Genomic DNA, 59,047 nt, shown 5'->3' with positions numbered 1-59,047 from the left:
GATGTCCTAAAAGAGGGGAAGTCTCTCGTTCAATAAGTCACTCAATCCACGAATAAGCCATCAGTCCTCCGGTGTGCTGTGGCTCACACCACGTGCAGCCAGGTGCCGGGGAAGACGTGGTGAACGGGCAGCGTGGGGGCCTCTGCAGAGCTCACAGCTGAGACTCAGGACAGGGCCAGTTCCCGCTCCTGAGCCCCCCTCCTCCTGGCGTTCTTGATGAGGACTCAGCACCCCCCTCCGGGGGCTCCTCCTCTGACCCCTGCGGGCTCCTCCTGTGCTCCTGACCTTGTGTCTGCGCCTGGCCTCTCCCTACGGGCCCAGCCGTGATTGATGCCCTCATTTCTGCATCTCCTCCCACCTCCCGCTGCAGGTGCGCCAGCCAGTCTGCAAGTGCCCACAGACGACGGAGCCTCGCCCAATGAGGGGGGAGGGACGGAGAGAGGACTCTTTTCCCTTGTCTTCAAATTAACGTCTCCCTTTTCTTGTAAACTCACCACATCTCGGGCACTGGCTCAGCCCTTTCCAAACTCAATCTCATCCCAACTTGACCAAACCTCAGGGCAGGGAATTCCTACTTATCACCATTTGGCTGTGAGGCAAAATCCTTTTTCTCTTTTCCCAAGGTGTCACAGGTAAGAAGTGGGAGAGCCCAGCTGCACACCTGGGTCCATGCAAATCCGTAGCCAGCCCTGAGGGATTTTTCTAGGGACAGACTACTGTGAGCTATGTTAGGACGCACAGAGTGGGCAGGGGAAGGCCACAAGTGAAGCCCGGGTTTCCAGCCAAGAGTCTGGAGTTGGCCTGGTCAGACTGGAGAGCATGTTTGTGGGACTTCAAAGCAGAGGGGAGGGACTGAGACAGGACCAGACCCCAGGGGAGATGTCTGGAGGGGGCAAAGGAGGGGCAAGGCTGAGGGCTAGAGGAGGCCTGGAGTGAGGGGGCAGGAGCACTGGTCACCTACGGAGCTGGGAGGAGGAGTGTTTGTCATCCTGGAACCCCTTGAAGTGGTGAGGCTCCTGTCATGGTGTCAGAGGGTCCAGACACAAGCACTTTATCAGAGCACCACCAGTGATCAAGACTGCACACCCAGTTAACTGTGAATTTCAGACAAACAACAAATAATTTGGAACGTACTCAACTAAAAAAGTGTTCACATTTAACTAGTGTCCTATATTTTTATTCACTAAATCTGGCTGCTCTGTTTGTGTGGGAGACACTTACAGGAACTTCCATTCTGGTCCTAGAGTGACACAGGGAGGAGCAGGCCCTGCACCCTCCCTGGGGGTCCTTGGCCTCCAGTCTGTCTCTCTGACCCCAGTCTGAGCTGCTTGGGGACACCCCGCCCTGTTCCTAGGATGGTTTCTGGCATGCTCCAAGTAGCATTCAGGTTAGCCATGGCAGGCTTCGTGCCTGGTCGCAGACTATCAAAAGGGGGACGTCACTTGAAATTGACACTCAGAGGACTTTTCTTCAAGAGGCACAAGTGTCATTGCAAAAGTGACAATTGCACAAGTGACATTGCAACACTATAAAAGAAAGGGTAATCTCTGCTTGTTTGTGCAGAGACAAATATTTGCATACATTAGATTTAAACTGCTGAAAGTAACGGGTGTTTCACACAGCAGAGTATTCGTTGTTGAGGCTGAGTCCTCATTTTACAAAGATGGGAGCAGGGGAGACTGTTCATGGTTGACAGAACGAGAATAGAGTTTCAGCTGAAGAGGGGATGCGTTGAGGGTCTGAGAACAGTGCTATCTCTTCAAAGGCAGGGAGAACGAGGGGAAGATGGAGTGGTGTCAATTCTCACTGATCTTAAGTGATGTCAAAAGGTGATGGATCAAGACACAGAAGCACGGTCACATCGTGCGACCGTCTGGAAATGACCGTGGAAGTTAAAAGAGAAGCACAGTCACGTGCCTCATGACACAGCGACTTTTCGATCAACGACAGGCCACACATACGACGGTGGTCCCATAAGATTAGTACCATAGAGCCTAGGTGCATAGTAGGCGACACCATCTAGGATTGTGTAAGAATGCTCTATGAGGGGCCGGCCCCGTGGCGCAGTGGTTGGGATTGCGCATTCCACTTCAGCAGTCTCGTCTTCGCCAGTTCAGATCTTGGGCGCAGACCTACTCACCGCTCATCAAGCCATGCTGAGGCAGCGTCCCACACAGAACGAGAAGGACCTACAACTAGGATATACAGCTATGTAGTGGGGGCTTTGGGGAGGAACAAAAATAAGGAAAAAAAAAGAGAAAGATTGGCAACAGATGTTAGCTCAGGGCCAATCCTCCTCAAAAAAAAAAAATACTGCACTATTGGATGATGTTTAGGGGCTGGGGCTTCTAAACAAACCTCTATAGACTTGGAAGTAAACATTCAAAAAATAAAAAAAGAACAGTCTATGATGATCACACAGAGATGACATTGCCTAATGACACATTTCTCAGGATGCGACCCCCTCGTTGAGCAGTGCATGACTGTATTTACTGTTTGACAGCCTGGAGACAGCAAGAATGAAGACACAACTTCGGTGTTGGTTTGCGGATTTTTGTCATTTTGATTTTGCAATAGGGTGTGTCCTTACTACCTTCTAATTCCATTCCCAATAGGAACAAAACCCCTAGAAAATGCTTTGTAATAAATTTAACAAGAAATGAACAAAACTAAAGTAACATATAAATTTAATAGAAATCCATACAAAAGCACAATGATTGTTTTGGTCTTTTTTTTTGTTTTTGAACTTGCAGAAATGCGACTTAGGTTCAGATGGGTAAAGAAAGGAGCTAGACAGCGTGTGAGGAGGGGTGTTGCAGCCAAATAAGTCCTGGGCCTCGTGGGCCTGGAAGAACTGGGGGGGCCCAGCAGAGGGGCCCTGGGAGGGGAGCTTGAGTCTGGCCACCGCCCTGTGACAGGGAAGACTGCCCTTCCCCGTTGTCTGGTTGTAACAGGGAACCAGAAAGCCCTAAGGAAGCCTGGCTTAAATAATCTAGCAGCTGGCTTTCTTCTGGGCTGCAGGAGGCTCAGGGGGAGAATTAGCGTGTCTGTAGACCTCATCTTGAGTTGTTGGTGCAAAGGAAGGTGAATTCCACAAGTTGGGTGTGAATTCCACATCTTCATTGGTGCTCAGCCTTCGCTTGGATACTGATGGAAAGCGTGTATTGAACCTAATGACAAAAGGGGAACTTCCAGCTCTTAGAGTGTATTTAGCTTCTGTTCATTTGTAGCTGAAATGTTTTCCTTCTGGCTTATCAGACATCCGGCCCGGCATGCTCTCCTTATGCTGTCTGGACGGACAGCTGTTCGGTACTAGACACGCTGAATATCATTTGAAGAAAACACTTTTTTTTTTTATTTTGGTAAACGACACATAACATAAAATCTACTTGAAGAATACACTTATTTTCATCTCTGAACGATGTCCCTTGAATGTCTCGTTTATTCAATTTAAAGGCTCTCCTCTATTTTTTAACTTCATGTTCAACTTTTCGAATGTGCCTGGACGTTGGTGAGCCCCGGACTCCGGGTGGGGGTCCCGGGCCCCGAGGCTGTGTCTCCCTCGCTCAGCAGGGCTCCGTGCGCTGGACCCAGGTGTGACCTACCTGTGTATTCAGATGGCACTGGGTCTGTGAACACACAGGGATGCTGTGGGATTTTTAATCGCCATTTTCATCAGTATAATTAAACATCATTTCACCTATATAATTAAAATTAAATTGACAAATTAAAGAAAAAAAGGTAAGAAAGAAAGGTGTCAGACCAGCCAAGCCCTGAGAAGCATCAGCCAGGTTTGAGCTTTGCACTGCCGTCCTAGGTAATGACCACAGGCCAGCTGGACGCCAGAAGTCCCCTAGGCTGGGCCCTGCGGTCACTCCTGACTTTTTCCTCTTCTCCTCCATGTACCTGCCCTTGGTTTGGCCTTTGGTGCTGTGGGTCTGTGAGTGTGGGCAGCCGTAGAACCCGGGAGCAGACGCTGGGTCATCGTGACACGCCCTGCGCAGCGAACTTTAAGGACTCAAACTGATGCAGAAATAAGTGAAAATAAGCAACATCTCCTGATCGCTGACCATCCACCAGGCTGGCCTCCCGGTGCCTGGATGGGAGTGGCTCTTTTCAACCTCCCACCTGGCCCAGCAGTGAGGATCCATCATTCTCGCTTCCACTGTACAGTCGAGGAAACTGAGGCTCGTGGGGTCAGAGGTCACAGAGCAGAGCTGGGATCTGAACCAGCAGGGCACCTTGAAGCCTGCGTGCTCAAACCCTGCCTGGGAGGATTGAAGAAAGTCTGAAATTGGTCACCGACATTTTTTTAAGTATAAAGAATTACACGATTTTATAAGCAGTAACTTTATCTCAGATCCCGTGTTAAAGAAAAAAAAGCCCCCTTGTAGAGGAAAAGGAAGTTATACAGTCTCCTATCAGGAAGCTATTACTCTTTAGAAAGGAAATCAATTTGTCCTTTAACTTCACAGACAGAACTTTCCAATATTGACAATGTAAATTACTCCCACTTCAAATGATAAATGCACCAGTAAAATGCCTTTTTTAAAGTTTAACTAAACATTCAATATAGAAAATAGTTTTTTAATTTATAAGATTTAAATAGGATACTATGTGAACACCAAGTGCCCACTCCGCCCCTTAGGAAATAGACACAAGACAGCCCACCACCGCCCTGCCCCCACCTCCCTCAAATCAATCTTACTTGACTACCAGCTCAGGGGTAAGCCTAGGAACATTCCGGTGATTCTTCTGCCTGATTTTTTTTCTGCTCAATACTTTTACATCAAAAACGATAGAGTGTAGCTGTCAAAGGCATGGGCTCTGGGCACAGATTTCCTGGGTTCAACTCCCAGCAACTCCTCCAACTACCTGTGTGACCTCAGCTGAGTGAGTAACCCTCTCTGCGCCTCAAATGAAGGATGAAATGGATGAACACAGGCACAGCCCTGGGAACAGGGCCAGCCTCTAGCCCACAGGTCATAAACTGCCCTGCACTTGAACACATACTGTGCCCACAAGTTGGAGTCCCCCATAGCATGTCATAAACATTTCCCCAAGTCTTAAAAATACACCATAAATGAATGCATGATATTCAAATGTTGAAACGAATGCATTCATATTCAAAAGGAGGCATGCTATTCTATGTGTGAATATTCCCTGACGTTCCAACAAATCCCCTAATGGAACACATTTAGGTAGTTTCCATATTTCCCATATTATCAGTAAAGCTGCAACACTGAGTTTTACAAATGCTCTGGCCTGTTGGACAGATGATCCTGGAAAATTTCCTAAGGATTGGCCCCTGAAGCTTTTGGTACCCTTCGACAGACTTCCCTATGAAAGTCCTCTCGGAGTTCCTCTCCCAGCTGGAGGGTTGGAGAGGTGCCTGTGAGCCCCCTCCACTCCCGGATCCTCTGTGTCTGGGGGCTCCCTGGTCAGGGGAAGAAGAGGAACCAACCCACAGCCTGCGAGGAATTCAGCCCCAAACCACAACCTGGTCGCTATTCTGGAACAAAATCCCTGGTGTCGCTGTGATCAGATTACTCTGGGTGAAGGCTCTACCTTCCACGCCAGGGCTCAGCGGAGTCACCCCTTAGAGGGTCCCATGTTGGCCACCTGCTGCTCCCTAAGGGAGGAGGGGTCCAGGGTGGGACCTGTGGGGACGGAGGTGCCTGTGGGACGGGCAAGGCGAGAAGCCCACTGGCCACGGGGACAGAGAGTCAGTGGCCTGGGACAGGGAGGGCTAAGGGGCAGTCATCACACGGAGGAGGGCCTGAGGGAGGGAGCCAGCAGCCCCTGGGTCTTGAGGTGACCGTGTCCCCAAGTCCAGCAGAGAAAAGGATGAGATGTGGCCACGTGGGCCAGCCTGAATTCAGGGCAGAGCGTCCTGGGGGCCACCAGCAAAGGGAACAAAAGCTTCTCTGCTGTCCCAGGTGGTTGTGGGCTCAGAGACGAACAAGGGCCTGCAAGGACCCCAGGAGAGGGCGCTGAGCCTTCCCTTTCTCCTCCAGCTCTGGCCTCCAGGTGCCCGATGCCTCCAGGGGGCTTCAACTGCCACTCAATGGCCAGAGGACGGCCCAAGCCTCACAGATGCTACCGTCGGGAGCCACTGGTCGGTGCCACCCTGACTTGCTGGACATTGATGTCCTTCAGAGCAGGTGTCAGACAGGGACAGGTATAGACATGCCCGATGTGCGGGTAAAACTCTAGGGATTTTCTCATTCGTACACCTTTCTTCCCATCAAGTCTGGACCAAAGACGCGGGCAGCGTGGAGTTGGGTGGAGGCAACAGAGATGGAAACCCTAGTCTTGGCGTGCCCCTCAGAGCGCCCCCACACTGTCACAGGACTTCAACACCAGCCCACCAGGTAGCCAGAGCCATTCCCTCCCACACCTAGAGCAAAGCTGCCACCCCAGCCACGTGCAACACACGTCCTCTCAGCCTGCACCCACCTGCCTGTGCCCTCCCGCCTCTCTGTCCTACCCCCTCCCTGGGCACGGCCCCCGACTCAACTGCAGTTCTCAGGGTGACGCCCGCACGCAGCTGTTGAGGCAAAAGTCCCGGCTGCTGGGGCCACAGGCAGATATAGGAGGGGGGTCTGTGGGACAGAGAGGGTGGGGGTCACTATGGGTCCTCGCCTGTCTCCCTAGATGGTGATCTCCTTGAGGGCAGGACAGTGCCTGGCTTACCCTTGCATCCCAGGCTCCTGCCCGAGGTGTGACCCCCAGTAGGTGCTCAGTGGGTTATTTTTGAATGAATGAGGGAATCAATGAATGACTGAACCAGCCTTTCCTTCCCTGCGGAGGAGAACAGGGTTCCAGAAGGCAGGGCCTGGGCACCTCCTATCTGGCTTGCGTGGTCACCCAACCCACCGCCCCTCCTTCCCTTCTCCTCTCGCAGGAAACTTGCCATGCAGAAATGTGTTTCATATTCTCCAGGAACATTCTGGGGAAGCTGGAGGCGCACAGGCGCTGCTTGGTCAGGTGGTACCTTTCCTGGAGCCCTCGTCCTGAAAGTGCCCAGAACCTGACCAAGTTCCTGACTGAGCACAGCGACCTCAGCCTAAGACCCGACCACTACGGTGATGTCCCAGCAGATTGGCAGGAGCTGAGACCCTGCGCAGGGCTGGGGCCTCGTCAGGATGGTGGCTTCCAGAGATCAGCTGCCTGGCTGGGGGGTCGCAGGGGAGGGCCCATCAGTTCCGAGGGGAGGGTCCTGGGTTACGACTAAAGGTGACGCTGGGAACAAGATTTGGGGACAAGTCTATGACGTACAGGCGCTGGAGATGGGCGTGTGTGTCCAGGCAGCCTCTGCTTCCCTCCTGGAAGCTGACTGTCTCCTCACTCACTGCAGTTTTTGGAACTCTGGGAAGACTTAGTGGACCAACAGGGAAGGCCTTTGAGCCCTGGTCCAGTCTGCACACACATACCTGCAGGCCTCCTGGGGTGAGGCACCCTCCGCCCCCTCAGCCCTCTCTCTCTCGGTCCCACCTCACCCATCTCTCACCCTTCCCACCCTTTCTGGGGAGACTTTCCTTTCCGCAGGTTTTCCTCTCTCCCCCGTGCTCCCTGCAGCCTCTCTTCTCCCCATCCTGTGCTCACCTCAGCTTCGCTCTCTGCTTTGTCTCCAGTCCCGTGTCCCTCTCTGCCTCCCTCCCTCCCCTCTACTTACTCCCCTCCCCTCCATCTCCTTCCCTCTCTCCTTCCCTACCTCCCATCTTATTGGTCCTAATTTGCATTTCCCTGATTACTAGGGAGGAGATGAAAGTGATGTTTTTGTTTTAAGCTCTTTTCAACGGAAATCCTACCCGCCTCTCACTCCCTTTCTTCGTATAAGATTGGGCTCTACCGGCCTGCTATTGCCTTTCCTACTAACTAATGAAGTTCCATGCTCATTCTAAAAAATTTGCCAATCTTCATAAACATAGGATAACGTAAGCCTGAGATGGAAATGTGTCTTTCCCTCTGCAGCAATTGAGGGAAAGAGATCTTGCTGTGTCAGAACTAGTTCAGTGAATCGGGACATAAGATTAAAGTCTTACATTTGCAGAGCACCGGTCTTGATGTTCTGTGCTATTGGCCACTTGTGTGAACACTGGAAACTGTTACCACGTGGTGTAGGGCAGTAGTGGGAGCAGGGGCTCTGGAGCCGGCCACCTGGGTTCTAATCCTGCCTCCCCCACTTACTGGATTATGACATCTGGCTAGTTAGCCAAATTATAGGCATATAAAATGGAGATAATAAGAGAACTTCCTCATAGGTGGTTGTGAGGCTTAAACGAATTTGTCCATATTTATATCTACATGTATTATGAAGAGTGCCTGACCCATAGTAAGCGTTATTGAAGGGTTTAGTGTTATTAGAAATCTGTCTCTGAAAACAGAGCATTAAACATTATCTTGCAAAAGTTGTGTAAGACCCATACACTGAAAACTACAAAACATTACCGAGAGAAAGCAAAGACCTAAAAAATGGAGAGATATACCATGTTCGTGGATGGGAGGGCTCAATATTGTTAAGACATCAATTCTATAGATGCCAAGCACATTCCCAGTCCCAGTCCCATTCTCAGTTCTGCCCCCTTGTGGCAGCTTTGCAATGCGTCAGCTTGGCCAGATGAACTACATTTCCCAGAATTCCCTTTCCAGTAGTTTTGGATCAGGATGGGCGGGGAGAGATTACTGTATTCTGGGAATCCAGAGGGAGGAAGTGAAGCAGCAGCCTTTTCTAGCGGTTACGTCTGCGCTGCTGACTTGACTCATCTCCTTGATGTGAAGCAGCAACCGAGAGGGCTTGCCCCACATCCTCCTTGAGCTTCTCCCACCCCTGGGCCAGGTGTGTGTCCTTAGCTCCGTGACCAAGGACCCCAGCAGGGCACCTGGACCACTAAAGTCAGAGGCAAGAATGAATACATGGGTTTCTGTGCATCCTCATGTGCCCCACGGCTCTTAGCTGTGGGTTCCAGTTTGTTCTTGCTCTCCCACACCTCACATCCATCGCCCCTTCCCAACTGCTCGTCCTGAGGACTTCAAGCTGCAGCTTCAGACGTGAACACAACACCTTATAGAGACTGCTTAACCAGCCCCACAATCGCGTAAAGTCAGAATCCTGTAAGAAATCCTTATATGTACCATATGACCCAGCAATCCCACTTCCGGGTATGTATATATTTAAAGGAAATGAAATCAGTATCTTGAAGAGATATCTGCACCCCCATGTTCATTGCAGCGTTATTCACAATAGCCAAGACATAGAAACAACCTAAGCGTTCATCAATAGATGAGTGGATAAAAAAGATATATAAATATATATTATATACATAGAATGGAATATTATTCAGCCATGGAAAAGAAGGAAATTCTGCCATTTGTGACAATCTGAGGAACCTGGAGGGCATTATGCTAAGTGAAATAAGACAGACAGAGAAAGACTAATACTGTATCGTATCACTTATATGTGGAATAAAAAAAAAAGAAAAGTCGGACACATAGAAACAGAGAGGAGAATGGTGGTTGCTGGGGGCTGGTGTGGTGGAAATGGGGAGAGGTGGGTCACAGGGTACAAACCTTCAGTTATAAGATGAGTAAGTTCTGAGCATCTAATGTACAGCCTGGTGACTATTAATAATTACAGTTAATTAATTATTAACGCCTACAGTTAATAACACTGTGTTGTAGACTTGAAATTTGCTCAGAGAATAAATCCTAAGAGTTCTCACCACACAAACGGTAACCACATGAGGTGATGGATATAGTTAATTAACTTGATTGTGGGAATCATTTCACAATGTATATGTATATCAAATCATCACATTGTATGCTTTAAATATGTGCAATTTTATCTGTCAATTATACCTCAATAAAGTTGGGGAAAAAACAGAAATCCTTATATGAAATATGTATATCATAGTGGCTCTGCTTCTTGGTTGAACCCTGACTAATACATCCCTGAAGTGTTACCCTCCTCCTTCATCACTCCAAAAACATTTAGTAAAATGTCGATGCTCATTACACTTTGTGTGGTATATCTGCTTCTTAGGGAATGTGATTAAGTCTGAGTGTTGATTGACCCCGCTGCCTGGGGACTGATGGGTATTGATTTCCAGTGGGTTCAGGCGAGGTGGCACAGTTAGGACATGTTAGTGTCAGGATTTGAACCAGATTCCTGCTCCTCGCCTAGACGAGCACATTCCCTCTCCTAAATAATTCGTGTGCTAAAGACAAAATTGTAGTGGAAATTGGGCATATTTAGAACTCATTGACTTTTTAAAACAACACATATTTAACTGGTGGAATAAACTAAAATAGTACTTAGGAGAAAAATTTGTGTCATTAAATGCATGTGTTAGAAAAGAAAAAAATTGAGATGAAGTTTAAGTGATCAGTTCAAGAAGCTAGAAAAGGGAATAACAAAGGATTCAAATCGAAACCTAGTACTTTGAAGAAAATAATAAAGCTGAAAAATCTCCACAAAGAGAAAGCAAAAATAAACTAAATTATGAATAAAAAATGGGGTCATCACTACAGAGACTTTTCACAGTGTACAAAGTCAGAAGAGAATACTATGAACACACTTATGCCAAAAAGTTTGAAAAATAAGGCAGACTGAACAACTTTCTAGAAAAAAATATGATAAAAATGATACCGAAAGAAATAGCATACATGATTCAACCCTAAACCATTAAAGAAATGCAATTATTAGTTAAAACGTCCACATAAACAACCACGTCAAATCACCAGCCCGGAAGGTTTTTATGATGAGTCATCAACCCTGTAAGGATTTGAATTGAACTTTCCCAGGAAAGAGGAAAGAGTTCAACTTCTCCAATTGATTTTGGGCAGCTACAAGAATCTTGATTTAAAACTGGATAAGAAGAGCATGAAAAGAAAAATTATAGCCATATTTATTTATAAACATAGAGGCAAAAAATCATAATTAAACTGTTAGCAAACAAATATTCAAGCCAAGGAAGATTTAAACAACATGTGATTTATAATTTTCTATTTTCCTGTCTTAGAATTTTCCTTAAAGTGGAAGGACACAAAGATACCCTTTATGACTGTGACTGTTCAATGTTGTACTGTAGTCCAAACCAGTGTCCCAGAACCACAATAAAAAACAAGAGCTATGGGGATTGGAAAAGAACAGAAATTACTAGAAATAGTAAGCAAGTTCTCAGCAAGGTTGGTAGGTTCAAGTTCAATTTAGAAAAATTAATAGTGTTCCCAGATCCTAGCAACAAACAAAAGTGTAAAGATAGGTGAAGTCTACAACATCTCCCAAAAAGTTTACTAGAAATAAAGCTAACAAAATGTGTACTTTATGAAAAAGTACAAACTAACTGAAAACATAAAAGAAGAGCTATATAAATCAAGATATACACCATGGTCGATGCAAATAATTGATATAGATTTTAATCTATAGATAAGAAAGGTAGAGTGATATTTATTGAGCCTAATGTGAGGACTGGTCCAGAAGTGCTCCCTTCCCCAGAGAAGAAAGCACTCTGGGGAAGCATGGTTCACAGCATGGTTATATTCATGTTGATCTATAAAGGGCCAATACAATTTCAAAGAATAGGATGATAAGGCAGCTCTCCACCCCAGATATTAAGACGTACTCTAAAGACCTAAGGAGACCAGTATGGTAGTAGCCCAGGTGTAGACAAATAAAGCAGTGGAGCAGGTGAGAGAGTTCAGAGACAGCCTACACACACACACACACACACACACACACACACACATACAGGCATACCTCATTTTATTGCACTTCACAGATGTGGCATTTTTTATAAGACCCTCTACCAGCAAAAAGATTACGACTTGCTGAAGGCTGAGATGATGGTTAGCATTTTTTAGCAATATAGTATTTTTCAATTAAGATATATACATATTTTAGACATAATTCTATTGCACACTTAGACTACAGTATAGTGTAAATAGAACTTTTATTTGCACTGTGAAACCAAAAAATCGTGTGACTCGCTTTATTGCAATATTTGCTTTATTGCAGTGGGCTGGAACCCAGTCTGCAATATCTCCAAAGTGTGCCTGTAGACATACACACATATATTAAGTTTGTGGCACTACACACCAGTAGGACAGGCGGACATGGATAGAAATTCATTAAATTCTTCTTGTATTGGCCATCCATATACAAAATTAAAAATTAGATATCTATGTCATATCATATACATACATGGAAAAATGGATACATTTGAAAACATTAAACATTAAAACATCTATATGTGGAAAGACACTAAGAGCCAAGCCACAGATTGGAAGAAAGTATTCGTATGTATGTAACTGACAAAGGATTACTATCCAGAATATCTGGAAATTCTTTTGAAAAATGTACAAAGAAATGTACATTTCTTTGTAGATATGTACAAAATAGAAAGATGTACAAAGGATTTGACCAAATGTTCTATAAAGGAGGAAAACGGAAGAGACAGAAAAATATGAAAAGATACCTGGTCTCACTAGAAATCAGGAAAATATAAAATAAAACCTCAGTGGGATAGCTTTCACATCCCGTCAGGTTGGGAAAGTGAGAGGTGTGATAATACCAGTGTTGGTGAGGATGTGGGGCATGGTAATGCTTTTCATTCCTCCTGGGGTGTTTGGTGGCACAAGGGCTTGGAAAACAGTTTGGCTGTGCCATGTATGGGTGAAGATATCCACACCCCCGTGCCAGCACTTTCTATTGTAGAGCCTTCACTAGACAGACTTGCTCACAAGTACACCATAGGGGATCGCTGCTAGGCTGTCAGCAGCGGTGGAAAAGGGGGAGCAATCTAATTGATCACCCATAGGGGAAAATTTTAATCAGCTTCCAATGCTGTGGTGGGAGACCGCAGCCACAGTTTAAGTCAGAATTGTATCTCCATGTGGGAGCATGGACGAATCACAGTAGCATAATGTTGAATGAAAAAGCAAATAGCCAGAAAGATAGATATGAATGACGCCACCAATGCAAACGGTGAAGAAAAAGGCCACATACTGTTTATGGAAAGCTACACACATAAGTAGTAAAACATGGAAGAGAGGGAAACACTAGTTTTAGGATGTGGTTATCCACGGAAGGGCGAGAAGAAGCAGGAATGGATACTCATCTGTATCTCTACACAATGATAATTTTATATTTTCAGACAAAGAAATATATCGAGAGATCTGTAGCAAATATAGGGTAACACAGTATCTATTGAATCTTGGTGATGAGCACAGGGGTGTCTGTTATATTCTGTTCTCTTCTCTTTGTTTATAGTATTCCACAATGGAAAACACAGGGCCAGAGGGCCCTGGGCTCCCCGCAGGGTGAGGACTCGATGGAGATGCAGGTGACAGAGGAATCCCAGACGGGAGCCCAGAACGTGACCCGGGCGTGAGCGGAGCCCCGGACAGAGCGCGACCTGGGCGTGAGCGGAGCCCCGGACAGAGCGTGACCCCGGCTTGAGCGGAGCCCTGGACAGCGGCTGACTCCGGCGGGCTCAGCTCTTCCACACGTTATCAAAACAGCAAACACGCGCCCTAAAACAGTTGACTATTTCAGGTATTACTGAAGAATTTTTGGAGAAACCAAAGACGGGTCTACATTTCAGGGAGAAGAGCATTCCCCCCCTTAACCCCAGGGACACTGCTCCCCAGGTGGCCTCCTGACCCACCAGCTGTCTATTTCCTGCTTCTCAAATCCCACCCCATTTCTCCCTCGTCCCACCATATGGCCCCTCCAATAACAGGGCTCTGCTCTCCATGCTTTCTGCATTATTCCCTCCATTCAGCACCCCAACTTCTTCCTAATTCAAATGCAGAGCAACTGAGACCTCCCAGGGTCCTCCACACCCACCACGACCACTGCGCAAGTCTCCGAAAATAAGAGGTGGTGCCGAGCCACCCAGAGACCAGCCTGGCCTTTCCTTGGAAGGCGAGTAGAAACGATTAAGAGTGATCCTTCTCTCTGTAGGACACACACGCACATATACACAGATGGACACACACACAGGCACACACATACCCACAGAAATAAACACAGAGATACACACACATATATACACATGGACATAAACACAGAAATATACACATGTCTAATTTTTCATATATATATTTGTTTTTAAAAGATATAGCATTGGAGTGACGCCAGCATCATGGCAGAGTGAGCTTCCGCCGTTGAACTCTCCCCCTCTAAGACACAACAAAAAGGACACTCATATTCCAACAGAAGCTATTCACACAGCACAGGGGATGTCTGAGGCACCCAGGCAGCCGTACACTTGAGGACTGAGGTGCTGGAATCCCCAGAGGAAGTCGAAGGAGGTAAGAGGAGCTCCCTTTCTTCCCCAAGGACTGTGACTCAGAGACTGAGACCACATAGCTCTCAGAGGAGGGGGAGGGGTGGCTCGCCTCATGAAAACTGGTACTCGCCAAGACCCCTGACAGCCCGAGGGGATCCTCGCACAGAGGGAGCAGAACTGTTGCGAGTGTACTTTAACAAGCTAGCCCGTCAGTAGAGCAGAGAGCAACAGTGAGGTGAGAAACCTCTGAGATGGGGGAGGCGAAAGTAAGCGCCCCTCCCCCACCCAGCCCACCTGACTGGTGCTTCAGCACAGCGGCGCTTCAGCTCAGCCCCAACCCCAGAAGCAGTGGCCCCCAGGCGCCCAAGCACCACCAGCAGGGGCAGGGTGACCACGCTCCACCCCCCACAGGCAGTGGCCCCCAGGTGCCCTGGCCCGACCAGCGGCGGGGCAAGCCTGCGCCCCCGCACCAGAGGCAGCAGCAGCTCAGGCCCCACCACGCCACAGCCACAGCTGTTCTGGCTGGACCAAGCCACGGCCCCAGCTTCCCTGGCTCCACCGTGCCCCATCCCTGGCTCCTTCAGCTGGACCGCTCCCCTTCCCCCTGGCTCCAGTTGCTTCGGCTTGGCCTGTGCTCAGGCTCCAGCTGACTTGGCACCAGCAACTTTGGCCCACCGCACTCCAGTTCCAGCTTCTCTGGCCCAGTATACTCCATTTCCAGCTTCTTCGGCCCAGTGGCACTCCAGCTCCTCCTTCTTCGGCTCAGCGCACTCCAGTTCCAGCTTCTCTGGCCCAGCACACTCCAGTTCCAGCTTCTTCGGCCCAGCAGTGCTCCAGCTCCTGCTTCTTTTGCCCAGTGGCACTTCAGCTGCAGCTCCTTCAACCCACCCACACCTGAGCCCCAGCCGCTTTGGCCTAGCTGTGCTCCAGCTCCAGCTGTTCCCATGCTTCTCCCCCAGCAGTCTCCACTCAGCCATGCCTCAGATCAGCCAGGGGCTGACAAGAGTGCCTGTGGATTGAGTCAGGCCAGAATACACAGCCCCTGACCCCCACCCAGTGGCAGCAAGAGGAAATTGTGACCATATAGTTTCACTATGAGGAAAAGTAAGCCAACACCAACAGGAACCATGCAAAAATATATTAAATCTCCAGACCAAAAGGAAAATGACAAGCACCTAGAAGTCAACCTGGAAAGCACAGAAATGTATAACCTTAATGACAGAGAATTCAAAACAGCCATCATAAAAAAGCTTAATGAAATACAAGAAAGCACAGACAGACAATTCAATGAAATCAGGAGTTTCTTCACAAAAGAAATTGAAACTATAAAAAAAAAAACAATCAGAAATCTTAAAGATGAAAAACACAATAGAGGAGATAAAGACAAATATGGAAGCCTTAAGCATCAGAGCTGACAATATGGAGGAAGGAGTTAATAATATTGAGGACAGCAATGCAGAAATGCTCCAGATGGAGGAGGAAAGAGAACTAAGACTAAAAAGAAATGAAGAAACTCTCTGAGAAATATCCGACTCAGTTAGGAAATTCAACATAAGGATTATAGGTATTCCAGAGGGAGAAGAGAGGGAAAAAGGAGCAGAAAACTTGTTCAAAGAAATAATATCTGAAAACTTCCCAAACCTGGGGAAGGAGCTGGAAATACCAGTGAATGAAATAAATAGATCTCCTAAATATATCAACATGAAAAGACCCTCCCCAAGGCATATAGTAGTAAAGCTGGCAAAAGCCAATGACAAAGAAAAAATATTAAGGGCAGCTAGACAAATAAATAAATAAATAAATAAATAAATAAATAAATAAATAACATACAAAGGATTTACTATCAGGCTCTCAGCCGATTTCTTGACAGAAACTTTACAGGCTAGGAGAGAGTGGAATGATAATTCTGAAGGACAAAAACTTTCAGCCAAGAATACTCTATCCAGCAAAAATATCCTTCATATATGATGAAGAAATAATAACTATCCCGGATAAACAAAAGGTAAGGGAGTTCATTGCCACAAGACCCCCACTACAAGAAGTGCTCAAGAAGGCCCTCATCCTTGAGGAAAAAAAGAGAAAGGGGATTCAAAGTTTTGAACAAGGAGGAAAATAGGTCGACAAAACCAGAAAAATTACAGTCCTCTATCAAAATAGAGAGATTAGCAAACACTTAATTATAAAACCAAAGATCAAGGGAAGGTAAGCACCAAGCATAAATATAACCTCATCATGTTAAACATGAACTCACAACACAAGAAAGAATAAGATGTGACAACAATAACTTAGAAGGGGAAGGGGAAAGGGATTGAATCAACTTAGTCTAAGGGAATAAGAGGCCATCAAAAAATGGACTATCACATCCACGAGATTTTTTTATACATACCTCATGGTAACCACTAACCAAATAATCAGAACAGAATCACACACAATAAAGAAAGAGAAAACTAGGAGAACCCCCATACAAAACTACCAAACTGAATTGGTAGTCCGAAACACATGGGACGAGAAACAAAAGAAATGCAAAAGAACTGGAAAAAGAGTGATAAAATAACAGCAACAAGCCCCCATATACCAATAATTACCCTAAATGTAAATGGACTGAACTCTCCAATCAAAAGACAGAGAGTGGTGGGATGGATTAAAAAACAAGACCCAACAATATGCTGCCTCCAGGAAACACATCTCAGCTCTAAAGATAAACACAGGCTCAGAGTGAAAGGATGGAAGACAATACTCCAAGCTAACGACAAACAAAAGAAAGCAGGTGTTGCCATACTTGTATCAGACAAAGTTGACTTCAAGATAAAACAGGTAATGAGAGACAAAGAGGGGCAATATATAATGATAAAAGGGACACTCCACCAAGAAGACATATCACTTTTAAATATATATGCACCCAATACAGGAGCACCAAGGTACATAGAACAACGATTAACAAACCTAAAAGGAGATATTAACAACAACACAATAATAGTAGGGGATCTTAACACCCCACTCTCATCAATGGACATATCATCCAGACAGAAAATAAAAACGGAAATAATGGACCTAAATGAAAAACTAGATGAGATGGACTTAATAGATATATATATAGAACACTCCACCCAAACACAGCAGATTACACATTTTTCTCAAGCATGCGTGGAACATTCTCAAGAATAAACCATATTTTGGGAAACAAGGCATGCTTATATAAATTTAAGAAGATTGAAATCATAACAAGCATCTTTTCAGACCATAATGCCATGAAGTTAGAAATCAACTACAAGGAAAAAACCGGGAAAGTGACAAAGCTGTGGAGACTCAACAACATGCTACTAAACTACCAATGGATCATTGATGAAATTAAAGGAGAAATAAAAGCATATCTAGAGACAAATGAAAATGAAAATACACCGTACCAACTCATATGGGATGCAGCAAAAGCGGTCCTGAGAGGAAAACTCATAGCAATACAGACCAACCTTAACAAACAAGAAAAAGCCCAAATAAGCAACCTCAAACTATGCCTAACAAAATTAGAAAAAGAAGAACAAACAAAGGCTAAAGTCAGCAGAAGGAGGGAAATAATAAAAATCAGAGCAGAAATAAATGAAATTGAAGTAAAAAAAACAGTAGAAAGGATCAATGAAACAAAGAGCCAGTTATTTGAGAAGATATACAAAATTGACAAACCCTTAGCCAGACTCACCAAGAAAAAAAGAGAGAAGGCTCAAATAAATAAAATTAGAAATGGAAAAGGAGAAATTACAAGAGATACCACAGAAATACAAAAGATCATAAGAGAATACTATGAAAAACTGTATGCCAACAAATTGGACAATCTAGAAGAAATGGATAAGTTCCTAGACTCATACAACCTCCCAAAACTGAATCAAGAAGAAATAGAGAACCTGAATAGACCAACCACAAGTGAAGAGATTGAAACAGTAATCAAAAACCTCCCAAAAAATAAAAGTCCACGACCAGATGGCTTCTCTGGAGAATTTTACCAAACATTCAAAGAAGACTTAATACCTATCCTTCTCAAGCTATTCCAAACAATAGAGGAAGATGTAATACTTCCCAACACATTCTATGAGGCCAACATCACCCTGATACCAAAGCCAGACAAAGACAAGACTAAGAAGGAAAACTACAGACCAATATCCCTGATTAACATAGATGCAAAAATCCTCAACAAAATATTGGCAAACCGAATACAACAATACATTAAAAAGATCATACACCACGATCAAGTGGGATTTATACCAGGGACACAGGGATGGTTCAACATCTGCAAATCAATCAATGTGATACACCACATTAACAAAACGAGGAATAAAAACCATATGATCATTTCAATAGATGCAGAGAAGGCTTTTGACAAGATCCAACATCCATTTATGATAAAAACTCTCAACAAAATGGGTAAAGAAGGAAAGTACCTCAACATAATAAAGGCCATGTATGACAAACTCACAGCCAACATCATACTCAATGGGGAAAAACTGAAAGCCATCTCTCTGAAAACAGGGACAAGGGTGCCCACTCGCCACTCTTATTCAACACAGTACTGGAGGTTCTGGCCAGAGCAATGAGGCAAGAAAAAGGAATAAAAGGAATCCAAATAGGCAATGAAAAAATGAAACTCTCGCTGTTTGCAGATCACATGATCTTATATATAGAAAACCCTAAAGAATCCACTGGAAAACTATTAGAAATAATCAACAACTACAGCAAAGTTGCAGGGTACAAAATCAACTTACAGAAATCAGTTGCATTTCTATATACCAACAACGAACTAACAGAAAGAGAACTCAAGAAGACAATCCCATTTACAATTGCAACAAAAAGAATAAAATATCTAGGAATAGATCTAACCAAGGAAGTGAAAGACCTATACAATGAAAACTCTAAGACATTATTGAGTGAAATCAATGATGACATAAAGAAATGGAAAAATATTCCATGCACTTGGATTGGAAGAATAAACATAGTTAAAATGTCCATACTACCTAAAGCAATCTACAGATTCAATGCAATCCCAATCAGAATCCCAAGGACATTCTTCACAGAAATAGAACCAAAGAATACTAACATTCATATGGGGCAACAAAAGACCCCGTATAGCTAACGCAATCCTGAAAAAGAAGAACAAGGCTGGAGGCATCACAATCCCTGACTTCAAAACATACTACAAAGCGATAGTAATTAAAACGGCATGGTACTGGTACAAAAACAGACACACAGATCAATGGAACAGAATTGAAAGTCCAGAAATAAAACCTCATATCTATGGGCATCTAATCTTTGACAAAGGAGCTAAGGACATACAATGGAGAAAGGAAAGTCTCTTCAATATATGGTGCTGGGAAAACTGGACTGCCACTTGCAAAAGAATGAAAGTAGACCACCTTCTTTCACCATACACAAAAATTAACTCAAAATGGATCAAAGACCAGAAGGTGAGACCTGAAACTATAAAACTCCTGGAGGAAAATATAGGTAGTACACTACTCATCATCAGCCATAAAGGGATCTTTTTGAATTCCATGTCTACTCAGACAAGGGAAACAAAAGAAAAAATAAACAAGTGGGACTTCATCAGATTAAAGAGCTTCTACAAAGCAAATGAAAACAGGATCAAAATGAATAGGGAACCCACCAGCTGGGAAAAAAATATTTGCAAACCATATATCTGACAAGGGATTAATCTCCATAATATATCAAGAACTCACACAACTGAATAACAAAAAAAAAAAAAAAACAACCCAATCAAAAAATGGGCAGAGGAAATGAACAGAGACTTCTCCAAAGAAGATATATAGATGGCCAATAGGCACATGAAAAGATGCTCAACATCACTAATTATCAGGGAAATGCAAATCAAAACCACACTAAGATATCGCCTCACACCCGTTAGAATGGCTATAATCACCAAGACAAAAAGCAACAAATGCTGGAGAGGCTGTGGAGAAATGGGAACCCTAATCCACTGCTGGTAGGAATGCAAACTGGTGCAGCCTCTATGGAAAACAGTATGGAGAGTCCTCAAAAAATTAAAAAGAGAAATACCCCATGACCCAGCTATCCCACTACTGGGTATCTACCCAATGAACCTGAAATCAACAATCCAAAGAGGCTTATGCACCCCTATGTTCATCGCAGCATTATTCACTATAGCCAAGATGTGGAAGCAACCGAAGTGTTCCTTGACTGATGATTGGATAAAGAAGATGTGGTATATATATACCATGGAATACTACTCAGCCATAAAAAAAGACAAAATTGTTCCATTTGCAACAACATGGATGGACCTGGAGGATATTATGTTAAGTGAAATAAGCCAGAAAGAGAAAGACAAACAGTGTATGATTTCACTCATATGTGGAAGATAAACCAACATACGGACAGAGAGAACTGTTTGGTGGTTACCAGGGGCTGGGGGGTAGGGGGTGGGCACAAGGGGTAGAGGGATGCACTTATATGGTGACTGATAAACAATAATGTACAACAAAAATATCATTAAAAAAAAGATATGGCATTATAAACCAGTGGGAAGTGAATAAAACTCATTAAATTGTGTTGGTACAGTTGGCGATCCACATGTGTGTGTGTGCATGTGTGGTTATGGATAAAATTTAATTAATGAATCTTTTACTTGAGTGGTTTTGGGTTTATTCATGTGCTCTATTTCTTTTTTAATTCATTGAGGTGAAATTCACACAACACAAAAAGAGGCTGGGCGGCGGGTTGGCACCTGATTTCCTCCTGTTTTCTTGCTCCATGGACTCTGGCTGTTCAGCAGAGCCCTTCCTGGGGCTGCTCTGCCCTCCTCGCCTCAGGGGCCCCTTACTTGAGCCCGCCCTCAGAGCTGACCTTGACCTAGAGCCTGGGCGACACACAGACAGTGAGGGGGCGGGGATGGGGGGGTGGTCCGCCAGCTGTGGGTCGAAACAGACACACCCGGTTCTGCCTTCTGCTCTCCCTGAAATCAAGGGCGCTCCAGATCACTGCCACTCCTGGCGTAGATCCTTCCAGAGACCTGCCTTTCAGTCTCGTTGAGAAGGGCCTGGGGTGCTGGTGGGGTGGGGGGGTAGGGAGCAGCTGAGGAATCTCTGGGTACCAGGGATGGGCTGGACAGGACAGAAAGGCACCCAGGGTGAGTGTGGGGACAGGGTCCACAGGACCTGGGCCATGAGTGCCCAAGTTCTTCACAGGACCCTCAGAAAGCTGCGTGTGTTGATCACCCTCAGGTCCCCTCGATGGCCACGGCCCTCACCCCTCTCGGTAGGCGAGACAGCACAGAGGGGAACTGTATCCATGGTGATATGGAAACACCACCACTGAAGGCCGTGGGATAAAGGGTGCAGATGCAATCAAGGGAATCTACACAGGCAAAGAGACATGATGGGACAACAGCATCGGAGGAGGGGGCAGCAGGAGGGACCCAACACTTATCACTCCTGTGTCGATTACACTCAGGACAGAGGGTGAGATCTCCCCAGAGCACCTCCACCCAAGATGGAATAGCTTCAAGGATCGCTCTGCCAGCAGTTTCCCAAAAGCTCCTCCGATTCACACCTGCTGCTAATTAATCTGCTGGGAAGACGCCCCTACTTCCCCACCAACACTCCTTTGCTCCTTTTTATTCCCACAAGGAGATCTCCATCCCAAGGGCAACAATGGCTCAGCTAAAATTCCCCGTGTTCCGGGCCTCCAGAGGCAGCCGTGAACACGACCTGCGGAGAGGCAGCCAGGGAGCCTGGAGACTGAGCTCTGGTGAAGGCAGCACCCACCTCCATGCAGCGGTGATGACATAAACCGTCACTGTCCAAGAGGCGGCCAGAGGAATCCTGTCAGTCATGGGCCATGGACTGTCAGTCAATGTGCGTGTTCCCCCAAATTCATATGCTGAAGCCCTAACCCCCCGTGTGATGGTATTTGGAGGTGGGGCCTTTGGGTTGAGTAGGTTTAGGTGAGGTCATGAGGGTGGGACCCCCATGAGGGGATTAGCCTCCTTACAAGAAGAGGAAGAGAGGGGCCAGCCCTGGTGGCCTAGTGGTTAAGTTTGGCGCACTCTGCTTCATCAGCCTGGGGTTTGGATCCTGGGCTTGGACCTACCCCACTCGTCAGCCATGCTGTGGCAGCAACCCACAGACAAAACAGAGGAAGATTGGCACGGATGTTAGTTCAAGGCTAATCTTCCTCAGGAAAAAAGAAACAAAGAAGAAGGAGAGAGACCACAGCTTGACTTGTGTGCTCTCTCTCACTCTCTGCCCTGTGAGGGCTGAGGGGACTTATGCAGAAGGCCAAGCACAAAATTAAGACTGCAGAGGACACCTGTCCCTTCACTTCTGCTGTGGAGTCCTGATCCAAGATCCACACCTTCTCATCACCTCCATTCCTTCAATAGGCAGGTGGAGAGCAAAGCACCAGGCACGGATTTGGGCTGGGAGCAGGGTGGTGTGGAGAGGGCTCCAGCCAGTCCCTCCCCAGAGGAGCGGGGCCTCTGTCCTGCTCTCTTCAGCCAGGGTCTGTCCCGCCCCCGTCTCTCTGGCATCATTACTTTCTCTTTCACTTTTCAACAACGCTGGGTCCTGCTACACAGAGAGGCCTGTCTCCATCAGAGGGCGAGCTCTGCTGAGAGGGGAGGCCCGAGAGAAGGTGGGTCTGAGCCTGAGGAAGTCTAACCACCTGAGGGCCCTCCCACCTCTGGTGCCAAAGCAGGAAGGAGGTGGGGCCTCAGCTGAGAGGCCTGGGAGGTCCCTCTCAGATAAGGGGCTTTCCTAAGGCAAAGGCCTGTGAGAGGAAGCAGTTCTCCAGCCCCAGAGACAAAGGGCAGGGCTGGGACAAGCACACCCAGGAGACGACAGCCAGATGCCCAGGTACCACTGCCCGCTCTGTCCTGCTGGGCCTCCTCTGGGCCGCGCCTTCCTTCGCCCCTGCTGTGCCTCTGTCCTTGGCCTCCTCCTCCTCCCCACTCCCAGCCTCACCTCTCTCCCTCTCTGGGCTCCTTCTCTGCAGGACCCACTCCCATCTGGGGTCCTGGCGTGGTTCTGAAGATGCCCTCACTGTGGCCTCTGAACCAGCCTCTCCCGCACCTCCCCGAGCCCTGTCCGTCCTCCTGGCCCACCTCTCAGTCTGAAAGTCTACGTGGCTGGGCTGTCCCCACCCTGCCTGTGCGAGGCTGCCTCCTCTGTGGGTCTTCAGGAAGTTCCTGTGCTCTGTTAACGCTTAGAATTTGACTAAAGGGTGATTGAAGCAGTTGGTGTATCTAGTCTAAAGTACTTCGCTTGATTTTCTCTAATATTTACACCGCTATAAACACCATGCGAGAAGAGCTCTCTGAGGCAAGAAGATAAGTGATCTCTTAGAAGGAGATCCCAACTGTGAGCAGAAAAGTAAAGCAGACCGTTCTCCAACATGTCCACCAGCTAGGTGCCCAGGCTTCACGTCCATAACCCAACCACTAACATGGAGCTGGAGACAAGACGCAATGATCAGGAGAAATGCTCATATTTTAAAATCAAGTACACAACAAAGCCACATCAAGACTGCACACTGCCCCAAGCGCACGAATGGGACAGCTGGAAGCGTGCTTGGCTGGACGGGGGCCCGGCTCCGTCTCTTCCTGGCCTGTGGCCGGGCAGCCTGCTCTCCTCTCCGTGCCCCGCTTCCTCCTCTACAGATGAGGACGGCTCGCACAGGATTCGGGAGGAGTGGATGAGTTAAGACACGTGAAGCACTTAGAAGAGTAGCCTGAGACTCTGAATTTAGGTGTTAACCTGATATTTAAAAAAAAAATGCATAGGTGAACAGTCAGCAATGGATTGAACTGAAACGTTAAAAGCTATTATTTTGGGGTGGAGGGGCTTTTATTAGTCTGTTCTGTTTTTCTGTTGGGTTGGGAATGGGTGGGCAGGAAAACTGGGGTGGGGTGTGCTGTTGGGAGGAGCAGAGCCGGCCCCTGTGGGAGGGGTCACTGGTCCCTGCTGTCCCTGCCCCTCTCCCTGTCCTGACCCCAGTCTCCCTGCCGGGAAAGGCAGCAGGGAATTCTCAGGGCTGACGAGGGTCCAGGGGCTGTGTTCAGCAGACGCCAGTGGGAATAACTCCAGCGAGCACTCTCCCTCCGTGTTCACGTTTCTCTCTTTTGTCCCCAGAAACCCCATGGATCGGTTGGATCCCCGAACCTTCTACTTCCACTTCTGCAACCTGGAATTCGCCAATGGACGGAACCGCTCCTACCTCTGCTTCCAAGTGGAAAGAGAGGAGAATGGCTCACTTGTCCTCATTGACACGGGCGTCTTTGTAAACCAGGTATGACACGGATGATACTCCCACTGCAGGGGGGAGCTAAGGCAGTTGAGGATGCGGAAAAGACTGTAAGAAGTAACATGCCAGATGGGGGGCTGTCAGTGGGGTGTGCTTCTTCCCACAACATTTTCCTAAGTCCTTGGCCCGTGATGTCCCTGCTTGACGCTCCTGGAACCTGATACACGATGGCGTTTGCCTTATCCCCCAAGAACTTGTTTACAGTCTGCTGATGACAAGTCTTGTCATCCAGCTTGGCCTCAGCAATCTTGGAGGAAAGAGCATCTTTAGAAAGTTCCGCCTGATGTACTCTTTCTCTGGCCCTGGTAACTGCTCTGTTTGGCGAGTCCTCCCCCCACCACACTCCTGACTCCTCTGTGTCCAGGACCTGTGATCCCAGGGGGAGAAGCCACATCACTGGTGCTGCCTGCCCCCTGGCCTGCTCCAACCCTCAGCCCAGGTCTCCCTGGCTGACCACCGCAGCAGAAGCAGTTACAAGATCAAGCCCACCACCCCGCGGCCCCCACGCCAACCAGGGCCCACTCCTGCGAAATCTCCTACCACAGGCCTGCCCCCTCTTCTCCATCCAGGAGAAACTGCAGGCTCTTCAGGACCTGTGGGGGGAGGGAGCCATGGTGGGATGGGGGTGCTGTAGCAGTCCGATGCTATAGAAACATAACCACACGTGTCATTCAACTGCTTCTAGTACCCAGTGTGCAAAAGGTAAGAGAAACTGATCAAAGTCCTATTGATAATGTGTCAGGCAATATATCTAGGATATTATTTCAACATATAATTAATATAAAAATTCTTCGTGAGATACTTTACATTCTTGTTCATACTAAGTCATTGAAATGAGGTGTGTCTTTGCCACACATCTCAATTCAGAGGAGCCACATTTGAAGTGCTCAGGAGACACGTGTGGCTAGTGGCTGCCCTGTAGGACAGCGCAGCTCTGTGGCACTCTCCCGCAGACACCACCCAGGGGATAAGCCTGGACCCCAGAGGGCCTGGCCCGGAGCAGGCACTCAGAATGCTTGTAGAATGAATGAATGGGAGAATGGATGTTGGAATTAATGGAGGAGTCACTGAATGTGGGAAGAGATGACTACACAACAAAAGAAGGGAGGGGAGAGATTGAAAGAAGGGATAAATCAATGAACAACATGCCCCTGCTCCCCGCTCCACCCAGCCCTGCCACGCTGCCTGCTCTGTCAGCCAAGAGGGTCCCCGTCCTTCTCCATCTCTCCCAGGTCTACCCCGAGACTCGCCGCCATGCAGAACTCTGCTTCCTCTCTTGGTTCCACGCCAGGCTGTCTCGTTACAAGCATTACCATGTCACCTGGTTCATATCCTGGAGCCCCTGCTCTGACTGTGCACAGGAGGTGGCTGAGTTCCTGAAGAGGCACAGGAACGTGAACCTGAGCATCTTCGCTGCCCGCCTCTACTACTTCTGGCGCCCAGAATTCAAGCAGGGCCTTCGCAGCCTGGATAGCGCAGGGGCACGGGTGGCCATCATGTCCTTCAGGAGTGAGAGAAGAGGGAGCTGGGGGCAGGGCTGTGGGCGGGACTAGGGTCTGGTGGGGGGACCTAGAATGCTCCGAGGGTGAGCCCATGGGAGGACAGCCTGGGAAACTGAGGCAGGACTCACGACACCTGGCAGGGAGACCAGACCATGAGGGGGGAGGGTCAGGAGAGAAAGGCCTCCCGAGACCCAGACCTGAGTGCCCTCTCCCCTCTTTATCCCAGATTTTATACACTGTTGGAGAAACTTTGTGCACCACGGTGAAACGTGCTTCAATCCTTGGAGAAACATTCATAAAAATTACATGGTCCTGGTGGCAACGCTTGAGGACATTCTCTGGTGAGAGCCTCCTCAGCCGCCTCCCTCTGTCCTGTCATGCGTTGAGAAGCTGGAGCTGACGTACTGAATTAAGGACACAGGCACAACTCGGAGATACTGCGGGTTCTGTTCCAGACCACCACAATAAAGCCAATGTCACAATAAAGCCAGTCACATGGAGTTTTGGTTTCCCAGTGCATGTGAAAGTTGTAGTTACAGCCCGGCACCAAGGCCGAGTGGTTAAAGTTGTGCATGCTCTGCTTTGGTGGCCGGGGTTCACGGGTTCGGATCCTGGGTGCGGAGCTAATCCACTCACCAGCTATGCTATGGCGGTGAGCCACATACAAAAAAATATAGGAGGATTGGCAACGAATGTTAGCTCAAAAAAAAAAAAACTCTATTTACACTACCTATAGTCTATTAAGTGTGCAATAGCATTATGTCTAACGAAACCCAATGTATATGCCTCAATTTTAAAATACTTTATTGCTAAAAGCTGCTAACCATCTTCTGAGCCTTCAGCAAGTGGCAATCTTTCTGCTGGTGGAGGCTCTCGCCGCGATTAGACGGGTGCTGACTGACAGGGTGGTGGGTGCTGAAGGCTGGGTGGCTGTGGCGATTTCTTAAAATAAGACCACAATGAAGTTTGCCGCATCCGTTGACTCTTCCTTTCACAAACGATTTCCCTGTAGCAGGCGATGCTGTTTGATAGCATTTTACCCACAGTGGAACAGCTTCCAGAATCGGAGTCAATCCTCTCAAAGTCTGCCGCTGCTTTGCCAACAGAGTTTCAGAAATATTCTAAATCCTGTATTGTCACTGCAACAAGCTTCACGGTGTCTTCACCAGGAGTAGATTCCATCTCATAAATCCACTTTCCTTGCTCATCCACGAGAAGCAACTCCTCATCCATGAAAGTTTTATCATGAGATCGCAGCCATTTGGTCACATCATCAGGCTCCACTTGCAATTCTAGTTCTCTTGCCATTTCCACCACATCTGCAGTTACTTCCTCCACTGAAGACTTGGACTCCCCACAGTCACCCACGCGGGTTGGAATCAACGTCTTCCAAATGTCACAGGCCGTGGACTCTGGCCTCTGTCTCCTGTCTTGCTGAGGAGTGCAGGCGTCCCTGTCTCTAAGGTCCTTGACGTTGTTTGTTTCAGCTATGTTCCAGGAAGGAGATACAGACACTGCCTTGAACTGGTCCAGACTGCGCTGCACGACTGAAGCGTGTGTAGAATAACCAAGAAGCACCCTAGAGCAAACTTTGCTTCATTAACACGGTAAAACTCCCAGCCAGCGGGGGGGAACAGAACATTTTTAGGCACAGAGGAAGCACAGACACCTAAGGAGATGGGGTGAGCTTATACCTACCTCTACATGAAGGATGAAACTTCCCGTTTGATTATTCTTTCCCTCCTCAAATGAAAAGCATCCACGTTCCCTTACTCGGGGAGCCACAGCTTTGGAAACAGTTCTCTGTGGTCTCCTTATTTGCTGCAAATAAGGTTTACTCTGTGAGACAACTATTTCTGGTGAAGGCTCTGATTTCAACTCACCAAGAAGTGAACTCACATTGGTTCAGTCACACAAACTCCTGTTAATGATGATATTTGGACCTCTTCCCATGAATCATGAATGTTCTGAATGGGACCTAGAATGGTAAATCCTTTCCAGAGGATTTTAGTTTGCTTTTCCCAAATCTCTCAGGGGTATCACCCTTTATGGCAGCTATAGCCTTCTGAAATGTATTTCTTGAATAATAACACCTGAAAGTCGAAATTACTCCTTAATCCACCAGCTACAGGATGGATGTTGTGTTAGCAGGCATGAAAACGACATTAACCTCATTGTCCATCTCCATCAGAGCTCTTGGGTGACCTGGTGCATTCTCAATGAGCAGTCGTATTTTGAAAGGAATCTTTTCTTCTGAGCCTAGGTCTCAACAGTGGGCTTAAAAAATTTCGTAAACCATGTTGTAAACAGAAGTGCTGGCATCCAGGCTTAGTTGTTCCATTTGTACAGCACAGGATGAGTAGATTTAGTATAATTCTCAAGGGTTCTAGAATTTTCGGAATGGTAAGTGAGCTCTGGCTTCTACTTAAAGTCACCAGCTGCATTACTCCTTAACGAGACAGTCAGCCTGTCCTTTGAAGCTTTGAAGCCAGGCATTGACTTCTCCTCTCCAGCTATGAAAGTCCTAGATGGTATCTCCTTCCAATAGAAGGCTGTTTCATCTACACTGAAAGTCTGTTGTCTAGTGTAGCCACCTTCACTAATTATCCCGGCTAGATCTTCTGCAGAACTTGCTACAGCCTCTACATCAGCACTTGCTGCTTCACCCAGCACTTTTATGTTATGGAGACGGCGTCTTTCCTTAAACCTCGTGAACCAACCTCTGCTGACCCAAGACTTTTCTTCTGCAGCTTCCTCACCTCTCTCAGCCTTCACAGAATTGAAGAGAGTCAGGGCCTTGCTCTGGATTAGCTTTGGCTTAAGGGAATGTTGTGGCTGCTTTGATCTTCTATCCAGATCACTACAACCGTCTCCATATCAGCAATAAAGCTGTTTCAGTTTCTTATCATTCGTGTGTTCACTGGAGTCGCACTTTTAATTTTCTTCAAGAACTTCTTTGCACTCACAACTTGGCTAACTGTTTGGCACAAGAGGCCTAGCTTTTGGGTATCTCGGCTTTCTACTGCCTTGATCGTTTCTAGCTTTTGATTTGAAGTGAGAGACATGAGACCCTTGTTTTCACTCGAACACTTAGAGGCCATTGTAGGGTTATTAATTGGCCTAATTTCAATATTGTTGTGTCTCAGGGAAGAGGGAGGCCTGAGGAGAGGGAGAGAGACGGCGGAACCGCCGGTCAGTGGAGCTGTCGGAACGCAGACAACATTTACCGATTAAGATTGCTGTCTTAGATGGGCGCGGTTCGTGGCACCCCCAAAACAATTACAATGGTAACATCCAAGACCACTGACCACAGATCACCATAACAAATAGAATAATAATAAAAAAGCTTGAAACATTGCGAGAATTACCACAATGTGACACTGAGACATGAAGTGAACAAATGCTGTTGGAAAAATGGTGCAGATTGACTTGCTCGACGCAGGGTTGCCACAAACCTTCAATCTGTAAAGAATGCAGTGTCTGTGGAGCACAGTAAAGCCAGGTCTTCCTGTATGTAATTTAGGATTCGATGAGGAGGGGGCACAAGCCACCCCCACGTGGCCAACAGGTAGCTCCCGAAGCAGGCAAGCTCCCGCTTTGTGGACGGGAACCCCATGGGGGTTTTGATGGAAGGCGCTGTTTCAATGCACCCACACAAGGGAAGTAGAGTCACGAGATGTATTATTACTCACAGATCCCGGACGCGAGGGGGTGCAATGAGCCGGAGGAAGGGCACTCCTCCATTCCAGGTCACGAGTGAGCAGAGGTCACTAACTTTTCATGGGCTTAAATCTAAGTGGCTATTTTAGAAGTTTCCCTGGGAAAAGCAAAAGCAAAGCAGGAACTTATGGCGGGCATCTTAACCTCAAGTCCTTATCTAAACGTCCAGTCCTTAGAAATGCCAGCAGGCTTGTTATACTGCAAATGCCTACGCAGCAACTCAGAAAAACCAAGCTGCTTTTCTCGTCACAGTCACCTGCTTCCATCCCAGACCCTGCTGCCCCTGGAACCCCCCGCCTTGCCTCTCACTCCGTCATCACCCCCGCCCCCACCCCCCTCATCCCTGGTCCCACTCCCAGATTGCTGCCAGAGGAGAAGCTCTGGAGGGGATGCAGCCTAGGGATGGTGATGGAGAGTGAGCGAGAAAAAAAAAAGTGACAGTTAAGTTTCCATTTAAATAAGTGTTTAGAGAAAAAGTAGGGTGGGGTATGTGAGGATTGAGATTAATAGCTTTTCCAAAAAGCAGACGAGAAAATGGACGGCAGCTGAGAATCAGGTCAGAGACACGGCAGCTTAGGCCCTCAGGGGAAAACAGGAGTGAACACCTGGTTCTTTGAGCACAGAGCCAGCTGCCACGCAAAGGCACTGGGGAGGAGCTCAGCAGAGGCTCCAGATGGGGTGGCCTGGCCCGTGGCACAGCGAAAGGGGAGCGAGAGACCCTGACACAGTGTGGTTCTGGGCAGGCAGAGGCAGAGGAAGGAAAAGGAAGAGCGAAGGGGTTCGGTTTGGGATCCCTCCATAAAATCGTGGTGGAGAACGTCTTGGGTCCCATGCGGACCAGCTGTTTCTCCCTCCGATTGGCCATCGCGGTGTGAATTGTCAGTGACAGCAGACACCCGTCCCTTCACACCCCCTCCCAGTCCGCATGGCTGCCTGCGGGTCCAGGGCAGATCCAGGGGCGCTCTGGCTGTCTCAGCTCATCCATCTCGATGCTCTGCGTGTCCACGTTTCCTGCAAGGAGGGAGTCACGGACGGGGGTGACACACCTCTTGACCGTCTCCGCCATCAAAACGGGCCAAAGTGGCCGGCTCAGAATGTCTCCACCAGCTGGAGGGAAAGAACAAAGCAGACACTCAGTCGTAGAGACCCACGGGACCTCCAAGATGTCTCCTCCAAGACAGTCACTGTCCCAGTCCCGGCACATCTCCATTCTCCTCCATCTCAGACGGCTCGCAGCAATTCTCCAGGCCTTTCCTTTGTCACTAGGCAAAGGCCGGCAAAGGGTGTCAGCCTTCCTGTGCATCCTTCCTGCTTCTCAGGCCGGGAGTGACTTAGATGTTTGAGTCTGACCAACAACTCAGTGTGCAGACTCTCCCTGGAAGGGCCCAGCTCATTCTGGAATCATCCATTGGCTGTGGCCCCTGGACATTAGGACACATGGGGGTGGATGGTACAACATTCCAGCATATCCTCTAACCTCTTGCCCATGTTCTTGTTACCCCGGGGGCCATCCCAGGGCCTGTGGGGCAGAACGGGGTGTGTGTAGGGTCAGGAAACAGAGAGGTGACAAGCTGGGAAAGGTTCCTATGGGACGCACGCTTGTGTGCAATCTAGACTCTGGGTGACAGGCGAGTGCTCTAAGACCTCCTCCCTTGGATTCAACTTTAAGATGCTCTTTATTTTTCATCTGGAGGTCTTGGTGGACATGTGACAAAGATGCCTTTCTAGATGCACACGAAGTCCAGGTACTCCATCCCTGACCCTCCCCTTGTGCCACTCTTCAATCCTTTTCATGGAACAATGAGGAAGCAGAAGGAGCGAGGCCAGGAGGAGGGAGCCAGGCCAGGCCACCTGGACAGCACTCCAGCTCTGCATTTATTTGCTGTGTGACCTTGATAGAGTGTCTTAGCCTCTCTGCGCTGGGAACTCATCTGACGTGTCAGCATAATGATCCTCCCTCTCGATGCTATTGGTGGATTGGGGTAGAGGATGGAGTACAGGATCTGCTCCACATGCCTGCCTTCTCCGGGGCTGGAGACACATACCCGGAGCCTGGACCCCCGCCCTCACTTCCCATCGTGCCCAGAGTCCTGTTGGGATACTAATGATAACTAAGTGCAAAGCAGGGGTGGTGTGGAGAGGGCTCCAGCCTGCCCTTCCCCAGAGGAGCGGGGTCTCTGTCCTGCTCTCTTCAGACCGGGTCTGCCCCACCCCCTCTCTCTGGCATCATTACTTTCTCTTTCCCTTTGCAACAACGCTGGGTCCTGCTGCACAGACAGGCCTGTCTCCATCAGAGGGCGAGCTCTGCCACGAGGTAGGGCCCGAGAGAAGGTGGGTCTGAGCTTGAGGAAGTCTAACCACCTGAGGGCCCTCCCACCTCTGGTGCCAAAGCCGGAAGGAGGTGGGGCCTCAGCTGAGAGGCCTGGGAGGTCCCTCTCAGATAAGGGGCTTTCCTAAAGCGAAGGCCTGTGAGAAGAAGTGGTTCTCCAGCCCCCAAAACAAAGGGCAGGGCTGGAACAAGCACACCCAGGAGACGACAGCCAGATGGCCTGGCCCAGGTACCACTGCCCGCTCTGTCCTGCTGGGCCTCCTCTTGGCCGCGCCTTCGTTCGCGGTGGCCCCTGCTGTGCCTCTGTCCTCGGCCTCCTCCTCCTCCCTACTCCCAGCCTCGCCTCTCTCCCTCTCTGGGCTCCTTCTCTGCAGGACCCACTCCCATCTGGGGTCCTGGCGTGGTTCTGAAGATGCCCTCACTATGGCCTCTGAACCAGCCTCTCCCACACCTCCCCGAGCCCTGTCCGTCCTCCTGGCCCACCTCTCAGTCTGAAAGTCTACGTGGCTGGGCTGTCCCCACCCTGCCTGTGCGAGGCTGCCTCCTCTGTGGGTCTTCAGGAAGTTCCTGTGCTCTTTTAACGCTTAGAATTTGACTAAAGGATGATTGAAGCAGTTGGTGTATCTAGTTTAAAATACTTCGCTTGATTTTCTCTAATATTTACACCGCTATAAACACCATGCGAGAAGAGCTCTCTGAGGCAAGAAGATAAGTGATCTCTTAGAAGGAGATCCCAACTGTGAGCAGAAAAGTAAAGCAGACCGTTCTCCAACATGTCCACCAGCTAGGTGCCCAGGCTTCACGTCCATAACCCAACCACTAACATGGAGCTGGAGACAAGACGCAATGATCAGGAGAAATGCTCATATTTTAAAATCAAGTACACTAGAAAGCCACATCAAGACTGCACACTGCCCCAAGCGCACGAATGGGACAGCTGGAAGCGTCCTTGGCTGGACGGGGGCCCGGCTCCGTCTCTTCCTGGCCTGTGGCCGGGCAGCCTGCTCTCCTCTCCGTGCCCCGCTTCCTCCTCTGCAGATGAGGACGGCTCTCACAGGATGCGGGAGGAGTGGATGAGTTGAGGCACATCAAGCACTTAGAAGAGTAGCCTGAGACTCTGAATTTAGGTGTTAACCTGATATTAAAAAAAAAAAAAATGCATAGGTGAAAAGTCAGCAATGGATTGAACTGAAACGTTAAAAGCTATTATTTTGGGGTGGAGGGGCTTTTATTAGTCTGTTCTGTTTTTCTGTTGGGTTGGGAATGGGTGGGCAGGAAAACTGGGGTGGGGTGTGCTGTTGGGAGGAGTAGAGCCGGCCCCTGTGGGACGGGTCACTGGTCCCTGCTGTCTCTGCCCCCTCTCCCCATCCTCACCCCAGTCTTCCTGCCGGGAAAGGCAGCAGGGAATTCTCAGGACCGACGAGGGTCCAGGGGCTGTGTTCAGCAGACGCCAGTGGGAATAACTCCAGCGAGGACTCTCCCTCCGTGTTCACGTTTCTCTCTTTTGCCCCCAGAAACCCCATGCAGTGGTTGGATCCCCAAACCTTCTACTTCAACTTCGACAACCTGCAATATGCCTATGGTCGGTACCACTGCTACCTCTGCTTCCAAGTGGAAAGAGAGGTGAATGGCTCACTTGTCCACATTGACATGGGCGTCTTTGTAAACCAGGTATGACCCGGATGATACTCCCACCACAAGCGGCAGCTAATGCAGTTGAGGATTTGGAAAAGACTGTAAGAAGTAACATACCAGATGGGGGGCTGTCAGTGGGGTGTGCTTCTTCCCATAACATTTTCCTAAGTCCTTGGCCCATGATGTCCCTGCTTGACGCTCCTGGAACCTGATACACGATGGCGTTTGCTTTATCCCCCAAGACCTTGTTTACAGTCTGCTGATGACAAGTCTTATCATCCAGCTTGGCCTCAGCAGTCTTGGAGGAAAGAGCGTCTTTAGAAAGTTCCACCTGATGTACGCTTTCTCTGGCCCTGGTAACTGCTCTGCTTGGCGGGTCCTCCCACAGCCACACCCCTGACTCCTCTGTGTCCAGGACCTGTGATCCCATGGGGAGAAGCCATATCCCTGGTGCTGCCAGCCCCACGGCCTGCTCCAAGCTCTCAGCCCAGGTCTTCCTGGCTGACCACCGCAGCAGAAGCAGTTACAAGATCAAGCCCACCACCCCGCGGCCCCCATGCCCACCACTGCCCACTCCTGCGAAATCTCCTACCCCACGCCTGCCCCCTCTTCTCCACCCAGGAGAAACTGCAGGCTCTTCAGGACCTGTGTGGGGAGGGACCCATGGCGGGATGGGGTGCGCTATAGCAGTGTGATCCCATAGAAACAAAATCACACGTGTCATTCAACTGTTTATAGTACCCAGTGTTCAAAAGGTAAGAGAAACTGATCAAATTCATATTGGTAATGTGTGAGGCAATATATCTAAGATATTATTTCAACATATGATTATTATAAAAATTCTTCGTGAGATACTTTACATTCTTGTTCATACTAAGTCATTGAAATGAGGTGTGTCTTTGCCACACATCTCAATTCAGAGGAGCCACATTTGAAGTGCTCAGGAAACACGTGTGGCTAGTGGCTGCCCTGTAGGACAGCGCAGCTCTGTGGCACTCTCCCGCAGACACCACCCAGGGGATAAGCCTGGACCCGAGAGGGCCTGGCCCGGAGCAGGCACTCAGAATGCTTGTAGAATGAATGAATGGGAGAATGGATGTTGGAACTAATGGAGGAGTCACTGAATGTGGGAAGGGATGACTACACAACAAAAGAAGGGAGGGGAGAGATGGAAAGAAGGGATAAATCAATGAACAACATGCCCCTGCTCCCCGCTCCACCCACCCCTGCCACCCTGCCTGCTCTGTCAGCCAAGGGGGTCCCCATCCTTCTCCATCTCTCCCAGCTCTCTAGCTGCCACGTAGAACTCTGCTTCCTCTCTTGGTTCTACTCCTGGCTGTCTCCTGACGAGCGCTACCATGTCACCTGGTTCATGTCCTGGAGCCCCTGCTCCTACTGTGCACGGGAGGTGGCTGAGTTCCTGGAGGAGTGCAGCAACGTGAACATGAGCATCTTCGCTGCCCGCCTCTACCACTTCAAGGATCCAGAAATCCAGGAGGGACTTCGCACCCTGAAGCGTACAGGGGTCCAGGTTGCCATCATGTACTTCAGTGGTGAGAGCAGAGGGAGCTGGGGGCAGGGCTGTGGGCGGGACTAGGGTCCGGTGGGGGGACCTAGAGTGCTCCCAGGGTGAGTATGTGGGAGGACAGCCTGGTAAACTGAGGCAGGACTGACGGCACCTGACAGGGAGACAAGACTATGGGGGGGAGGGTCAGGAGAGAAAGGTCTCCTGAGACCCAGACCTGAGTGCCCTCTCCCCTCTTTATCCCAGATTTTTTATATTGTTGGAACAACTTTGTGCACCACGGCGGAATGCGCTTCATTCCTTGGAAAGGTATTAATAAAAATTATTGGATCCTGGTCACAACGCTTGAGGACATTCTCTGGTGAGAGCCTCCTCAGCCGCCTCCCTCTGTCCTGTCATGCATTGAGAGGCTGGAGCTGACGTACTGAATTAAGGACACAGGCACAACTCGGAGATACTGCGGGTTCTGTTCCAGACCACCACAATAAAGCCAATATCACAATAAAGCGAGTCACATGAGGTTTTGGTTTCCCAGTGCATGTGAAAGTCGTAGTTAGGGCCCAGCCCCTAGGCCGAGTGGTTCAAGTTCTGCACAGTCTGCTTTGGCGGCCTGGGTTCACGGGTTCAGATCCCAGGCACAGACATACTCCACTCACCAGCTGTCCTGTGGCAGTGACTCATATACAGAAAAATAGAGGAGCATTGGCAACAGAGGTTATCTCAGGGTGAATCTTGCTCAGCAAAAAAAAAAAAAAAAAAAACACGGGGGTCTATTTACAAGATACTATAGTCTATTAAGTGTGCAATAGCATTATGTCTAATGATACCCAATGTATATGCCTCAATTTTAATATACTTTATTGCTAAAAAAATGCCAACCACCCTCTGAGCCTTCAGCAAGTGGTAATCTTTCTGCTGGTGGAAGGTCTCGCTGCAACTTGACGGGTGCTGACTGACAGGGTGGTGGGTGCTGAAGGCTGGGTGGCTGTGGCGATTTCTTAAATAAGACGACAATGAAGTTGGCCGCATCCGTTGACTCTTCCTTTCACAAACGATTTCCCTGTAGCACGTGATGCTGTTTGATAGCATTTTACCCACAGTGGAACAGCTTCCAGAATCGGAGTCAATCCTCTCAAAGTCTGCCGCTGCTTTGCCAACAGAGTTTCAGAAATATTCTAAATCCTGTATTGTCACTGCAACAAGCTTCACGGCGTCTTCACCAGGAGTAGATTCCATCTCATAAATCCACTTTCCTTGCTCATCCACAAGAAGCAACTCCTCATCCATGAAAGTTTTATCATGAGATCGCAGCCATTTGGTCACATCATCAGGCTCCACTTGCAATTCTAGTTCTCTTGCCATTTCCACCACATCTGCAGTTACTTCCTCCACTGAAGTCTTGGACTCCCCAAAGTCACCCACGCGGGTTGGAATTAACGTCTTCCTAATGTCACAGGCCGTGGACTCTGGCCTATGTCTCTTGTCTTGCTGAGGAGTGCAGGCGTCTCTGTCTCTAAGGTCCTTGACGTTGTTTGTCTCAGCTATGTTCCAGGAAGGAGATACAGACACCAACCGCCTTGAACTGGTCCATACCAAGTTGCACGACTGAAGCACGTACAGAATAACCAAGAAGAACCCTAGAGCAACCTTTGCTTCATTAACATAGTAAAACTCCCAGGCGGTGGTGAGCAACAGCACACTTTTAGGCACAGAAGAAGCACAGACACCTAAGGAGATGGGGCGAGTTTATACCCACCTCTAGATGAAGGATGAAACTTCCCCTTTGAATATTCATTCCCTCCTCAAACAAAAGGCATCCACGTTCCCTTACTCGGGGAGTCACAGCTTTGGAAATGGTTCTCTGTGGTCTCCTTATTTGTTGCAAATAAGGTTTACTCTGTGAGACAACTATTTCTGGTGAGGGCTCTGATTTCAATTCACCAAGAGGTGAACTCACATTGGTTCAGTCACACAAACTCCTGTTAATGTTGATATTTGGATCTCTTCCCATGAATCATGAATGTTCTGGATGGCACCTAGAATGGTAAATCCTATTCAGAGGTTTTTAGTTTGCTTTGCCCAAATCTCTCAGGGGTATCACCCTCTATGGCAGCTATAGCCTTCTGAAATGTATTTCTTAAATACTAAGACTTGAAAGTCGAAATTACTCCTTGATCCCACCCGCTACAGGATGGATGTTGTGTTAGAAGGCGTGAAAACAACATTAATCTCATTGTCCATCTCCATCAGAGCTCTTGGGTGACCTGGTGCATTCTCAATGAGCAGTCGTATTTTGAAAGGAATCTTTTCTTCTGAGCCTAGGTCTCAACAGTGGGCTTAAAAAATTTCGTAAACCATGCTGTAAACAGAAGTGCTGGCATTCAGGCTTTGTTGTTCCATTTGTACAGCACAGGATGAGTAGATTTAGTATAATTCTCAAGGGTTCTAGAATTTTCGGAATGGTAAGTGAGCTCTGGCTTCTACTTAAAGTCACCAGCTGCATTACTCCTTAACGAGACAGTCAGCCTGTCCTTTGAAGCTTTGAAGCCAGGCATTGACTTCTCCTCTCCAGCTATGAAAGTCCTAGATGGTATCTCCTTCCAATAGAAGGCTGTTTCATCTACACTGAAAGTCTGTTGTCTAGTGTAGCCACCTTCACTAATTATCCCGGCTAGATCTTCTGCAGAACTTGCTACAGCCTCTACATCAGCACTTGCTGCTTCACCCAGCACTTTTAGGTTGTGGAGACGGCGTCTTTCCTTAAACCTCATGAACCAACCTCTGCTGGCCCCAGACATTTCTTCTGCAGCTTCCTCACCTCTCTCAGCCTTCACAGAATTGAAGGGAGTCAGGGCCTTTCTCTGGATTAGCTTTGGCTTAAGGGAATGTTGTGGCTGCTTTGATCTTCTATCCAGACCACTACGACTTTCTTCATATCAGCAGTAAAGCTGTTTCTCTTTCTTATCATTCGTGTGCTCACTGGAGTAGCACTCTTAATTTCCTTCAAGAGCTTCTGCTTTGCACTCACAACTTGGCTAACTGTTTGGCGCAAGAGGCCTAGATTTTGGCCTATCTCGGCTTTCTACTGCCTTCATCGTTTCTAGCTTTTGATTTGAAGTGAGAGACATGAGACCCTTGTTTTCACTCGAACACTTAGAGGCCATTGTAGGGTTATTAATTGGCCTAATTTCAATATTGTTGTGTCTCAGGGAAGAGGGAGGCCCGAGGAGAGGGAGAGAGATGGCGGAAGAGCCGGTCAGTGGAGCTGTCGGAACGCAGACAACATTTACCGATTAAGATTGCCGTCTTAGATGGGCGCGGTTCGTGGCACCCCCAAAACAATTACAATGGTAACATCCAAGACCACTGACCACAGATCACCATAACAAATAAAATAATAATGAAAAAGCTTGAAACATTGCGAGAATTACCACAATGTGACACAGAGACACGAAGTGAACAAATGCTGTTGGAAAAATGGTGCAGATTGACTTGCTCGATGCAAGGTTGCCACAAACCTTCAATCTGTAAACAATACAGTGTCTGCGGAGCGCAGTAAAGCCAGGTCTGCCTGTATGTAATTTAGGATTCGACGAGGAGGGGCCACAAGCCACCCCCACGTGGCCAACAGGTAGCTCCCGAAGCAGGCAAGCTCCCGCTTTGTGGACGGGAACCCCTTGGGGGCTTTTGATGGAAGGCGCTGTTTCAATGCACCCACACAAGGGAAGTAGAGTCACGAGATGTATTGTTACTTACAGATCCCGGACGCGAGGGGGTGCAATGAGCCGGAGGAAGGGCACTCCTCCATTCCAGGTCATGAGTGAGCAGAGGTCACTAACTTTTCATGGGCTTCAATCTAAGTGGCTATTTTAGAAGTTTCCCTGGGAAAAGCAAAAGCAAAGCAGGAAATATGGTAGGCATCTTAAACTCAAGTCCTTATCTAAACGTCCAGTCTTTATAAATGCGAGCAGCCTTGTTATACTGCAAATGCCTAGACAGCAACTCAGAAAAACCAAGCTGCTTTTCTCATCACAGTCACCTGCTTCCATCCCAGACCCTGCTGCCCCTGGAACCCCCCGCCTTGCCTCTCACTCCGTCATCACCCCCGCCCCCAACCCCGCTCATCCCTTGACCTACTCCCAGATTGCTGCCAGAGGAGAAGCTCTGGAGGGGATGCAGCCTAGGGATTGTGATGGAGAGTGAGCGAGAAAAAAAAAAGTAACAGTTAAATTTAAATAAGTGTTTAGAAAAAAAGTAGGGTGGGGTATGTGAGGATTGAGATTATCAGAGCTTTTCCGAAAAGCAGACGAGAAAATGGACGGCAGCTGAGAAGCAGGTCAGAGACACAGCAGCTTAGGCCCTCAGGGGAAAACAGGAGTGAACACCTGGTTCCTTGAGCACAGAGCCAGCTGCCAAGCAAAGGCACTGGGGGGGAGCTCAGCAGAGGTTCCAGATGGGGTGGCCTTGCCCGTGGCACAGCGAAAGAGGAATGAGAGACCCTGACACAGTGTGGTTCTGGGCAGGCAGAGGCAGAGGAAGGAAAAGGAAGAGTGAAGGGGTTCGTTTGGGATCCATCCATAAAATCGTGGTGGAGAATGCCTTGGGTCCCATGCGGACCAGCTGTTTCTCCCTCCGATTGGCCATCGCGATGTGAATTGTCAATGACAGCAGACACCCGTCCCTTCACACCCCCTCCCAGTCCGCATGGCTGCCTGGGGGTCCAGGGCAGAATCCAGGGGCCCTCTGGCTGCCTCAGCTCACCCATCTCGATGCTCTGCGTGTCCACGTTTCCTCCAAGGAGGGAGACATGGACGGGGGTGACACACCTCTTGACTGTCTCTGTCATCAAAACGGGCCAAAGTGGCCGGCTCAGAATGTCTCCACCAACTGGAGGAAAAGAACAAGGCAGAAGACCAGTCGTAGAGACCCAAGGGACCTCAAGATGTCTCCTCCAAGACAGTCACTGTCCCAGTCCCGGCATATCTCCATTCTCCCCCATCTCAGACGGCTCGCAGCAATTCTCCAGGCCTTTCCTTTGTCACTAGGGAAAGGCCGGCAAAGGGTGTCAGCCTTCCTGTGCATCTTTCCTGCTTCTCAGGCCGGGAGTGACTTAGATGTTTGAGTCTGACCAACAACTCAGTGTGCAGACTCTCCCTGGAAGGGCCCAGCTCATTCTGGAATCATCCATTGGCTGTGGCCCCCAGACATTAGGACTCATGGGGGTGGATGGTACAACATTCCAGCATATCCTCTAACCTCTTGCCCATGTTCTTGTTACCCCGGGGGCCATCCCAGGGCCTGTGGGGCAGAACGGGGTGTGTGTAGGGTCAGGAAACAGAGAGGTGACAAGCTGGGAAAGGTTCCTACGGGACACACGCTTGTGTGCAATCTAGACTCTGGGCGACAGGCGAATGCTCTAAGACCTCCTCCCTTGGATTCAACTTTAAGATGCTCTTTATTTTTCATCTGGAGGTCTTGGTGGACATGTGACAAAGATGCCTTTCTAGATGCACACGAAGTCCAGGTACTCCATCCCTGACCCTCCCCTTGTGCCACTCTTCAATCCTTTTCATGGAACAATGAGGAAGCAGAAGGAGCGAGGCCAAGGGGAGGGAGCCAGGCCAGGCCACCTGGACAGCACTCCAGCTCTGCCATTTATTTGCTGTGTGACCTTGATAGAGTGTCTTAGCCTCTCTGCGCTGGGAACTCATCTGACCTGTCAGCATAATGATCCTCCCTCTCGATGCTATTGGTGGATTGGGGTAGAGGATGGAGTACAGGATCTGCTCCACATGCCTGCCTTCTTCGGGGCTGGAGAACATACCCAGAGCCTTGACCCCCGCCCTCACTTCCCATCGTGCCCAGAGTCCTGTTGGGATACTAGTCACAACTAAGTGCAAAGCAGGGGTGGTGTGAGGAGGGCTCCAGCCTGCCCTTCCCCAGAGGAGCGGGGCCTCTGTCCTGCTCTCTTCAGACCGGGTCTGCCCCACCCCCCTCTCTGGCATCATTACTTTCTCTTTCCCTTTGCAACAACGCTGGGTCCTGCTGCACAGACAGGCCTGTCTCCATCAGAGGGCGAGCTCTGCCACGAGGTGGGGCCCGAGAGAAGGTGGGTCTGAGCTTGAGGAAGTCTAACCACCTGAAGGCCCTCCCACCTCTGGTGCCAAAGCAGGAAGGAGGTGGGGCCTCAGCTGAGAGGCCTGGGAGGTCCCTCTCAGATAAGGGGCTTTCCTAAAGCGAAGGCCTGTGAGAAGAAGTGGTTCTCCAGCCCCCAAAACAAAGGACAGGGCTGGGACAAGCACACTCAGGAGACGACAGCCAGATGGCCTGGCCCAGGTACCACTGCCCGCTCTGTCCTGCTGGGCCTCCTCTTGGCCGCGCCTTCGTTCGCGGTGGCCCCTGCTGTGCCTCTGTCCTCGGCCTCCTCCTCCCTACTCCCAGCCTCGCCTCTCTCCCTCTCTGGGCTCCTTCTCTGCAGGACCCACTCCCATCTGGGGTCCTGGCGTGGTTCTGAAGATGCCCTCACTATGGCCTCTGAACCAGCCTCTCCCACACCTCCCCGAGCCCTGTCCGTCCTCCTGGCCCACCTCTCAGTCTGAAAGTCTACGTGGCTGGGCTGTCCCCACCCTGCCTGTGCGAGGCTGCCTCCTCTGTGGGTCTTCAGGAAGTTCCTGTGCTCTGTTAACGCTTAGAATTTGACTAAAGGATGATTGAAGCAGTTGGTGTATCTAGTTTAAAGTACTTCGGTTGATTTTCTCTAATATTTACACCGCTATAAACACCATGCGAGAAGAGCTCTCTGAGGCAAGAAGATAAGTGATCTCTTAGAAGGAGATCCCAACTGTGAGCAGAAAAGTAAAGCAGACCGTTCTCCAACATGTCCACCAGCTAGGTGCCCAGGCTTCACGTCCATAACCCAACCACTAACATGGAGCTGGAGACAAGACGCAATGATCAGGAGAAATGCTCATATTTTAAAATCAAGTACACAACAAAGCCACATCAAGACTGCACACTGCCCCAAGCGCACGAATGGGACAGCTGGAAGCGTCCTTGGCTGGACGGGGGCCCGGCTCCGTCTCTTCCTGGCCTGTGGCCGGGCAGCCTGCTCTCCTCTCCGTGCCCCGCTTCCTCCTCTGCAGATGAGGACGGCTCCCACAGGATTCGGGAGGAGTGGATGAGTTGAGGCACATCAAGCACTTAGAAGAGTAGCCTGAGACTCTGAATTTAGGTGTTAACCTGATATTTAAAAAAAAAAAATGCATAGGTGAAAAGTCAGCAACGGATTGAACTGAAACATTAAAAGCTATTATTTTGGGGTGGAGGGGCTTTTATTAGTCTGTTCTGTTTTTCTGTTGGGTTGGGAATGGGTGGGCAGGAAAACTGGGGTGGGGTGTGCTGTTGGGAGGAGCAGAGCCGGCCCCTGTGGGAGGGGTCACTGGTCCCTGCTGTCCCTGTCCCTCTCCCCGTCGTCACCCCAGTCTCCCTGCTGGGAAAGGCAGCAGGGAATGCTCAGGGCCGACGAGGGTCCAGGGGCTGTGTTCAGCAGACGCCAGTGGGAATAACTCCAGCGAGCACTCTCCCTCCGTGTTCACGTTTCTCTCTTTTGCCCCCAGAAAACCCAGGAAGTGGTTGTATCCCCAAAAATTCTACTTCAACTTCGACAACCTGCAATACGCCTATGGTCGGTACCACTGCTACCTCTGCTTCCAAGTGCAAAGAGAGGAGTATGGCTCACTTGTCCACGTTGACATGGGCGTCTTTGTAAACCAGGTATGACCCGGATGATACTCCCACTGCAGGGGGGAGCTAAGGCAGTTGAGGATGCGGAAAAGACTGTAAGAAGTAACATGCCAGATGGGGGGCTGTCAGTGGGGTGTGCTTCTTCCCACAACATGTTCCTAAGTCCTTGGCCCATGATGTCCCTGCTTGACGCTCCTGGAACCTGATACACGATGGCGTTTGCCTTATCCCCCAAGACCTTGTTTACAGTCTGCTGATGACTAGTCTTGTCATCCAGCTTGGCCTCTGCAGTCTTGGAGGAAAGAGCGTCTTTAGAAAGTTCCGCCTGATGTACGCTTTCTCTGGCCCTGGTAACTGCTCTGCTTGGCGGGTCCTCCCACAGCCACACCCCTGACTCCTCTGTGTCCAGGACCTGTGATCCCATGGGGAGAAGCCATATCCCTGGTGCTGCCTGCCCCCTGGCCTGCTCCAACCCTCAGCCCAGGTCTCCCTGGCTGACCACCGCAGCAGAAGCAGTTACAAGATCAAGCCCCCCACCCCGCGGCCCCACGCCAACCAGGGCCCACTCCTGCGAAATCTCCTACCACAGGCCTGCCCCCTCTTCTCTACCCAGGAGAAACTGCAGGGTCTTCAGGACCTGGGGGGGGAGGGAGCCGTGGCGGGATGGGGTGCTATAGCAGTGTGATCCCATAGAAACATAATCACACGTGTCATTCAACTGTTTATAGTACCCAGTGTGCAAAAGGTAAGAGAAACTGATCAAAGTCCTATTGATAATGTGTCAGGCAATGTATCTAAGATATTATTTCAACATATAATTATTATAAAAATTCTTCATGAGATACTTTACATTCTTGTTCATACTAAGTCATTGAAATGAGGTGTGTCTTTGCCACACATCTCAATTCAGAGGAGCCACATTTGAAGTGCTCAAGAGACACATGTGGCTAGTGGCTCCCACGTGGGACAGCGCAGCTCTGTGGCACTCTCCCGCAGACACCACCCAGGGGATAAGCCTGGACCCCAGAAGGCCTGGCCCGGAGCAGGCACTCAGAATGTAGAATGAATGAATGGGAGAATGGATGTTGGAACTAATGGAGGAGTCACTGAATGTGGGAAGGGATGACTACACAACAAAAGAAGGGAGGGGAGAGATGGAAAGAAGGGATAAATCAATGAACAACATGCCCCTGCTCCCCGCTCCACCCACCCCTGCCACCCTGCCTGCTCTGTCAGCCAAGAGGGTCCCCATCCTTCTCCATCTCTCCCAGCTCTCTAGCTGCCACGTAGAACTCTGCTTCCTCTCTTGGTTCTACGGCTGGCTGTCTCCTGACGAGCGCTACCATGTCACCTGGTTCATGTCCTGGAGCCCCTGCTCCCACTGTGCACAGCAGGTGGCTGAGTTCCTGAAGAGGCACAGCAACGTGAACCTGAGCATCTTCGCAGCCCGCCTCTACCATTTCCAGGATCCAGAAATCCAGGAGGGACTTCGCACCCTGAAGCGCACAGGGGTCCAGGTTGCCATCATGTACTTCAGTGGTGAGAGCAGAGGGAGCTGGGGGCAGGGCTGTGGGCGGGACTAGGGTCCGGTGGGGGGACCTAGAGTGCTCCCAGGGTGAGTATGTGGGAGGACAGCCTGGTAAACTGAGGCAGGACTGACGGCACCTGACAGGGAGACAAGACTATGGGGGGGAGGGTCAGGAGAGAAAGGTCTCCTGAGACCCAGACCTGAGTGCCCTCTCCCCTCTTTATCCCAGATTTTTTATATTGTTGGAACAACTTTGTACGCCACGACGGAATGCGCTTCATTCCTTGGAAAGGTATTAATAAAAATTATTGGATCCTGGTCACAACGCTTGAGGACATTCTCTGATGAGAGCCTCCTCAGCCGCCTCCCTCTGTCCTGTCATGCGTTGAGAGGCTGGAGCTGACGTACTGAATTAAGGACACAGGCACAACTCGGAGATACTGCGGGTTCTGTTCCAGACCACCACAATAAAGCCAATATCACAATAAAGCGAGTCACATGAAGTTTTGGTTTCCCAGTGCATGTGAAAGTCGTAGTTAGGGCCCAGCCCCTAGGCCGAGTGGTTCAAGTTCTGCACAGTCTGCTTTGGCGGCCTGGGTTCACGGGTTCAGATCCCAGGCACAGACATACTCCACTCACCAGCTGTCCTGTGGCAGTGACTCATATACAGAAAAATAGAGGAGCATTGGCAACAGATGTTATCTCAGTGTGAATCTTGCTCTGCAAAAAAAAAAAAACAAACAAAACAAAACGGGGGTCTATTTACAAGATACTATAGTCTATTAAGTGTGCAATAGCATTATGTCTAATGAAACCCAATGTATATGCCTCAATTTTAAAATACTTTATTGCTAAAAAAATGCCAACCACCCTCTGAGCCTTCAGCAAGTGGTAATCTTTCTGCTGGTGGAAGGTCTCGCTGCGACTTGACGGGTGCTGACTGACAGGGTGGTGGGTGCTGAAGGCTGGGTGGCTGTGGCGATTTCTTAAATAAGACGACAATGAAGTTGGCCGCATCCGTTGACTCTTCCTTTCACAAACGATTTCCCTGTAGCACGTGGTGCTGTTTGATAGCATTTTACCCACAGTGGAACAGCTTCCAGAATCGGAGTCAATCCTCTCAAAGTCTGCCGCTGCTTTGCCAACAGAGTTCCAGAAATATTCTAAATCCTGTATTGTCACTGCAACAAGCTTCACGGCGTCTTCACCAGGAGTAGATTCCATCTCATAAATCCACTTTCCTTGCTCATCCACGAGAAGCAACTCCTCATCCATGAAAGTTTTATCATGAGATTGCAGCCATTCGGTCACATCTTCAGGCTCCACTTGCAATTCTAGTTCTCTTGCCATTACCACCACATCTGCAGTTACTTCCTCCACTGAAGTCTTGGAGTCCCCACAGTCACCCACGCGGGTTGGAATCAACGTCTTCCAAATGTCACAGGCCGTGGACTCTGGCCTATGTCTCCTGTCTTGCTGAGGAGTGCAGGCGTCCCTGTCTCTAAGGTCCTTGACGTTGTTTGTCTCAGCTATGTTCCAGGAAGGAGATACAGACACCCACTGCCTTGAACTGGTCCAGACCACGCTGCATGACTGAAGCGTGTGCAGAATAACCAAGAAGCACCCTAGAGCAACCTTTGCTTCATTAACACGGTAAAACTCCCAGCCGGCGGGGAGCAACAGCACACTTTTAGGCACAGAGGAAGCACAGACACCTAAGGAGATGGGGTGAGCTTATACCTACCTCTGCATGAAGGATGAAACTTCCCGTTTGATTATTCATTCCCTCCTCAAATAAAAAGCATCCACGTTCCCTTACTTGGGGAGCCACAGCTTTGGAAATGGTTCTCTGTGGTCTCCTTATTTGTTGCAAATAAGGTTTACTCTGTGAGACAACTATTTCTGGTGAAGGCTCTGATTTCAACTCACCAAGAAGTGAACTCACATTGGTTCAGTCACACAAACTCCTGTTAATGTTGATATTTGGATCTCTTCCCATGAATCATGAATGTTCTGAATGGGACCTAGAATGGTAAATCCTTTCCAGAGGATTTTAGTTTGCTTTTCCCAAATCTCTCAGGGGTATCACCCTTTATGGCAGCTATAGCCTTCTGAAATGTATTTCTTGAATAATAACACCTGAAAGTCGAAATTACTCCTTAATCCACCAGCTACAGGATGGATGTTGTGTTAGCAGGCATGAAAACGACATTAACCTCATTGTCCATCTCCATCAGAGCTCTTAGGTGACCTGGTGCATTCTCAATGAGCAGTCGTATTTTGAAAGGAATCTTTTCTTCTGAGCCTAGGTCTCAACAGTGGGCTTAAAAAATTTCGTAAACCATGTTGTAAACAGAAGTGCTGGCATCCAGGCTTAGTTGTTCCATTTGTACAGCACAGGATGAGTAGATTTAGTATAATTCTCAAGGGTTCTAGAATTTTCGGAATGGTAAGTGAGCTCTGGCTTCTACTTAAAGTCACCAGCTGCATTACTCCTTAGCAAGACAGTCAGCCTGTCCTTTGAAGCTTTGAAGCCAGGCATTGACTTCTCCTCTCCAGCTATGAAAGTCCTAGATGGTATCTCCTTCCAATAGAAGGCTGTTTCATCTACACTGAAAGTCTGTTGTCTAGTGTAGCCACCTTCACTAATTATCCCGGCTAGATCTTCTGCAGAACTTGCTACAGCCTCTACATCAGCACTTGCTGCTTCACCCAGCACTTTTATGTTATGGAGACGGCGTCTTTCCTTAAACCTCGTGAACCAACCTCTGCTGACCCCAGACTTTTCTTCTGCAGCTTCCTCACCTCTCTCAGCCTTCACAGAATTGAAGAGAGTCAGGGCCTTGCTCTGGATTAGACTTTGGCTTAAGGGAATGTTGTGGCTGCTTTGATCTTCTATCCAGACCACTACGACTTTCTTCATATCAGCAATAAAGCTGTTTCTCTTTCTTATCATTAACGTGTTCACTGGAGTAGAACTTTTAATTTCCTTCAAGAACTTCTTTGCACTCACAACTTGGCTAACTGTTTGGCGCAAGAGGCCTAGCTTTTGGCTATCTCAGCTGTCTAGTGCCTTCATCACTTCTAGCTTTTGATTTAAAGTGAGAGACATCAGAACCTTGTTTTTACTTAAACACTTAGAGGCCATTGTAGGGTTATTAATTGGCCTAATTTCAATATTGTTGTGTCTCAGGGAAGAGGGAGGCCTGAGGAGAGGGAGAGAGACGGGGGAACAGTCGGTCAGTGGAGCTGTGGGAACACAGACAACATTTACCGATTAAGATTGCCGTCTTAGATGGGCGCGGTTCGTGGCACCCCCAAAACAATTACAATGGTAACATCCAAGACCACTGACCACAGATCACCATAACAAATAGAATAATAATGAAAAAGCTTGAAACATTGCAAGAATTACCACAATGTGACACAGAGACACGAAGTGAACAAATGCTGTTGGAAAAATGGTGCAGATTGAGTTGCTCGATGCAGGGTTGCCGCAAACCTTCAATCTGTAAAGAATACAGTGTCTGCGGAGCGCAGTAAAGCCAGGTCTGCCTGTATGTAATTTAGGATTCGATGAGGAGGGGGCACAAGCCACCCCCACGTGGCCAACAGGTAGCTCCCGCAGCAGGCAAGCTCCCACTTTGTGGACGGGAACCCCATAGGGGTTTTGGTGGAAGGCGCTGTTTCAATGCACTCACACAAGGGAAGTAGAGTCACGAGATGTATTATTACTCACAGATCCCGGACGCGAGGGGGTGCAATGAGCCGGAGGAAGGGCACTCCTCCATTCCAGGTCACGAGTGAGCAGAGGTCACTAACTTTTCGCGGGCTTCAATCTAAGTGGCTATTTTAGAAGTTTCCCCGGGAAAAGCAAAAGCAAAGCAGGAACTTATGGCGGGCATCTTAAACTCAAGTCCTTATCTAAACATCCAGTCCTTAGAAATGCCAGCAGGCTTGTTATACTGCAAATGCCTACGCAGCAACTCAGAAAAACCAAGCTGCTTTTCTCGTCACAGTCACCTGCTTCCACCCCAGACCCTGCTGCCCCTGGAACCCCCGTCTTGCCTCTCACTTCGTCATCACCCCCGCCCCCATCCCCGCTCATCCCTTGACCGACTCCCAGATTGCTGCCAGAGGAGAAGCTCTGGAGGGGATGCGGCCTAGGGATGGTGATGGAGAGTGAGCGAGAAAAAAAAAGGAACAGTTAAGTTTCCCCTTTAAATAAGTGTTTAGAAAAAAAGTAGGGTGGGGTATGTGAGGATTGAGATTATCAGAGCTTTTCCAAGAAGCAGACGAGAAAATGGACGGCAGCTGATAATCAGGTCAGAGACCCAGCAGCTCAGGCCCTCAGGGGAAATCAGGAGTGAACACCTGGTTTCTTGAGCACAGAGCCAGCTGCCACGCAAAGGCACTGGGGAGGAGCTCAGCAGAGGCTCCAGATGGGGTGGCCTGGACCGTGGCACAGCGAAAGGGGAGCGAGAGACCCTGACACAGTGTGGTTCTGGGCAGGCACGCAGAGGCAGAGGAAGGAAAAGGAAGAGGGAAGAGGTTCGGTTTGATATCCATCCATAAAATCGTGGTGGAGAATGTCTTGGGTCCCATGCAGACCAGCTGTTTCTCCCTCCGATTGGCCGTCGCAGTGTGAATTGTCAGTGACAGCAGACACCCGTCCCTTCACACCCCCTCCCAGTCCGCATGGCTGCCTGCGGGTCCAGGGCAGATCCAGGGGCGCTCTGGCTGCCTCAGCTCACCCATCTCGATGCTCTGCATTTCCACGTTTCCTCCAAGGAGGGAGTCACGGATGGGGATGACACACCTCTTGACCGTCTCTGTCATCAAAACGGGCCAAAGTGGCCAGCTCAGAATGTCTCCACCAACTGAAAAGAAAGAACAAAGCAGAAGGCCAGTCTTAGAGATCCACGGGGACCTCCAGGACGTCTCCTCCAAGATAGTCACTGTCCCAGTCCCGGCACATCTCCATTCTTCCCCATCTCAGATGGCTCGCAAGAATTCTCCAGGCTAGAGCAGCAGTGCTGTCACTAGGGAAAGGCCGGCAAAGGGTCAGCCTTCCTGTGCATCCTTCCTGCTTCTCAGGCTGGGGGTGTCTTAGCTCTCGGAGCCTGACCCACCTCAGTGTGCAGACTCTTCCTGGAAGGGCCCAGCTCATTCTAGAATCTTCCATTGGCTGTGGCCCCTGGACATTAGGACACATGGGGGTGGGGGGGACGCCACCCCCTAACCTAACCTAACCTAACCTCTTGCCCACGCTCTTGTTACCCCTGGGGCCAAACCAGGGCCTGTGGGGCAGAACGGGGTGTGTGTAGGGTCAGGGAACAGAGAGGTGACAAGCTGGGAAAGGTTCCTCTGGGACACAGGCTTGTGTGCAATCTAGTCTCCGGGTGACAGGCGAGTGCTCTAAGACCTCCTCCCTAAGATTCAACTTTTGCAAGATGCTCTTTATTTTTCATCTGGAGGACTTGGTGGACATGTGACATAGATGCCTTTCCGGATGCACACTGACCTGGGGGGCCCCGTGAGGTCAGCAAGGCCCCTCCCCTTGTGCCATCGTTCCTTCTCATGGAACAATGAGGAAACAGAAGGAGCAAGACCGGGGGAGGGAGCCAGGCCAGGCCACCCGGACAGCATTCCAGCTCTGCCATTTTGCTGTGTGACCTCGAGAGAGTATCTCAGCCTCTCTGTGCTGGATATGTCAGGATAATGATCCTCCCTCTCGATGCTGTTGGTGGATTGGGGTAGAGGATGGAGTACAGGATCTGTTCCATATGCCTGCCTTCTCTGGGGCTGGAGATACATACCCAGAGCCTTGACCCCCGCCCCACTCTTCTCATCTGCCATAGTCTCTGGCTCTTTGCGTCTCTGGCTCAGGATACTAATGATGACTAAGTGCAAAGCAGGGGTGGTGTGGAGAGGGCTCCAGCCTGCCCCTCCCCAGAGGAGCAGGGCCTCTGTCCTGCTCTCTTCAGACAGGGTCTGTCCCGCCCCCGTCTCTCTGGCATCATTACTTTCTCTTTCCCTTTGCAACAACGCTGGGTCCTGCTGCACAGACAGGCCTGTCTCCATCAGCGGGCGAGCTCTGCCGGGGGTGGGGGGTGCCCAAGAGAAGGTGGGTCTGAGCCTGAGGAAGTCTAACCACCTGAGGGCCCTCCCGCCCCTGGTGCCAAAGCAGGAAGGAGGTGGGGCCTCAGCTGAGAGTCCTGGGAGGTCCCTCTCAGATAAGGGGCTTTCCTAAAGCAAAGGCCTGTGAGAGGAAATGGACCCTCAGCCCCCAAGACAAGGGGCAGGGCAGGGACAAGCCCTCCAAGGCGTTAACTACACCCAGAATCCCAGGATCGGGTAAGTCAACAGCCCAGGAGGAGGAAAGAAGGTGGGTCTGAGCCAGAAACGCAAAGGCACCCTAGGGCCCCCACCCCTGGCCCCGGAACTCCCAACCCCCCACAGCCCCAACCCCCACCCCGTTACCATGGCAGTAAGGGTGTGGGTCCACGACTCAGCTGTAGGAGGACACTCAGAGATCAGGGGCTTTCTCAAGGCCAGGGGCAGCCTGGGGAGAGCAAGGTGGAGCTGGAGCACCCTGTGTCCAGGGCAGGCTGGGACAAGCCTGCCAAGGAGGCTGCGGCCGGGCTGCAGGGACCGGGCACCGCTGCCCACTCTCCTTTCTGCCTCCTGCCTCCTCCGAGCTCCGGGCCCTCGGTTCTCTTCCTCTCTGGCTCCTTCTCTGTAGGGCCTCAGGCCCCCAGCCCTGCCTCTGCAGGTGCCCCCCCTTCAGCCTGTCTCTGCGTCCCTGCCCAAGTCCCATTGGCACGGCTCTTCCTAAAGCTCGTTGTTACACTCGATTGTAGACTTTAGGTTCGAGGATGATTGAAACAATTGTTGGAGTCAGCTATAAAAGCCTATTTATAAATTTTATTTTAAAGACTTGCACAATTTTGCAACGAATGTTTTCATTTCTGCTCTGTGGAGGGAAAGAGCTCCAAGACAAGAAGACAAATTGTTTCCCATGAAGACACTACCAAGTGTGAAAAATTAAATTGGTCTTTAAATACTTCTTACAAGTTGTTTCTATCATACCTACAATTTTAGCTATTCAAGATCAAGGTTCGATTTTGTGCTATTAAGATAGTGCATATGTCTAAAATTTGAACTATTTCAGCCTTGATTGTCTAGGTTTGCCTGGGACTTGGGAATTTCCCAGAATATGAGAACTTCAGTGCTAAAATCAGGAAGATTCCAGGCAAGCAGGGCAGTCCGTGGTCCTTGGGTGCTATGAATGGTGTTTTTTCATTCTAATCCTCACCCTGAGGGTGGCCAGTTGCCCTAATTGGGAGTGCAAACTTCAAGCAAGGTCATAGGCTGGTAATCAAAGGCCACAGTCCAGACATGGTCTCTTCAGCAATTGCCCTGAAATTCCAAATCCACCTGAAACTGTACTAATTAGCACAAGGGATGTCAGAGAATGGTTTCCACTGATGAAATTAGTAGCTTTGTTAGTTATCATAACAGATGTCAGAAATGGGTTTTCAATGACAAAACCGGCACTGTTTCGATGAGTTGGCTGGAAATCGTGGGGAGGCATTTCTGGCCTTGCAGGAAGAGGGTATGGAAATCAATTGTGCCCCTTGGTCTGCGCCCTGAGGGGCGGCACCCTCGACTTGACTGCTGTGTCCAGATGCAAGTTCCAAGGGTCTGTGTCACCTGAGCCTGACCCGATGGTCAGCCAGGCCACATTAGGCGGGGTGAAGTGTCCAGAGGGACAGCGGGCTGGGGCTCCGTCCAGCTTGTTCAGACTGTTTGGCGTCCACTTGGCCATGAATGTCCGCGCGCGGCAGGGCTCTGGCCAGAGCGGGCCCTCACGCACTTTTCTGGGACGTGGCAGGAAGGCTCCTAGCTCTGCCCCCCTACTTCTTCCCGTGCAGAGCCAACAGCATTTATCAAAATGAGGCCAGTGGTTCTGCATGCCCACGTGGGCCAGGTCACTTTGCAACATAATATTACATGAAAAAAAGTGAAACACAAAATGAATACTCTGTGGAATATAACACGGGGACAAAAAGCCATGTGAGTCTTTCAGCCCCCAGTCTCTGTCACAACCCTTCCTTGGTGACAACAGTTTTTCCTGTTCACCTGCCTCTGTGCTCTTTGTACAGACAAAATTGTGATACACACTCCTGAGCAGAGGACAGAGTTAGAGGAAGCACCAGCTTCCATCCTCTCACTCCCCGAAGAGAAGGGTTCTGACATCGGACACGGGTTGACCTGCCTGTGGGACCTGAACCGAGGGGTCTGGACAACGGCGCGTGAGCCAAGGAAGGACCGTGGTGTCCAGTTCTCTGGCCCGCTCGTCCAGCCCAGGCGTCCTGCCTGCAATGGCTTCTAGTGGGGGGGGGCAGTTTGCCAGGCTGGAGGTGGGAGGCAGCAGGCTAGGTGGGGATCCCACCCTCCTCCTTCTACCTCCCCAGTCCTCCTGGCCAACAAAGGAGCAGATCCTCCTTTACCGCCCCTCAGGGGCCCAAGGGAACCCGAGGAGTTGGGTTCAGAAGGCCACGCGGCCTGGGGGATGCCGGAAGACGCTCTCTGCATCTCCGTTTTTCTCCTTCCTATTGCACAGAAACACAAAGAATGGGCTAAAAGAGGACGTATTCAAACAGCAGTTTGGCAACCAGCCGCGGGTCACAAAGCCCTACCGCCGGAGAAAGACCTACTTGTGCTACCAGCTGAAGGAGCTCGATGGCTCCATAATTGACAAAGACTACTTTCAAAACAAGGTGCCAAGTGGGATGTTTGGGCACAGGGCAGGCGGGGGCTAACCCTGTCCAACGTGCAGGGAAAAGGCTGAGGCTTACCAGGGGCTGAGTGAGCCCGGCTTCCCATCCCCGGCCTCCGCAGAGGCAGCCCCTCCAGCAGAGTGCTCCTGCCCCTGCTTGAGAAGGTGGTGGTGACTGTCCTCCAGACCTCAGCTCAGTGGCTGCTTTGGGGAAGCCAAGTGCACTTCCAGGACTGAGGATTAACTCCAGCTACAGACCTCCCTCACATTTCTGCTTCTCGCCTGTCTCCCAACCTGCCCCGTCCCTCCTCCCTCCCACTCTGACCTGCTCCTCGGGCACCCCCAGGTCCAAACATCTCCAGACAACCTCCTGGGCAAGTGTCCAAAGGCGAGGTCTGCAGAGCATTCGGGACTGTGCCGTGGGGGTGTCTGTCTGCCAACCCGCCTCCTCTGGGCACTGGGACTCTGGTCTGATTCGGATCAAACTGCAGGTGCTTTGGGGGTGTTGAATTAATGGATGCGTGAGGGAGTGAAGGAATGAATGATGAAGGAAGGAAGGAGGTTCTTTCTCTGTCCTAGACAAGTTCACATACTCAAAGCTCACAGCAGAGCCCCTCATCCCCAACTCTGCCTTTGGTACGTGACCTCTGGTCTCTGTCTTCTAACCTTCTTTCTCTCTGACTGGGACCCTCCCCAGAAGAAGCGCCACGCAGAAATTCGCTTTATTGACAAGATCAAGTCACTGGGACTGGACAGAGTCCAGAGCTACGAAATCACCTGCTATATCACGTGGAGCCCCTGCCCGACCTGTGCCCTAGAGCTGGTTGCGTTCACCAGAGATTACCCCAGACTGAGCCTGCAGATCTTCGCCTCCCGCCTGTACTTCCACTGGCGCAGGTGGTCTATTCAGGGGCTGCAACAGCTGCAGACATCAGTCCCCCTGGCTGTCATGCGTTACCCAGGTAAGAAGGGAGGGAGAGCTGTCAGTGGATGGCAGGGTTTACAGTGCCAAGAGGGGAAAGCCACTGGGGGAGCCCTGGCGGGGGTGGGGGTGGCTGGACAGGAAGGGTGGCGGCCCAGCTGAAGCCCAAAATGCGATACCACCTGGAAGGGAAAATCCCAGAGAGAGACTAAAGCCCACGAGGGGAGGGGAAAGGAAGGAGGACACCCCAACCCTGAGGGGTGGGGGTGCAGGCTTGCTGCTCCCCTGCCCCTGGGGCCGACTCGCTCCCCCTCTTTCATCTCAGAGTTTGCTGACTGCTGGGAAAACTTTGTGGACCACAGGGGAGAGCCTTTCGAGGGCTGGGATAAGCTGAGGGAGTACAGCGAAAGCATAGACCGACGGCTCCAGAAGATCCTGAGGGTGAGAAGCTGTCCCGGCTGCAGGCCCCGGGCCTCCCTCTCCTGCACCCCGCCTTCCCAGCTTCTGGCCCCTTCTAGGTCACTCCTCTCCCTGCTCTCTCTCTGCCGCCCCTCCCTCCTTTTTCTTTTCCCACCACACCCTTTTTTGCTCTCCTGCCGGGGGCATCCAGTTGTTTCCTTCTCGCCGTTTTCTGAGGCTCTTGTCAGCTTTTTGTTTCTCTCAAGGCCTCGCTGGCCCTCCTTGACGGGGTTCTTTTCTCGTCCCAGGCTTTCAGCGTCACCTCCCCTTCCCTGCCTCCCACGAGGTTTCCTGCCAATCAACCAATCCAGGCTTCCTAACGTCTCTCTTTCTCTCTCAACAGCCCTCAAATCTTAATGGTTTAGAGAATAACTTCAGAAATTTGACAATTGGGCCCGTTGGCCGCGGGTAACTGAAACCGTGGATAACGATACCGTGGATAAGGGGGAAATACTGTTTACATTTTTATAATTGAAAAAATAAAGATAATTTTTAAGTCTGTAAAACTTGGGTTACTTTTTAAAGGGTAAATCAGGTCTTTCATAAAAATGAGCATAAAGGAGTTTTACTCTGCAGAACGAAGAAAAGAATTTGAGAATTCCCTGTGTATTCTAGAATAGTCTAGAATAGTTGGATCATTTTGTGGTCATGTAGTCTCTGTTCCTTTTTTGTGTCTAATATGTGTCTAAATAAATAAGGTAAAACTTTGTTGCACAGAGTTGCCCCACAGAATTGATTGGAAAAAATAAAAAACACTTGGAACTGTGTTGTTCAGTGTTCTTGGTTGAAGCAAAAAGTACCAACTCTAGCTAATTAAAACATAAAAAAACGACTTATTAAAAAGCTGTCGGGTGGCTCACTGAATGTCTAGGAAAGATGGAGGACTATATTTGGAGGCTGCCAGGCCAGGAAGGAGCCCCCAAGCCACGCTCAAAGCCGGTCTAGCGACGACAGCATTGCTGGAGGCACTTTGCTCCATCCACACCAACCACACCTGAAGCCATCATTCAAATACTACGTAAAATAGAAACAAAAAATACTAAAGTATGAGAAAAGACTTTTCTGAACAAGACAGCAATAAATATTATTATAAATGGCAATACATTAAAACCATTTCAATTAAATCGGGAAAATGACAGGGACGGTGTCTGTCCCCACTGGTTCGACATGGTCCTGGAGGTCCAAGGAATGGAATAAGACAGAGAAATTCCATAATTAGTGTAAACATTGGAAAAGAAGATATAAACTTTCTTCTGTTGTTGTTGTTGATGATGATATACCTTCCAAACCCAAGAGACTTGAATTTGGGGATAAAAAAAAGAAAGGACTCAGTAAATAAGAGGACTGAATACAAAATGAAGATATAAAACCTCTTTTTCTTTATTAACAATAATCATCTAAAAATGGAAAAGGGCAAAACACTTGAAATAGTAATGAAAATTATTAAATCCAATGAACAAATAAAAATCAGTTGTGTTTCTATACACTAACAACGAACATTCAGAGAAGGAAATTAACAATCCCATTAATTATAGAATAAAATACCTATACATGGACAACTACAAAACACTGCTGAGGGGCCGGCCCAGTGGCATAGTGGTTAAGTTCGCACACTCCACTTCAGCAGCCTGGGGTTCGCGGGTTCAGATCCCAGGATCAGACCTACACACTGCTCACCAAGCCATGCTGTGGTGGCGTCCCATATACAAAATAGAGGAAGATGGGCACAGATGTTAGCTCAGGGCCAATCTTCCTTAAGCAAAAAGAGGAAGATTGGCAACAAATGTTAGCTCAGGGCCAATCTTCCTCACCAAAAAAAAAAAAAATTGCTGCAAGGAAATTAAAGACACAAATATGGAGAGGCCGCTCATGCTCATGGATGGGAAAACTTAATATTGTTAAAATATCCATATTACCCAAAGTGATCTACAGATTCAACACAATCCCTATCAATATCTCCATCTCATTTTTTGCAGAAATAGGAAAAACCATCCTAAAATCCATATGAAATCTCAAACGACCCTGACTTGCTATGCAAACTTAGAAAATGCATAAATTCTGGGAAAGATACCAAGTTGTAAAAATTAAAATCTCTATGGCAAAGAGAAACTTAGTCCCTGATGCCACAAATAAACATTTATTATTATTCAAAAAGAGGCTCAGCCTAATGATCAAAGATTTCAGGTTAAATCTGCGTAGTCTGTGCGTCTCAGTCAAGAAGCAATCTTCACAGTGCTCAGATCCCGCAATCTCGACCCGTCTGAGATATTTTATTTGTGTATGTTTGGCCTGTTATTGAAGATGTCTGGAGGGTTCGAAGAAATCAGTCATACTAGATTTGAATTGCCGTTTAAGTTTAAGAGACTGTAGTTAATCAAACTAATAATAATGTTTAAATACTCAAGGAAAATTGATTTTCTGAGTTATATTACTTCCATAAATTGTGCAATAAACAAAGTACCAATACTATTGAGTATTCCCCTCCACGCACAAAAACCTCTTGGATATTAAGGAAACTATCAAGAATCTATTATTGCCTGAAAGTAATGGAAACTCCAAACCCGGGGGCTTAAACTAGACAGAAGCGGGGCCTCGGAGGATGGCCATGCATTTTGTTCACCTCACAACCCCAAGGTCTTCCTTCAGGTCCTCCACCGTGTAAACAGTCCCCCGGGCGCCTGCAGCATGGCAGCCCCAGATGGACCCTTATCTCCAACAGAAAAGTCCAGATAAAAGCTGCAGAGCTGGGACAGTGACTCCACAGTCATTCTGGACCCAGGCCGTTTCCAGCTTTCTGCTTCGCCATCCTCGGGATGTGTGGGGCCTTTGTCCTTGTGGCTCAACATGTAGCCAGTTGTAACGTCTGTGTTCCACCAGCCAGACACGGGAAGAGGACATGAAAAGGGCAAAGGACCACGCCAGCTGCTTCCTAGAGAAGCGTCCCAGAAGCCGCCATACCGCGTTTATTTTCACATCCCACTGACCAGGACTTAGTCACTCGGCCACAACAAGCAGCAAAGGAGTCTGGGAAATGTGGCCTTTATTTTGGATGGCCACATAACTTGCTAAAAATCAGGGGTTATACACTCTGAAAAAAAAAAAAAAGAATAAATAGAGTGGGACCATTACTAGTCTCTGCCATATATGTGAGAAAGTTTTTAATAACAAATGTGAAATATGTATGCACTGGGTTGGATAGTATCCCCCCAAAATTCCTGTCCTTCCCAGAACCTCAGAATGTGACCTTATTTGGAGATAGGGTCATTGCAGATGCAATTATTTAAGATGAGGTCATACTGAAGCGGGGCGGGCCCTTAATCCGATACGACTGGTGTCCTTATAAGAAGAGGAGAGACACAGACCCAGACTCGCAGGGAGGCCGTGTGAAGACAGGGAGAGATTGGAGTGATGCGTCTGCAAGCCGAGGATTGCCAGCCACACCAGAAGGAGAAAGGCCCCACCTGCAGAGGACGCAGACAAGATCTTGCCCTACAGCCTTCAGAGAGAGCACAGCCTACCGACACCCTGATTTCAGACTTCCATCCTCCAGAACTGTGAGAGGATCAATTCCTATTGCCTAAAGCCACCCAGTCTGTGGTACTCTGTTACGGCGTCCTGAGAAACTGGTACAATGTATATATAAGTAGTGGTCCTATAAACTAGTGATAACCAATTTAAAAATATTTGTGTGTGTTGGGGGGGATGCTATTCACAACCATAACAAAAAATACGAAATGCCTAGGAACAGTCCTAAGAAGAAATATGCACACTTTATGAATACAATTTAAAAACTTTAATAAAGGACTTAAAAAGAAGTAAATAAAGTGAAGAAACATTTCATATTCCTAGAGAAAATAGTTTACTTTTCTTCCTTTTTCTTCTATAAATTCAAATCACTGTTAACCAAAATTTCACTTGAATTTTTTACATAATTTGACAAATCAATTCTCAACTCAATAAGGAAAGAAAAAATCTGCGAGAATAGCTAAGAAAATTCTGAAAAAGAATAACAAAGTTGGGGAAGGGGGAGTTGCCCTACCAACTATTAAAAAACTTTTAAAATATTAAATATTAAATATACCCTAAAACTACAGTAGCTAAAATAGCTGAAAAGGGCTCCCACTGGCCAAATCTCAGAAATTTTGAGCATTCAAGTAAATAATGATAATAATGGATTATAGACCATTGAACAAAATAGGAAACCATGAATCCATACTAATATAAATAAATAACTACATTGAAACTGTGATGAAGAACAGGATATTTACACAGTTTCAAATTA

At 48.8% G+C, this 59,047-nt stretch overlaps 2 protein-coding genes across 2 annotated transcripts; both read left to right on the top strand.

Annotated features, from left to right (window-relative positions):
• Positions 1-22,848: 22,848 nt before the first annotated feature.
• Positions 22,849-26,605, top strand: LOC131421617 (DNA dC->dU-editing enzyme APOBEC-3Ca-like). Its single transcript, XM_058568343.1, has 4 exons — positions 22,849-22,949; positions 24,446-24,602; positions 25,850-26,126; positions 26,346-26,605. Exons 2-4 carry the CDS (start codon positions 24,453-24,455, stop codon positions 26,462-26,464), a joined length of 546 nt encoding a protein of 181 aa, XP_058424326.1. The 5' UTR covers positions 22,849-22,949; positions 24,446-24,452; the 3' UTR covers positions 26,465-26,605.
• A 5,605-nt stretch (positions 26,606-32,210) lies between these two features.
• LOC131421619 (DNA dC->dU-editing enzyme APOBEC3-like) lies at positions 32,211-55,532 on the top strand. The gene is made up of 8 exons (XM_058568344.1): positions 32,211-32,397; positions 42,945-43,101; positions 44,343-44,610; positions 44,829-44,940; positions 53,226-53,385; positions 54,082-54,346; positions 54,632-54,747; positions 55,109-55,532. The coding sequence occupies exons 1-8, from the start codon at positions 32,384-32,386 to the stop codon at positions 55,175-55,177; spliced, it is 1,161 nt and encodes a 386-aa protein (XP_058424327.1). The 5' UTR covers positions 32,211-32,383; the 3' UTR covers positions 55,178-55,532.
• The last annotated feature ends 3,515 nt before the right edge of the window (positions 55,533-59,047 follow it).

Source organism: Diceros bicornis, chromosome 25, assembly GCF_020826845.1.
Source record: "Diceros bicornis minor isolate mBicDic1 chromosome 25, mDicBic1.mat.cur, whole genome shotgun sequence".
NCBI lineage: Eukaryota > Metazoa > Chordata > Mammalia > Perissodactyla > Rhinocerotidae > Diceros > Diceros bicornis.
Note: the sequence above shows the minus strand (reverse complement) of the source record. Positions and strands in the feature narration are given on the sequence as shown.

What these genes read in the sequence shown, in the direction of transcription:
- LOC131421617 (XM_058568343.1), top strand. Translation starts at nt 24,453, where the DNA reads ATGGATCGGTTGGATCCCCGAACCTTCTACTTCCACTTCTGCAACCTG. An exon ending in CGGGCGTCTTTGTAAACCAG is followed by an intron (nt 24,603 to 25,849) that starts GTATGACACGGA and finishes CATCTCTCCCAG; the next exon opens with GTCTACCCCGAGACTCGCCG. An exon ending in GGCCATCATGTCCTTCAGGA is followed by an intron (nt 26,127 to 26,345) that starts GTGAGAGAAGAG and finishes TCTTTATCCCAG; the next exon opens with ATTTTATACACTGTTGGAGA.
- LOC131421619 (XM_058568344.1), top strand. An exon ending in TGCCATCATGTACTTCAGTG is followed by an intron (nt 44,611 to 44,828) that starts GTGAGAGCAGAG and finishes TCTTTATCCCAG; the next exon opens with ATTTTTTATATTGTTGGAAC. An exon ending in AAGACTACTTTCAAAACAAG is followed by an intron (nt 53,386 to 54,081) that starts GTGCCAAGTGGG and finishes GACCCTCCCCAG; the next exon opens with AAGAAGCGCCACGCAGAAAT.